This window comes from Petromyzon marinus, unplaced genomic scaffold (genome assembly GCF_048934315.1).
Source record: "Petromyzon marinus isolate PM22_M1 ecotype Great Lakes invasive population unplaced genomic scaffold, UKy_Petmar_22M1.pri1.0 PM_Scaffold_2, whole genome shotgun sequence".
NCBI classification, from domain to species: domain Eukaryota; kingdom Metazoa; phylum Chordata; class Hyperoartia; order Petromyzontiformes; family Petromyzontidae; genus Petromyzon; species Petromyzon marinus.
This window is the reverse complement of record NW_027423168.1, coordinates 1,030,960-1,100,938: the sequence shown is the minus strand read 5'-3', so window position 1 is coordinate 1,100,938 and position 69,979 is coordinate 1,030,960.

Here is a 69,979-nt window from a genome sequence, read left to right as displayed (position 1 = left end):
GCTGGAGTGAGTCTCTCTCATTAAGGCCACATGGCCACACTGTGTCTCTTAGTTCTTGCAAGCTAAGCTTGAGTCAGTCTCTCTCATTAAGGCCACATGGCCACACAGTGTCTCTTAGTTCTTGCAAGCTAAGCTGGAGTCAGTCTCTCTCATTAAGGTCACATGGTCACACTGTGTCTCTTAGTTCTTGCAAGCTAAGCTGGAGTCAGTCTCTCTCATTAAGGCCACATGGCCACACCGTGTCTCTTAGTTCTTGCAAGCTAAGCTTGGGTGAGTCTCTCATTAAGGCCACATGGCCACACTGTGTCTCTTAGTTCTTGCAAGCTAAGCTGGAGTGAGTCTCTCTCATTAAGGCCACATGGCCACACAGTGTATCTCAGTTCTTGCAAGTTAAGTTGGAGTCAGTCTCTCTGATTAAGGCCACATGGCCATACTGAGTCTCTTAGTTCTTGCAAGCTAAGCTGGAGTGAGTCTTTCTCATTAAGGCCACATGGCCACACAGTGTCTCTTAGTTCTTGCAAGCTAAGCTGGAGTGAGTCTCTCTCATTAAGGCCACATGGCCACACTGAGTCTCTTAGTTCTTGCAAGCTAAGCTGGAGTGAGTCTTTCTCATTAAGGCCACATGGCCACACAGTGTCTCTTAGTTCTTGCAAGCTAAGCTGGAGTGAGTCTCTCTCATTAAGGCCACATGGCCACACTGTGTCTCTTAGTTCTTGCAAGCTAAGCTTGAGTCAGTCTCTCTCATTAAGGCCACATGGCCACACAGTGTCTCTTAGTTCTTGCAAGCTAAGCTTGAGTCAGTCTCTCTCATTAAGGTCACATGGTCACACTGTGTCTCTTAGTTCTTGCAAGCTAAGCTGGAGTCAGTCTCTCTCATTAAGGCCACATGGCCACACAGTGTCTCTTAGTTCTTGCAAGCTAAGCTGGAGTCAGTCTCTCTCATTAAGGTCACATGGTCACACTGTGTCTCTTAGTTCTTGCAAGCTAAGCTGGAGTCAGTCTCTCTCATTAAGGCCACATGGCCACACTGTGTCTCTTAGTTCTTGCAAGCTATGCTGGAATCAGTCTCTCTCATTACGGCCACATGGCCGCACTGTGTCTCTTAGTTCTTGCAAGCTAAGCTGGAGTCAGTCTCTCTCATTAAGGCCACATGGCCACACTGTGTCTCTTAGTTCTTGCAAGCTAAGCTGGAGTCAGTCTCTCTCATTAAGGCCACATGGCCACACAGTGTATCTTAGTTCTTGCAAGTTAAGTTGGAGTCAGTCTCTCTCATTAAGGCCACATGGCCATACTGAATCTCTTAGTTCTTGCAAGCTAAGCTGGAGTGAGTCTTTCTCATAAAGGCCACATGGCCACACAGTGTCTCTTAGTTCTTGCAAGCTAAGCTGGAGTGAGTCTCTCTCATTAAGGCCACATGGCCACACTGTGTCTCTTAGTTCTTGCAAGCTAAGCTGGAATCAGTCTCTCTCATTAAGGCCACATGGCCACACTGTGTCTCTTAGTTCTTGCAAGCTAAGCTGGAGTCAGTATCTCTCATTAAGGCCACATGGCTACACTGTGTCTCTTAGTTCTTGCAAGCTAAGCTGGAGTCAGTCTCTCTCATTAAGGCCACATGGCCACACTGTCTCTTAGTTCTTGCAAGCTAAGCTGGAGTGAGTCTCTCATTAAGGCCACATGGCCACACTGTGTCTCTTAGTTCTTGCAAGCTAAGCTGGAGTGAGTCTCTCTCATTAAGGCCACATGGCCACACAGTGTATCTTAGTTCTTGCAAGTTAAGTTGGAGTCAGTCTCTCTCATTAAGGCCACATGGCCACACTGAGTCTCTTAGTTCTTGCAAGCTAAGCTGGAGTGAGTCTTTCTCATTAAGGCCACATGGCCACACAGTGTCTCTTAGTTCTTGCAAGCTAAGCTGGAGTGAGTCTCTCTCATTAAGGCCACATGGCCACACTGTCTCTTAGTTCTTTCAAGCTAAGCTTGAGTCAGTCTCTCTCATTAAGGCCACATGGCCACACAGTGTCTCTTAGTTCTTGCAAGCTAAGCTGGAGTCAGTCTCTCTCATTAAGGTCACATGGTCACACTGTGTCTCTTAGTTCTTGCAAGCTAAGCTGGAGTCAGTCTCTCTCATTAAGGCCACATGGCCACACTGTCTCTTAGTTCTTGCAAGCTAAGCTGGAGTGAGTCTCTCATTAAGGCCACATGGCCACACTGTGTCTCTTAGTTCTTGCAAGCTACGCTGGAATCAGTCTCTCTCATTAAGGCCACATGGCCACACTGTGTCTCTTAATTCTTGCAAGCTAAGCTGGAGTCAGTCTCTCTCATTAAGGCCACATGGCCACACTGTGTCTCTTAGTTCTTGCAAGCTAAGCTGGAGTCAGTCTCTCTCATTAAGGCTACATGGCCACACTGTCTCTTAGTTGTTGCAAGCTAAGCTGGAGTGAGTCTCTCATTAAGGCCACATGGCCACACTGTGTCTCTTAGTTCTTGCAAGCTAAGCTGGAGTCAGTCTCTCTCATTAAGGCCACATGGCCACACAGTGTCTCTTAGTTCTTGCAAGCTAAGCTGGAGTCAGTCTCTCTCATTAAGGTCACATGGTCACACTGTGTCTCTTAGTTCTTGCAAGCTAAGCTGGATTCAGTCTCTCTCATTAAGGCCACATGGCCACACTGTGTCTCTTAGTTCTTGCAAGCTATGCTGGAATCAGTCTCTCTCATTACGGCCACATGGCCGCACTGTGTCTCTTAGTTCTTGCAAGCTAAGCTGGAGTCAGTCTCTCTCATTAAGGGCACATGGCCACACAGTGTATCTTAGTTCTTGCAAGTTAAGTTGGAGTCAGTCTCTCTCATTAAGGCCACATGGCCATACTGAATCTCTTAGTTCTTGCAAGCTAAGCTGGAGTGAGTCTTTCTCATTAAGGCCACATGGCCACACAGTGTCTCTTAGTTCTTGCAAGCTAATCTGGAGTGAGTCTCTCTCATTAAGGCCACATGGCCACACTGTGTCTCTTAGTTCTTGCAAGCTAAGCTGGAATCAGTCTCTCTCATTAAGGCCACATGGCCACACTGTGTCTCTTAGTTCTTGCAAGCTAAGCTGGAGTCAGTCTCTCTCATTAAGGCCACATGGCCACACTGTGTCTCTTAGTTCTTGCAAGCTAAGCTGGAGTCAGTCTCTCTCATTAAGGCCACATGGCCACACTGTCTCTTAGTTCTTGCAAGCTAAGCTGGAGTGAGTCTCTCATTAAGGCCACATGGCCACACTGTGTCTCTTAGTTCTTGCAAGCTAAGCTGGAATCAGTCTCTCTCATTAAGGCCACATGGCCACACTGTGTCTCTTAGTTCTTGCAAGCTAAGCTGGAGTCAGTCTCTCTCATTAAGGCCACATGGCCACACTGTGTCTCTTAGTTCTTGCAAGCTAAGCTGGAATGAGTCTCTCTCATTAAGGCTACATGGCCACACTGTCTCTTAGTTCTTGCAAGCTAAGCTGGAGTGAGTCTCTCATTAAGGCCACATGGCCACACTGTGTCTCTTAGTTCTTGCAAGCTAAGCTGGAGTGAGTCTCTCTCATTAAGGCCACATGGCCACACAGTGTATCTCAGTTCTTGCAAGTTAAATTGGAGTCAGTCTCTCTGATTAAGGCCACATGGCCATACTGAGTCTCTTAGTTCTTGCAAGCTAAGCTGGAGTGAGTCTTTCTCATTAAGGCCACATGGCCACACAGTGTCTCTTAGTTCTTGCAAGCTAAGCTGGAGTGAGTCTCTCTCATTAAGGCCACATGGCCACACTGTGTCTCTTAGTTCTTGCAAGCTAAGCTTGAGTCAGTCTCTCTCATTAAGGCCACATGGCCACACAGTGTCTCTTAGTTCTTGCAAGCTAAGCTGGAGTCAGTCTCTCTCATTAAGGTCACATGGTCACACTGTGTCTCTTAGTTCTTGCAAGCTAAGCTGGAGTCAGTCTCTCTCATTAAGGCCACATGGCCACACTGTCTCTTAGTTCTTGCAAGCTAAGCTGGAGTGAGTCTCTCATTAAGGCCACATGGCCACACTGTGTCTCTTAGTTCTTGCAAGCTAAGCTGGAGTGAGTCTCTCTCATTAAGGCCACATGGCCACACAGTGTATCTTAGTTCTTGCAAGTTAAGTTGGAGTCAGTCTCTCTCATTAAGGCCACATGGCCACACTGAGTCTCTTAGTTCTTGCAAGCTAAGCTGGAGTGAGTCTTTCTCATTAAGGCCACATGGCCACACAGTGTCTCTTAGTTCTTGCAAGCTAAGCTGGAGTGAGTCTCTCTCATTAAGGCCACATGGCCACACTGTGTCTCTTAGTTCTTGCAAGCTAAGCTGGAGTGAGTCTCTCTCATTAAGGCCACATGGCCACACAGTGTATCTTAGTTCTTGCAAGTTAAGTTGGAGTCAGTCTCTCTCATTAAGGCCACATGGCCACACTGAGTCTCTTAGTTCTTGCAAGCTAAGCTGGAGTGAGTCTTTCTCATTAAGGCCACATGGCCACACAGTGTCTCTTAGTTCTTGCAAGCTAAGCTGGAGTGAGTCTCTCTCATTAAGGCCACATGGCCACACTGTGTCTCTTAGTTCTTGCAAGCTAAGCTTGAGTCAGTCTCTCTCATTAAGGCCACATGGCCACACATTGTCTCTTAGTTCTTGCAAGCTAAGCTTGAGTCAGTCTCTCTCATTAAGGTCACATGGTCACACTGTGTCCCTTAGTTCTTGCAAGCTAAGCTGGAGTCAGTCTCTCTCATTAAGGCCACATGGCCACACAGTGTCTCTTAGTTCTTGCAAGCTAAGCTGGAGTCAGTCTCTCTCATTAAGGTCACATGGTCACACTGTGTCTCTTAGTTCTTGCAAGCTAAGCTGGAGTCAGTCTCTCTCATTAAGGCCACATGGCCACACTGTGTCTCTTAGTTCTTGCAAGCTATGCTGGAATCAGTCTCTCTCATTACGGCCACATGGCCGCACTGTGTCTCTTAGTTCTTGCAAGCTAAGCTGGAGTCAGTCTCTCTCATTAAGGCCACATGGCCACACTGTGTCTCTTAGTTCTTGCAAGCTAAGCTGGAGTCAGTCTCTCTCATTAAGGCCACATGGCCACACAGTGTATCTTAGTTCTTGCAAGTTAAGTTGGAGTCAGTCTCTCATTAAGGCCACATGGCCATACTGAATCTCTTAGTTCTTGCAAGCTAAGCTGGAGTGAGTCTTTCTCATTAAGGCCACATGGCCACACAGTGTCTCTTAGTTCTTGCAAGCTAAGCTGGAGTGAGTCTCTCTCATTAAGGCCACATGGCCACACAGTGTATCTTAGTTCTTGCAAGTTAAGTTGGAGTCAGTCTCTCTCATTAAGGCCACATGGCCACACTGAGTCTCTTAGTTCTTGCAAGCTAAGCTGGAGTGAGTCTTTCTCATTAAGGCCACATGGCCACACAGTGTCTCTTAGTTCTTGCAAGCTAAGCTGGAGTGAGTCTCTCTCATTAAGGCCACATGGCCACACTGTCTCTTAGTTCTTTCAAGCTAAGCTTGAGTCAGTCTCTCTCATTAAGGCCACATGGCCACACAGTGTCTCTTAGTTCTTGCAAGCTAAGCTGGAGTCAGTCTCTCTCATTAAGGTCACATGGTCACACTGTGTCTCTTAGTTCTTGCAAGCTAAGCTGGAGTCAGTCTCTCTCATTAAGGCCACATGGCCACACTGTCTCTTAGTTCTGGCAAGCTAAGCTGGAGTGAGTCTCTCATTAAGGCCACATGGCCACACTGTGTCTCTTAGTTCTTGCAAGCTACGCTGGAATCAGTCTCTCTCATTAAGGCCACATGGCCACACTGTGTCTCTTAATTCTTGCAAGCTAAGCTGGAGTCAGTCTCTCTCATTAAGGCCACATGGCCACACTGTGTCTCTTAGTTCTTGCAAGCTAAGCTGGAGTCAGTCTCTCTCATTAAGGCCACATGGCCACACAGTGTCTCTTAGTTCTTGCAAGCTAAGCTGGAGTGAGTCTCTCTCATTAAGGCCACATGGCCACACAGTGTATCTTAGTTCTTGCAAGTTAAGTTGGAGTCAGTCTCTCTCATTAAGGCCACATGGCCACACTGAGTCTCTTAGTTCTTGCAAGCTAAGCTGGAGTGAGTCTTTCTCATTAAGGCCACATGGCCACACAGTGTCTCTTAGTTCTTGCAAGCTAAGCTGGAGTGAGTCTCTCTCATTAAGGCCACATGGCCACACTGTCTCTTAGTTCTTTCAAGCTAAGCTTGAGTCAGTCTCTCTCATTAAGGCCACATGGCCACACAGTGTCTCTTAGTTCTTGCAAGCTAAGCTGGAGTCAGTCTCTCTCATTAAGGTCACATGGTCACACTGTGTCTCTTAGTTCTTGCAAGCTAAGCTGGAGTCAGTCTCTCTCATTAAGGCCACATGGCCACACTGTCTCTTAGTTCTTGCAAGCTAAGCTGGAGTGAGTCTCTCATTAAGGCCACATGGCCACACTGTGTCTCTTAGTTCTTGCAAGCTACGCTGGAATCAGTCTCTCTCATTAAGGCCACATGGCCACACTGTGTCTCTTAATTCTTGCAAGCTAAGCTGGAGTCAGTCTCTCTCATTAAGGCCACATGGCCACACTGTGTCTCTTACTTCTTGCAAGCTAAGCTGGAGTCAGTCTCTCTCATTAAGGCTACATGGCCACACTGTCTCTTAGTTCTTGCAAGCTAAGCTGGAGTGAGTCTCTCATTAAGGCCACATGGCCACACTGTGTCTCTTAGTTCTTGCAAGCTAAGCTGGAGTCAGTCTCTCTCATTAAGGCCACATGGCCACACAGTGTCTCTTAGTTCTTGCAAGCTAAGCTGGAGTCAGTCTCTCTCATTAAGGTCACATGGTCACACTGTGTCTCTTAGTTCTTGCAAGCTAAGCTGGATTCAGTCTCTCTCATTAAGGCCACATGGCCACACTGTGTCTCTTAGTTCTTGCAAGCTATGCTGGAATCAGTCTCTCTCATTACGGCCACATGGCCGCACTGTGTCTCTTAGTTCTTGCAAGCTAAGCTGGAGTCAGTCTCTCTCATGAAGGCCACATGGCCACACTGTGTCTCTTAGTTCTTGCAAGCTAAGCTGGAGTCAGTCTCTCTCATTAAGGGCACATGGCCACACAGTGTATCTTAGTTCTTGCAAGTTAAGTTGGAGTCAGTCTCTCTCATTAAGGCCACATGGCCATACTGAATCTCTTAGTTCTTGCAAGCTAAGCTGGAGTGAGTCTTTCTCATTAAGGCCACATGGCCACACAGTGTCTCTTAGTTCTTGCAAGCTAATCTGGAGTGAGTCTCTCTCATTAAGGCCACATGGCCACACTGTGTCTCTTAGTTCTTGCAAGCTAAGCTGGAATCAGTCTCTCTCATTAAGGCCACATGGCCACACTGTGTCTCTTAGTTCTTGCAAGCTAAGCTGGAGTCAGTCTCTCTCATTAAGGCCACATGGCCACACTGTGTCTCTTAGTTCTTGCAAGCTAAGCTGGAGTCAGTCTCTCTCATTAAGGCCACATGGCCACACTGTCTCTTAGTTCTTGCAAGCTAAGCTGGAGTGAGTCTCTCATTAAGGCCACATGGCCACACTGTGTCTCTTAGTTCTTGCAAGCTAAGCTGGAATCAGTCTCTCTCATTAAGGCCACATGGCCACACTGTGTCTCTTAGTTCTTGCAAGCTAAGCTGGAGTCAGTCTCTCTCATTAAGGCCACATGGCCACACTGTGTCTCTTAGTTCTTGCAAGCTAAGCTGGAGTGAGTCTCTCTCATTAAGGCTACATGGCCACACTGTCTCTTAGTTCTTGCAAGCTAAGCTGGAGTGAGTCTCTCATTAAGGCCACATGGCCACACTGTGTCTCTTAGTTCTTGCAAGCTAAGCTGGAGTGAGTCTCTCTCATTAAGGCCACATGGCCACACAGTGTATCTCAGTTCTTGCAAGTTAAGTTGGAGTCAGTCTCTCTGATTAAGGCCACATGGCCATACTGAGTCTCTTAGTTCTTGCAAGCTAAGCTGGAGTGAGTCTTTCTCATTAAGGCCACATGGCCACACAGTGTCTCTTAGTTCTTGCAAGCTAAGCTGGAGTGAGTCTCTCTCATTAAGGCCACATGGCCACACTGTCTCTTAGTTCTTGCAAGCTAAGCTTGAGTCAGTCTCTCTCATTAAGGCCACATGGCCACACAGTGTCTCTTAGTTCTTGCAAGCAAAGCTGGAGTCAGTCTCTCTCATTAAGGTCACATGGTCACACTGTGTCTCTTAGTTCTTGCAAGCTAAGCTGGAGTCAGTCTCTCTCATTAAGGCCACATGGCCACACTGTGTCTCTTAGTTCTTGCAAGTTAAGTTGGAGTCAGTCTCTCTCATTAAGGCCACATGGCCACACTGAGTCTCTTAGTTCTTGCAAGCTAAGCTGGAGTGAGTCTTTCTCATTAAGGCCACATGGCCACACAGTGTCTCTTAGTTCTTGCAAGCTAAGCTGGAGTGAGTCTCTCTCATTAAGGCCACATGGCCACACTGTGTCTCTTAGTTCTTGCAAGCTAAGCTGGAGTGAGTCTCTCTCATTAAGGCCACATGGCCACACAGTGTATCTTAGTTCTTGCAAGTTAAGTTGGAGTCAGTCTCTCTCATTAAGGCCACATGGCCACACTGAGTCTCTTAGTTCTTGCAAGCTAAGCTGGAGTGAGTCTTTCTCATTAAGGCCACATGGCCACACAGTGTCTCTTAGTTCTTGCAAGCTAAGCTGGAGTGAGTCTCTCTCATTAAGGCCACATGGCCACACTGTGTCTCTTAGTTCTTGCAAGCTAAGCTTGAGTCAGTCTCTCTCATTAAGGCCACATGGCCACACATTGTCTCTTAGTTCTTGCAAGCTAAGCTTGAGTCAGTCTCTCTCATTAAGGTCACATGGTCACACTGTGTCCCTTAGTTCTTGCAAGCTAAGCTGGAGTCAGTCTCTCTCATTAAGGCCACATGGCCACACAGTGTCTCTTAGTTCTTGCAAGCTAAGCTGGAGTCAGTCTCTCTCATTAAGGTCACATGGTCACACTGTGTCTCTTAGTTCTTGCAAGCTAAGCTGGAGTCAGTCTCTCTCATTAAGGCCACATGGCCACACTGTGTCTCTTAGTTCTTGCAAGCTATGCTGGAATCAGTCTCTCTCATTACGGCCACATGGCCGCACTGTGTCTCTTAGTTCTTGCAAGCTAAGCTGGAGTCAGTCTCTCTCATTAAGGCCACATGGCCACACTGTGTCTCTTAGTTCTTGCAAGCTAAGCTGGAGTCAGTCTCTCTCATTAAGGCCACATGGCCACACAGTGTATCTTAGTTCTTGCAAGTTAAGTTGGAGTCAGTCTCTCATTAAGGCCACATGGCCATACTGAATCTCTTAGTTCTTGCAAGCTAAGCTGGAGTGAGTCTTTCTCATTAAGGCCACATGGCCACACAGTGTCTCTTAGTTCTTGCAAGCTAAGCTGGAGTGAGTCTCTCTCATTAAGGCCACATGGCCACACTGTGTCTCTTAGTTCTTGCAAGCTAAGCTGGAATCAGTCTCTCTCATTAAGGCCACATGGCCACACTGTGTCTCTTAGTTCTTGCAAGCTAAGCTGGAGTCAGTCTCTCTCATTAAGGCCACATGGCCACACTGTGTCTCTTAGTTCTTGCAAGCTAAGCTGGAGTCAGTCTCTCTCATTAAGGCCACATGGCCACACTGTCTCTTAGTTCTTGCAAGCTAAGCTGGAGTGAGTCTCTCATTAAGGCCACATGGCCACACTGTGTCTCTTAGTTCTTGCAAGCTAAGCTGGAGTGAGTCTCTCTCATTAAGGCCACATGGCCACACAGTGTATCTTAGTTCTTGCAAGTTAAGTTGGAGTCAGTCTCTCTCATTAAGGCCACATGGCCACACTGAGTCTCTTAGTTCTTGCAAGCTAAGCTGGAGTGAGTCTTTCTCATTAAGGCCACATGGCCACACAGTGTCTCTTAGTTCTTGCAAGCTAAGCTGGAGTGAGTCTCTCTCATTAAGGCCACATGGCCACACTGTCTCTTAGTTCTTTCAAGCTAAGCTTGAGTCAGTCTCTCTCATTAAGGCCACATGGCCACACAGTGTCTCTTAGTTCTTGCAAGCTAAGCTGGAGTGAGTCTTTCTCATTAAGGCCACATGGCCACACAGTGTCTCTTAGTTCTTGCAAGCTAAGCTGGAGTGAGTCTCTCTCATTAAGGCCACATGGCCACACTGTCTCTTAGTTCTTTCAAGCTAAGCTTGAGTCAGTCTCTCTCATTAAGGCCACATGGCCACACATTGTCTCTTAGTTCTTGCAAGCTAAGCTGGAGTCAGTCTCTCTCATTAAGGTCACATGGTCACACTGTGTCTCTTAGTTCTTGCAAGCTAAGCTGGAGTCAGTCTCTCTCATTAAGGCCACATGGCCACACTGTGTCTCTTAGTTCTTGCAAGCTAAGCTGGAATCAGTCTCTCTCATTAAGGCCACATGGCCACACTGTGTCTCTTAGTTCTTGCAAGCTAAGCTGGAGTCAGTCTCTCTCATTAAGGCCACATGGCCACACTGTGTCTCTTAGTTCTTGCAAGCTAAGCTGGAGTCAGTCTCTCTCATTAAGGCCACATGGCCACACTGTCTCTTAGTTCTTGCAAGCTAAGCTGGAGTGAGTCTCTCATTAAGGCCACATGGCCACACTGTGTCTCTTAGTTCTTGCAAGCTAAGCTGGAGTGAGTCTCTCTCATTAATGCCACATGGCCACACAGTGTCTCTTAGTTCTTGCAAGCTAAGCTGGAGTGAGTCTCTCTCATTAAGGCCACATGGCCACACTGTGTCTCTTAGTTCTTGCAAGCTAAGCTGGAGTGAGTCTCTCATTAAGGCCACATGGCCACACTGTGTCTCTTAGTTCTTGCAAGCTAAGCTGGAGTGAGTCTCTCTCATTAAGGCCACATGGCCACACAGTGTCTCTTAGTTCTTGCAAGCTAAGCTGGAGTGAGTCTCTCTCATTAAGGCCACATGGCCACACAGTGTCTCTTAGTTCTTGCAAGCTAAGCTGGAGTGAGTCTCTCTCATTAAGGCCACATGGCCACACTGTGTCTCTTAGTTCTTGCAAGCTAAGCTGGAGTCAGTCTCTCTCATTAAGGCCACATGGCCACACTGTGTCTCTTAGTTCTTGCAAGCTATGCTGGAATCAGTCTCTCTCATTAAGGCCACATGGCCACACTGTGTCTCTTAGTTCTTGCAAGCTAAGCTGGAGTCAATCTCTCTCATTAAGGCCACATGGCCACACTGTGTCTCTTAGTTCTTGCAAGCTAAGCTGGAGTCAGTCTCTCTCATTAAGGCCACATGGCCACACAGTGTATCTTAGTTCTTGCAAGTTAAGTTGGAGTCAGTCTCTCTCATTAAGGCCACATGGCCATACTGAATCTCTTAGTTCTTGCAAGCTAAGCTGGAGTGAGTCTTTCTCATTAAGGCCACATGGCCACACAGTGTCTCTTAGTTCTTGCAAGCTAAGCTGGAGTGAGTCTCTCTCATTAAGGCCACATGGCCACACTGTCTCTTAGTTCTTGCAAGCTAAGCTGGAATCAGTCTCTCTCATTAAGGCCACATGGCCACACTGTGTCTCTTAGTTCTTGCAAGCTAAGCTGGAGTCAGTCACTCTCATTAAGGCCACATGGCCACACTGTGTCTCTTAGTTCTTGCAAGCTAAGCTGGAGTCAGTCTCTCTCATTAAGGCCACATGGCCACACTGTCTCTTAGTTCTTGCAAGCTAAGCTGGAGTGAGTCTCTCATTAAGGCCACATGGCCACACTGTGTCTCTTAGTTCTTGCAAGCTAAGCTGGAGTGAGTCTCTCTCATTAAGGCCACATGGCCACACAGTGTATCTTAGTTCTTGCAAGTTAAGTTGGAGTCAGTCTTTCTCATTAAGGCCACATGGCCACACTGAGTCTCTTAGTTCTTGCAAGCTAAGCTGGAGTGAGTCTTTCTCATTAAGGCCACATGGCCACACAGTGTCTCTTAGTTCTTTCAAGCTAAGCTTGAGTCAGTCTCTCTCATTAAGGCCACATGGCCACACAGTGTCTCTTAGTTCTTGCAAGCTAAGCTGGAGTCAGTCTCTCTCATTAAGGTCACATGGTCACACTGTGTCTCTTAGTTCTTGCAAGCTAAGCTGGAGTCAGTCTCTCTCATTAAGGCCACATGGCCACACTGTGTCTCTTAGTTCTTGCAAGCTAAGCTGGAATCAGTCTCTCTCATTAAGGCCACATGGCCACACTGTGTCTCTTAGTTCTTGCAAGCTAAGCTGGAGTCAGTCTCTCTCATTAAGGCCACATGGCCACACTGTGTCTCTTAGTTCTTGCAAGCTAAGCTGGAGTCAGTCTCTCTCATTAAGGCCACATGGCCACACTGTCTCTTAGTTCTTGCAAGCTAAGCTGGAGTGAGTCTCTCATTAAGGCCACATGGCCACACTGTGTCTCTTAGTTCTTGCAAGCTAAGCTGGAGTGAGTCTCTCTCATTAAGGCCACATGGCCACACAGTGTCTCTTAGTTCTTGCAAGCTAAGCTGGAGTGAGTCTCTCTCATTAAGGCCACATGGCCACACTGTGTCTCTTAGTTCTTGCAAGCTAAGCTGGAGTCAGTCTCTCTCATTAAGGCCACATGGCCACACTGTCTCTTAGTTCTTGCAAGCTAAGCTGGAGTGAGTCTCTCATTAAGGCCACATGGCCACACTGTGTCTCTTAGTTCTTGCAAGCTAAGCTGGAGTGAGTCTCTCTCATTAAGGCCACATGGCCACACAGTGTCTCTTAGTTCTTGCAAGCTAAGCTGGAGTGAGTCTCTCTCATTAAGGCCACATGGCCACACTGTGTCTCTTAGTTCTTGCAAGCTAAGCTGGAGTGAGTCTCTCATTAAGGCCACATGGCCACACTGTGTCTCTTAGTTCTTGCAAGCTAAGCTGGAGTGAGTCTCTCTCATTAAGGCCACATGGCCACACAGTGTCTCTTAGTTCTTGCAAGTTAAGTTGGAGTCAGTCTCTCTCATTAAGGCCACATGGCCACACTGAGTCTCTTAGTTCTTGCAAGCTAAGCTGGAGTGAGTCTCTCTCATTAAGGCCACATGGCCACACAGTGTATCTCAGTTCTTGCAAGTTAAGTTGGAGTCAGTCTCTCTGATTAAGGCCACATGGCCATACTGAGTCTCTTAGTTCTTGCAAGCTAAGCTGGAGTGAGTCTTTCTCATTAAGGCCACATGGCCACACAGTGTCTCTTAGTTCTTGCAAGCTAAGCTGGAGTGAGTCTCTCTCATTAAGGCCACATGGCCACACTGTCTCTTAGTTCTTGCAAGCTAAGCTTGAGTCAGTCTCTCTCATTAAGGCCACATGGCCACACAGTGTCTCTTAGTTCTTGCAAGCAAAGCTGGAGTCAGTCTCTCTCATTAAGGTCACATGGTCACACTGTGTCTCTTAGTTCTTGCAAGCTAAGCTGGAGTCAGTCTCTCTCATTAAGGCCACATGGCCACACTGTGTCTCTTAGTTCTTGCAAGTTAAGTTGGAGTCAGTCTCTCTCATTAAGGCCACATGGCCACACTGAGTCTCTTAGTTCTTGCAAGCTAAGCTGGAGTGAGTCTTTCTCATTAAGGCCACATGGCCACACAGTGTCTCTTAGTTCTTGCAAGCTAAGCTGGAGTGAGTCTCTCTCATTAAGGCCACATGGCCACACTGTGTCTCTTAGTTCTTGCAAGCTAAGCTGGAGTGAGTCTCTCTCATTAAGGCCACATGGCCACACAGTGTATCTTAGTTCTTGCAAGTTAAGTTGGAGTCAGTCTCTCTCATTAAGGCCACATGGCCACACTGAGTCTCTTAGTTCTTGCAAGCTAAGCTGGAGTGAGTCTTTCTCATTAAGGCCACATGGCCACACAGTGTCTCTTAGTTCTTGCAAGCTAAGCTGGAGTGAGTCTCTCTCATTAAGGCCACATGGCCACACTGTGTCTCTTAGTTCTTGCAAGCTAAGCTTGAGTCAGTCTCTCTCATTAAGGCCACATGGCCACACATTGTCTCTTAGTTCTTGCAAGCTAAGCTTGAGTCAGTCTCTCTCATTAAGGTCACATGGTCACACTGTGTCCCTTAGTTCTTGCAAGCTAAGCTGGAGTCAGTCTCTCTCATTAAGGCCACATGGCCACACAGTGTCTCTTAGTTCTTGCAAGCTAAGCTGGAGTCAGTCTCTCTCATTAAGGTCACATGGTCACACTGTGTCTCTTAGTTCTTGCAAGCTAAGCTGGAGTCAGTCTCTCTCATTAAGGCCACATGGCCACACTGTGTCTCTTAGTTCTTGCAAGCTATGCTGGAATCAGTCTCTCTCATTACGGCCACATGGCCGCACTGTGTCTCTTAGTTCTTGCAAGCTAAGCTGGAGTCAGTCTCTCTCATTAAGGCCACATGGCCACACTGTGTCTCTTAGTTCTTGCAAGCTAAGCTGGAGTCAGTCTCTCTCATTAAGGCCACATGGCCACACAGTGTATCTTAGTTCTTGCAAGTTAAGTTGGAGTCAGTCTCTCATTAAGGCCACATGGCCACACAGTGTCTCTTAGTTCTTGCAAGCTAAGCTGGAGTGAGTCTCTCTCATTAAGGCCACATGGCCACACTGTGTCTCTTAGTTCTTGCAAGCTAAGCTGGAATCAGTCTCTCTCATTAAGGCCACATGGCCACACTGTGTCTCTTAGTTCTTGCAAGCTAAGCTGGAGTCAGTCTCTCTCATTAAGGCCACATGGCCACACTGTGTCTCTTAGTTCTTGCAAGCTAAGCTGGAGTCAGTCTCTCTCATTAAGGCCACATGGCCACACTGTCTCTTAGTTCTTGCAAGCTAAGCTGGAGTGAGTCTCTCATTAAGGCCACATGGCCACACTGTGTCTCTTAGTTCTTGCAAGCTAAGCTGGAGTGAGTCTCTCTCATTAAGGCCACATGGCCACACAGTGTATCTTAGTTCTTGCAAGTTAAGTTGGAGTCAGTCTCTCTCATTAAGGCCACATGGCCACACTGAGTCTCTTAGTTCTTGCAAGCTAAGCTGGAGTGAGTCTTTCTCATTAAGGCCACATGGCCACACAGTTTCTCTTAGTTCTTGCAAGCTAAGCTGGAGTGAGTCTCTCTCATTAAGGCCACATGGCCACACTGTCTCTTAGTTCTTTCAAGCTAAGCTTGAGTCAGTCTCTCTCATTAAGGCCACATGGCCACACAGTGTCTCTTAGTTCTTGCAAGCTAAGCTGGAGTGAGTCTTTCTCATTAAGGCCACATGGCCACACAGTGTCTCTTAGTTCTTGCAAGCTAAGCTGGAGTGAGTCTCTCTCATTAAGGCCACATGGCCACACTGTCTCTTAGTTCTTTCAAGCTAAGCTTGAGTCAGTCTCTCTCATTAAGGCCACATGGCCACACATTGTCTCTTAGTTCTTGCAAGCTAAGCTGGAGTCAGTCTCTCTCATTAAGGTCACATGGTCACACTGTGTCTCTTAGTTCTTGCAAGCTAAGCTGGAGTCAGTCTCTCTCATTAAGGCCACATGGCCACACTGTGTCTCTTAGTTCTTGCAAGCTAAGCTGGAATCAGTCTCTCTCATTAAGGCCACATGGCCACACTGTGTCTCTTAGTTCTTGCAACCTAAGCTGGAGTCAGTCTCTCTCATTAAGGCCACATGGCCACACTGTGTCTCTTAGTTCTTGCAAGCTAAGCTGGAGTCAGTCTCTCTCATTAAGGCCACATGGCCACACTGTCTCTTAGTTCTTGCAAGCTAAGCTGGAGTGAGTCTCTCATTAAGGCCACATGGCCACACTGTGTCTCTTAGTTCTTGCAAGCTAAGCTGGAGTGAGTCTCTCTCATTAATGCCACATGGCCACACAGTGTCTCTTAGTTCTTGCAAGCTAAGCTGGAGTGAGTCTCTCTCATTAAGGCCACATGGCCACACTGTGTCTCTTAGTTCTTGCAAGCTAAGCTGGAGTGAGTCTCTCATTAAGGCCACATGGCCACACTGTGTCTCTTAGTTCTTGCAAGCTAAGCTGGAGTGAGTCTCTCTCATTAAGGCCACATGGCCACACAGTGTCTCTTAGTTCTTGCAAGCTAAGCTGGAGTGAGTCTCTCTCATTAAGGCCACATGGCCACACTGTGTCTCTTAGTTCTTGCAAGCTAAGCTGGAGTCAGTCTCTCTCATTAAGGCCACATGGCCACACTGTGTCTCTTAGTTCTTGCAAGCTATGCTGGAATCAGTCTCTCTCATTAAGGCCACATGGCCACACTGTGTCTCTTAGTTCTTGCAAGCTAAGCTGGAGTCAATCTCTCTCATTAAGGCCACATGGCCACACTGTGTCTCTTAGTTCTTGCAAGCTAAGCTGGAGTCAGTCTCTCTCATTAAGGCCACATGGCCACACAGTGTATCTTAGTTCTTGCAAGTTAAGTTGGAGTCAGTCTCTCTCATTAAGGCCACATGGCCATACTGAATCTCTTAGTTCTTGCAAGCTAAGCTGGAGTGAGTCTTTCTCATTAAGGCCACATGGCCACACAGTGTCTCTTAGTTCTTGCAAGCTAAGCTGGAGTGAGTCTCTCTCATTAAGGCCACATGGCCACACTGTCTCTTAGTTCTTGCAAGCTAAGCTGGAATCAGTCTCTCTCATTAAGGCCACATGGCCACACTGTGTCTCTTAGTTCTTGCAAGCTAAGCTGGAGTCAGTCACTCTCATTAAGGCCACATGGCCACACTGTGTCTCTTAGTTCTTGCAAGCTAAGCTGGAGTCAGTCTCTCTCATTAAGGCCACATGGCCACACTGTCTCTTAGTTCTTGCAAGCTAAGCTGGAGTGAGTCTCTCATTAAGGCCACATGGCCACACTGTGTCTCTTAGTTCTTGCAAGCTAAGCTGGAGTGAGTCTCTCTCATTAAGGCCACATGGCCACACAGTGTATCTTAGTTCTTGCAAGTTAAGTTGGAGTCAGTCTTTCTCATTAAGGCCACATGGCCACACTGAGTCTCTTAGTTCTTGCAAGCTAAGCTGGAGTGAGTCTTTCTCATTAAGGCCACATGGCCACACAGTGTCTCTTAGTTCTTGCAAGCTAAGCTGGAGTGAGTCTCTCTCATTAAGGCCACATGGCCACACTGTCTCTTAGTTCTTTCAAGCTAAGCTTGAGTCAGTCTCTCTCATTAAGGCCACATGGCCACACAGTGTCTCTTAGTTCTTGCAAGCTAAGCTGGAGTCAGTCTCTCTCATTAAGGTCACATGGTCACACTGTGTCTCTTAGTTCTTGCAAGCTAAGCTGGAGTCAGTCTCTCTCATTAAGGCCACATGGCCACACTGTGTCTCTTAGTTCTTGCAAGCTAAGCTGGAATCAGTCTCTCTCATTAAGGCCACATGGCCACACTGTGTCTCTTAGTTCTTGCAAGCTAAGCTGGAGTCAGTCTCTCTCATTAAGGCCACATGGCCACACTGTGTCTCTTAGTTCTTGCAAGCTAAGCTGGAGTCAGTCTCTCTCATTAAGGCCACATGGCCACACTGTCTCTTAGTTCTTGCAAGCTAAGCTGGAGTGAGTCTCTCATTAAGGCCACATGGCCACACTGTGTCTCTTAGTTCTTGCAAGCTAAGCTGGAGTGAGTCTCTCTCATTAAGGCCACATGGCCACACAGTGTCTCTTAGTTCTTGCAAGCTAAGCTGGAGTGAGTCTCTCTCATTAAGGCCACATGGCCACACTGTGTCTCTTAGTTCTTGCAAGCTAAGCTGGAGTCAGTCTCTCTCATTAAGGCCACATGGCCACACTGTCTCTTAGTTCTTGCAAGCTAAGCTGGAGTGAGTCTCTCATTAAGGCCACATGGCCACACTGTGTCTCTTAGTTCTTGCAAGCTAAGCTGGAGTGAGTCTCTCTCATTAAGGCCACATGGCCACACAGTGTCTCTTAGTTCTTGCAAGCTAAGCTGGAGTGAGTCTCTCTCATTAAGGCCACATGGCCACACTGTGTCTCTTAGTTCTTGCAAGCTAAGCTGGAGTGAGTCTCTCTCATTAAGGCCACATGGCCACACTGTGTCTCTTAGTTCTTGCAAGCTAAGCTGGAGTGAGTCTCTCTCATTAAGGCCACATGGCCACACAGTGTCTCTTAGTTCTTGCAAGTTAAGTTGGAGTCAGTCTCTCTCATTAAGGCCACATGGCCACACTGAGTCTCTTAGTTCTTGCAAGCTAAGCTGGAGTGAGTCTTTCTCATTAAGGCCACATGGCCACACAGTGTCTCTTAGTTCTTGCAAGCTAAGCTGGAGTGAGTCTCTCATTAAGGCCACATGGCCACACTGTGTCTCTTAGTTCTTGCAAGCTAAGCTGGAGTGAGTCTCATTAAGGCCACATGGCCACACTGTGTCTCTTAGTTCTTTCAAGCTAAGCTTGAGTCAGTCTCTCTCATTAAGGCCACATGGCCACACAGTGTATCTTAGTTCTTTCAAGCTAAGCTGGAGTCAGTCTCTCTCATTAAGGTCACATGGTCACACTGTGTCTCTTAGTTCTTGCAAGCTAAGCTGGAGTCAGTCTCTCTCATTAAGGCCACATGGCCACACTGAGTCTCTTAGTTCTTGCAAGCTAAGCTGGAGTGAGTCTTTCTCATTAAGGCCACATGGCCACACAGTGTCTCTTAGTTCTTGCAAGCTAAGCTGGAGTGAGTCTCTCTCATTAAGGCCACATGGCCACACTGTCTCTTAGTTCTTTCAAGCTAAGCTTGAGTCAGTCTCTCTCATTAAGGCCACATGGCCACACAGTGTCTCTTAGTTCTTGCAAGCTAAGCTGGAGTCAGTCTCTCTCATTAAGGTCACATGGTCACACTGTGTCTCTTAGTTCTTGCAAGCTAAGCTGGAGTCAGTCTCTCTCATTAAGGCCACATGGCCACACTGTGTCTCTTAGTTCTTGCAAGCTAAGCTGGAATCAGTCACTCTCATTAAGGCCACATGGCCACACTGTGTCTCTTAGTTCTTGCAAGCTAAGCTGGAGTCAGTCTCTCTCATTAAGGCCACATGGCCACACTGTGTCTCTTAGTTCTTGCAAGCTAAGCTGGAGTCAGTCTCTCTCATTAAGGCCACATGGCCACACTGTCTCTTAGTTCTTGCAAGCTAAGCTGGAGTGAGTCTCTCATTAAGGCCACATGGCCACACTGTGTCTCTTAGTTCTTGCAAGCTAAGCTGGAGTGAGTCTCTCTCATTAAGGCCACATGGCCACACAGTGTCTCTTAGTTCTTGCAAGCTAAGCTGGAGTGAGTCTCTCTCATTAAGGCCACATGGCCACACTGTGTCTCTTAGTTCTTGCAAGCTAAGCTGGAGTGAGTCTCTCATTAAGGCCACATGGCCACACTGTGTCTCTTAGTTCTTGCAAGCTAAGCTGGAGTGAGTCTCTCTCATTAAGGCCACATGGCCACACAGTGTCTCTTAGTTCTTGCAAGTTAAGTTGGAGTCAGTCTCTCTCATTAAGGCCACATGGCCACACTGAGTCTCTTAGTTCTTGCAAGCTAAGCTGGAGTGAGTCTTTCTCATTAAGGCCACATGGCCACACAGTGTCTCTTAGTTCTTGCAAGCTAAGCTGGAGTGAGTCTCTCATTAAGGCCACATGGCCACACTGTGTCTCTTAGTTCTTGCAAGCTAAGCTGGAGTGAGTCTCATTAAGGCCACATGGCCACACTGTGTCTCTTAGTTCTTTCAAGCTAAGCTTGAGTCAGTCTCTCTCATTAAGGCCACATGGCCACACAGTGTATCTTAGTTCTTGCAAGCTAAGCTGGAGTCAGTCTCTCTCATTAAGGTCACATGGTCACACTGTGTCTCTTAGTTCTTGCAAGCTAAGCTGGAGTCAGTCTCTCTCATTAAGGCCACATGGCCACACTGTGTCTCTTAGTTCTTGCAAGCTAAGCTGGAATCAGTCTCTCTCATTAAGGTCACATGGCCACACTGTGTCTCTTAGTTCTTTCAAGCTAAGCTTGAGTCAGTCTCTCTCATTAAGGCCACATGGCCACACAGTGTCTCTTAGTTCTTGCAAGCTAAGCTGGAGTCAGTCTCTCTCATTAAGGCCACATGGCCACACTGTGTCTCTTAGTTCTTGCAAGCTAAGCTGGAGTCAGTCTCTCTCATTAAGGCCACATGGCCACACTGTCTCTTAGTTCTTGCAAGCTACGCTGGAGTGAGTCTCTCATTAAGGCCACATGGCCACACTGTGTCTCTTAGTTCTTGCAAGCTAAGCTGGAGTGAGTCTCTCTCATTAAGGCCACATGGCCACACTGTGTCTCTTAGTTCTTGCAAGCTAAGCTGGAGTGAGTCTCTCTCATTAAGGCCACATGGCCACACAGTGTATCTTAGTTCTTGCAACTTAAGTTGGAGTCAGTCTCTCTCATTAAGGCCACATGGCCACACTGAGTCTCTTAGTTCTTGCAAGCTAAGCTGGAGTGAGTCTTTCTCATTAAGGCCACATGGCCACACAGTGTCTCTTAGTTCTTGCAAGCTAAGCTGGAGTGAGTCTCTCTCATTAAGGCCACATGGCCACACTGTGTCTCTTAGTTCTTGCAAGCTAAGCTTGAGTCAGTCTCTCTCATTAAGGCCACATGGCCACACAGTGTCTCTTAGTTCTTGCAAGCTAAGCTTGAGTCAGTCTCTCTCATTAAGGTCACATGGTCACACTGTGTCTCTTAGTTCTTGCAAGCTAAGCTGGAGTGAGTCTCTCTCATTAAGGCCACATGGCCACACTGTGTCTCTTAGTTCTTGCAAGCTAAGCTGGAGTGAGTCTCTCATTAAGGCCACATGGCCACACTGTGTCTCTTAGTTCTTGCAAGCTAAGCTGGAGTCAGTCTCTCTCATTAAGGCCACATGGCCACACTGTGTCTCTTAGTTCTTGCAAGCTAAGCTGAAGTCAGTCTCTCTCATTAAGGCCACATGGCCACACTGTCTCTTAGTTCTTGCAAGCTAAGCTGGAGTGAGTCTCTCATTAAGGCCACATGGCCACACTGTGTCTCTTAGTTCTTGCAAGCTAAGCTGGAGTGAGTCTCTCTCATTAAGGCCACATGGCCACACAGTGTCTCTTAGTTCTTGCAAGCTAAGCTGGAGTGAGTCTCTCATTAAGGCCACATGGCCACACTGTGTCTCTTAGTTCTTGCAAGCTAAGCTGGAGTCAGTCTCTCTCATTAAGGCCACATGGCCACACTGTGTCTCTTAGTTCTTGCAAGCTAAGCTGGAGTCAGTCTCTCTCATTAAGGCCACATGGCCACACTGTCTCTTAGTTCTTGCAAGCTAAGCTGGAGTGAGTCTCTCATTAAGGCCACATGGCCACACTGTGTCTCTTAGTTCTTGCAAGCTAAGCTGGAGTGAGTCTCTCTCATTAAAGCCACATGGCCACACTGTGTCTCTTAGTTCTTGCAAGCTAAGCTGGAGTGAGTCTCTCATTAAGGCCACATGGCCACACTGTGTCTCTTAGTTCTTGCAAGCTAAGCTGGAGTGAGTCTCTCTCATTAAGGCCACATGGCCACACAGTGTCTCTTAGTTCTTGCAAGTTAAGTTGGAGTCAGTCTCTCTCATTAAGGCCACATGGCCACACTGAGTCTCTTAGTTCTTGCAAGCTAAGCTGGAGTGAGTCTTTCTCATTAAGGCCACATGGCCACACAGTGTCTCTTAGTTCTTGCAAGCTAAGCTGGAGTGAGTCTCTCATTAAGGCCACATGGCCACACTGTGTCTCTTAGTTCTTGCAAGCTAAGTTGGAGTGAGTCTCTCATTAAGGCCACATGGCCACACTGTGTCTCTTAGTTCTTGCAAGCTAAGCTGGAGTGAGTCTCTCTCATTAAAGCCACATGGCCACACTGTGTCTCTTAGTTCTTGCAAGCTAAGCTGGAGTGAGTCTCTCATTAAGGCCACATGGCCACACTGTGTCTCTTAGTTCTTGCAAGCTAAGCTGGAGTGAGTCTCTCTCATTAAGGCCACATGGCCACACAGTGTCTCTTAGTTCTTGCAAGTTAAGTTGGAGTCAGTCTCTCTCATTAAGGCCACATGGCCACACTGAGTCTCTTAGTTCTTGCAAGCTAAGCTGGAGTGAGTCTTTCTCATTAAGGCCACATGGCCACACAGTGTCTCTTAGTTCTTGCAAGCTAAGCTGGAGTGAGTCTCTCATTAAGGCCACATGGCCACACTGTGTCTCTTAGTTCTTGCAAGCTAAGCTGGAGTGAGTCTCATTAAGGCCACATGGCCACACTGTGTCTCTTAGTTCTTTCAAGCTAAGCTTGAGTCAGTCTCTCTCATTAAGGCCACATGGCCACACAGTGTATCTTAGTTCTTGCAAGCTAAGCTGGAGTCAGTCTCTCTCATTAAGGTCACATGGTCACACTGTGTCTCTTAGTTCTTGCAAGCTAAGCTGGAGTCAGTCTCTCTCATTAAGGCCACATGGCCACACTGTGTCTCTTAGTTCTTGCAAGCTAAGCTGGAATCAGTCTCTCTCATTAAGGTCACATGGCCACACTGTGTCTCTTAGTTCTTTCAAGCTAAGCTTGAGTCAGTCTCTCTCATTAAGGCCACATGACCACACAGTGTCTCTTAGTTCTTGCAAGCTAAGCTGGAGTCAGTCTCTCTCATTAAGGCCACATGGCCACACTGTGTCTCTTAGTTCTTGCAAGCTAAGCTGGAGTCAGTCTCTCTCATTAAGGCCACATGGCCACACTGTCTCTTAGTTCTTGCAAGCTACGCTGGAGTGAGTCTCTCATTAAGGCCACATGGCCACACTGTGTCTCTTAGTTCTTGCAAGCTAAGCTGGAGTGAGTCTCTCTCATTAAGGCCACATGGCCACACTGTGTCTCTTAGTTCTTGCAAGCTAAGCTGGAGTGAGTCTCTCTCATTAAGGCCACATGGCCACACAGTGTATCTTAGTTCTTGCAAGTTAAGTTGGAGTCAGTCTCTCTCATTAAGGCCACATGGCCACACTGAGTCTCTTAGTTCTTGCAAGCTAAGCTGGAGTGAGTCTTTCTCATTAAGGCCACATGGCCACACAGTGTCTCTTAGTTCTTGCAAGCTAAGCTGGAGTGAGTCTCTCTCATTAAGGCCACATGGCCACACTGTGTCTCTTAGTTCTTGCAAGCTAAGCTTGAGTCAGTCTCTCTCATTAAGGCCACATGGCCACACAGTGTCTCTTAGTTCTTGCAAGCTAAGCTTGAGTCAGTCTCTCTCATTAAGGTCACATGGTCACACTGTGTCTCTTAGTTCTTGCAAGCTAAGCTGGAGTCAGTCTCTCTCATTAAGGCCACATGGCCACACAGTGTCTCTTAGTTCTTGCAAGCTAAGCTGGAGTCAGTCTCTCTCATTAAGGTCACATGGTCACACTGTGTCTCTTAGTTCTTGCAAGCTAAGCTGGAGTCAGTCTCTCTCATTAAGGCCACATGGACACACTGTCTCTTAGTTCTTGCAAGCTAAGCTGGAGTCAGTCTCTCTCATTAAGGCCACATGGCCACACTGTCTCTTAGTTCTTGCAAGCTAAGCTGGAGTGAGTCTCTCATTAAGGCCACATGGCCACACTGTGTCTCTTAGTTCTTGCAAGCTAAGCTGGAGTGAGTCTCTCTCATTAAGGCCACATGGCCACACAGTGTCTCTTAGTTCTTGCAAGCTAAGCTGGAGTGAGTCTCTCTCATTAAGGCCACATGGCCACACTGTGTCTCTTAGTTCTTGCAAGCTAAGCTGGAGTGAGTCTCTCATTAAGGCCACATGGCCACACTGTCTCTTAGTTCTTGCAAGCTAAGCTGGAGTGAGTCTCTCTCATTAAGGCCACATGGCCACACAGTGTCTCTTAGTTCTTGCAAGTTAAGTTGGAGTCAGTCTCTCTCATTAAGGCCACATGGCCACACTGAGTCTCTTAGTTCTTGCAAGCTAAGCTGGAGTGAGTCTTTCTCATTAAGGCCACATGGCCACACATTGTCTCTTAGTTCTTGCAAGCTAAGCTGGAGTGAGTCTCTCATTAAGGCCACATGGCCACACTGTGTCTCTTAGTTCTTGCAAGCTAAGCTGGAGTGAGTCTCATTAAGGCCACATGGCCACACTGTGTCTCTTAGTTCTTTCAAGCTAAGCTTGAGTCAGTCTCTCTCATTAAGGCCACATGGCCACACAGTGTATCTTAGTTCTTGCAAGCTAAGCTGGAATCAGTCTCTCTCATTAAGGTCACATGGCCACACTGTGTCTCTTAGTTCTTTCAAGCTAAGCTTGAGTCAGTCTCTCTCATTAAGGCCACATGACCACACAGTGTCTCTTAGTTCTTGCAAGCTAAGCTGGAGTCAGTCTCTCTCATTAAGGCCACATGGCCACACTGTGTCTCTTAGTTCTTGCAAGCTAAGCTGGAGTCAGTCTCTCTCATTAAGGCCACATGGCCACACTGTCTCTTAGTTCTTGCAAGCTACGCTGGAGTGAGTCTCTCATTAAGGCCACATGGCCACACTGTGTCTCTTAGTTCTTGCAAGCTAAGCTGGAGTGAGTCTCTCTCATTAAGGCCACATGGCCACACTGTGTCTCTTAGTTCTTGCAAGCTAAGCTGGAGTGAGTCTCTCTCATTAAGGCCACATGGCCACACAGTGTATCTTAGTTCTTGCAAGTTAAGTTGGAGTCAGTCTCTCTCATTAAGGCCACATGGCCACACTGAGTCTCTTAGTTCTTGCAAGCTAAGCTGGAGTGAGTCTTTCTCATTAAGGCCACATGGCCACACAGTGTCTCTTAGTTCTTGCAAGCTAAGCTGGAGTGAGTCTCTCTCATTAAGGCCACATGGCCACACTGTGTCTCTTAGTTCTTGCAAGCTAAGCTTGAGTCAGTCTCTCTCATTAAGGCCACATGGCCACACAGTGTCTCTTAGTTCTTGCAAGCTAAGCTTGAGTCAGTCTCTCTCATTAAGGTCACATGGTCACACTGTGTCTCTTAGTTCTTGCAAGCTAAGCTGGAGTCAGTCTCTCTCATTAAGGCCACATGGCCACACAGTGTCTCTTAGTTCTTGCAAGCTAAGCTGGAGTCAGTCTCTCTCATTAAGGTCACATGGTCACACTGTGTCTCTTAGTTCTTGCAAGCTAAGCTGGAGTCAGTCTCTCTCATTAAGGCCACATGGACACACTGTCTCTTAGTTCTTGCAAGCTAAGCTGGAGTCAGTCTCTCTCATTAAGGCCACATGGCCACACTGTCTCTTAGTTCTTGCAAGCTAAGCTGGAGTGAGTCTCTCATTAAGGCCACATGGCCACACTGTGTCTCTTAGTTCTTGCAAGCTAAGCTGGAGTGAGTCTCTCTCATTAAGGCCACATGGCCACACAGTGTCTCTTAGTTCTTGCAAGCTAAGCTGGAGTGAGTCTCTCTCATTAAGGCCACATGGCCACACTGTGTCTCTTAGTTCTTGCAAGCTAAGCTGGAGTGAGTCTCTCATTAAGGCCACATGGCCACACTGTCTCTTAGTTCTTGCAAGCTAAGCTGGAGTGAGTCTCTCTCATTAAGGCCACATGGCCACACAGTGTCTCTTAGTTCTTGCAAGTTAAGTTGGAGTCAGTCTCTCTCATTAAGGCCACATGGCCACACTGAGTCTCTTAGTTCTTGCAAGCTAAGCTGGAGTGAGTCTTTCTCATTAAGGCCACATGGCCACACATTGTCTCTTAGTTCTTGCAAGCTAAGCTGGAGTGAGTCTCTCATTAAGGCCACATGGCCACACTGTGTCTCTTAGTTCTTGCAAGCTAAGCTGGAGTGAGTCTCATTAAGGCCACATGGCCACACTGTGTCTCTTAGTTCTTTCAAGCTAAGCTTGAGTCAGTCTCTCTCATTAAGGCCACATGGCCACACAGTGTATCTTAGTTCTTGCAAGCTAAGCTGGAGTCAGTCTCTCTCATTAAGGTCACATGGTCACACTGTGTCTCTTAGTTCTTGCAAGCTAAGCTGGAGTCAGTCTCTCTCATTAAGGCCACATGGCCACACTGTGTCTCTTAGTTCTTGCAAGCTAAGCTGGAATCAGTCTCTCTCATTAAGGTCACATGGCCACACTGTGTCTCTTAGTTCTTTCAAGCTAAGCTTGAGTCAGTCTCTCTCATTAAGGCCACATGGCCACACAGTGTCTCTTAGTTCTTGCAAGCTAAGCTGGAGTCAGTCTCTCTCATTAAGGCCACATGGCCACACTGTGTCTCTTAGTTCTTGCAAGCTAAGCTGGAGTCAGTCTCTCTCATTAAGGCCACATGGCCACACTGTCTCTTAGTTCTTGCAAGCTACGCTGGAGTGAGTCTCTCATTAAGGCCACATGGCCACACTGTGTCTCTTAGTTCTTGCAAGCTAAGCTGGAGTGAGTCTCTCTCATTAAGGCCACATGGCCACACTGTGTCTCTTAGTTTTTGCAAGCTAAGCTGGAGTGAGTCTCTCTCATTAAGGCCACATGGCCACACAGTGTATCTTAGTTCTTGCAAGTTAAGTTGGAGTCAGTCTCTCTCATTAAGGCCACATGGCCACACTGAGTCTCTTAGTTCTTGCAAGCTAAGCTGGAGTGAGTCTTTCTCATTAAGGCCACATGGCCACACAGTGTCTCTTAGTTCTTGCAAGCTAAGCTGGAGTGAGTCTCTCTCATTAAGGCCACATGGCCACACTGTGTCTCTTAGTTCTTGCAAGCTAAGCTTGAGTCAGTCTCTCTCATTAAGGCCACATGGCCACACAGTGTCTCTTAGTTCTTGCAAGCTAAGCTTGAGTCAGTCTCTCTCATTAAGGTCACATGGTCACACTGTGTCTCTTAGTTCTTGCAAGCTAAGCTGGAGTCAGTCTCTCTCATTAAGGCCACATGGCCACACAGTGTCTCTTAGTTCTTGCAAGCTAAGCTGGAGTCAGTCTCTCTCATTAAGGTCACATGGTCACACTGTGTCTCTTAGTTCTTGCAAGCTAAGCTGGAGTCAGTCTCTCTCATTAAGGCCACATGGCCACACTGTGTCTCTTAGTTCTTGCAAGCTATGCTGGAATCAGTCTCTCTCATTATGGCCACATGGCCGCACTGTGTCTCTTAGTTCTTGCAAGCTAAGCTGGAGTCAGTCTCTCTCATTAAGGCCACATGGCCACACTGTGTCTCTTAGTTCTTGCAAGCTAAGCTGGAGTAAGTCTCTCTCATTAAGGCCACATGGCCACACAGTGTATCTTAGTTCTTGCAAGTTAAGTTGGAGTCAGTCTCTCTCATTAAGGCCACATGGCCATACTGAATCTCTTAGTTCTTGCAAGCTAAGCTGGAGTGAGTCTTTCTCATTAAGGCCACATGGCCACACAGTGTCTATTAGTTCTTGCAAGCTAAGCTGGAGTGAGTCTCTCTCATTAAGGCCACATGGCCACACTGTGTCTCTTAGTTCTTGCAAGCTAAGCTGGAATCAGTCTCTCTCATTAAGGCCACATGGCCACACTGTGTCTCTTAGTTCTTGCAAGCTAAGCTGGAGTCAGTCTCTCTCATTAAGGCCACATGGCCACACTGTCTCTTAGTTCTTGCAAGCTAAGCTGGAGTGAGTCTCTCATTAAGGCCACATGGCCACACTGTGTCTCTTAGTTCTTGCAAGCTAAGCTGGAGTGAGTCTCTCTCATTAAGGCCACATGGCCACACAGTGTATCTTAGTTCTTGCAAGTTAAGTTGGAGTCAGTCTCTCTCATTAAGGCCACATGGCCACACTGAGTCTCTTAGTTCTTGCAAGCTAAGCTGGAGTGAGTCTTTCTCATTAAGGCCACATGGCCACACAGTGTCTCTTAGTTCTTGCAAGCTAAGCTGGAGTGTGTCTCTCTCATTAAGGCCACATGGCCACACTGTCTCTTAGTTCTTTCAAGCTAAGCTTGAGTCAGTCTCTCTCATTAAGGCCACATGGCCACACAGTGTCTCTTAGTTCTTGCAAGCTAAGCTGGAGTGAGTCTTTCTCATTAAGGCCACATGGCCACACAGTGTCTATTAGTTCTTGCAAGCTAAGCTGGAGTGAGTCTCTCTCATTAAGGCCACATGGCCACACTGTGTCTCTTAGTTCTTGCAAGCTAAGCTGGAATCAGTCTCTCTCATTAAGGCCACATGGCCACACTGTCTCTTAGTTCTTGCAAGCTAAGCTGGAGTCAGTCTCTCTCATTAAGGCCACATGGCCACACTGTCTCTTAGTTCTTGCAAGCTAAGCTGGAGTGAGTCTCTCATTAAGGCCACATGGCCACACTGTGTCTCTTAGTTCTTGCAAGCTAAGCTGGAGTGAGTCTCTCTCATTAAGGCCACATGGCCACACAGTGTATCTTAGTTCTTGCAAGTTAAGTTGGAGTCAGTCTCTCTCATTAAGGCCACATGGCCACACTGAGTCTCTTAGTTCTTGCAAGCTAAGCTGGAGTGAGTCTTTCTCATTAAGGCCACATGGCCACACAGTGTCTCTTAGTTCTTGCAAGCTAAGCTGGAGTGTGTCTCTCTCATTAAGGCCACATGGCCACACTGTCTCTTAGTTCTTTCAAGCTAAGCTTGAGTCAGTCTCTCTCATTAAGGCCACATGGCCACACAGTGTCTCTTAGTTCTTGCAAGCTAAGCTGGAGTCAGTCTCTCTCATTAAGGTCACATGGTCACACTGTGTCTCTTAGTTCTTGCAAGCTAAGCTGGAGTCAGTCTCTCTCATTAAGGCCACATGGCCACACTGTGTCTCTTAGTTCTTTAAAGCTAAGCTGGAATCAGTCTCTCTCATTAAGGCCACATGGCCACACTGTGTCTCTTAGTTCTTGCAAGCTAAGCTGGAGTCAGTCTCTCTCATTAAGGCCACATGGCCACACTGTGTCTCTTAGTTCTTGCAAGCTAAGCTGGAGTCAGTCTCTCTCATTAAGGCCACATGGCCACACTGTCTCTTAGTTCTTGCAAGCTAAGCTGGAGTGAGTCTCTCATTAAGGCCACATGGCCACACTGTGTCTCTTAGTTCTTGCAAGCTAAGCTGGAGTGAGTCTCTCTCATTCAGGCCACATGGCCACACAGTGTCTCTTAGTTCTTGCAAGCTAAGCTGGAGTGAGTCTCTCTCATTAAGGCCACATGGCCACACTGTGTCTCTTAGTTCTTGCAAGCTAAGCTGGAGTAAGTCTCTCTCATTAAGGCCACATGGCCACACAGTGTATCTTAGTTCTTGCAAGTTAAGTTGGAGTCAGTCTCTCTCATTAAGGCCACATGGCCATACTGAATCTCTTAGTTCTTGCAAGCTAAGCTGGAGTGAGTCTTTCTCATTAAGGCCACATGGCCACACAGTGTCTATTAGTTCTTGCAAGCTAAGCTGGAGTGAGTCTCTCTCATTAAGGCCACATGGCCACACTGTGTCTCTTAGTTCTTGCAAGCTAAGCTGGAATCAGTCTCTCTCATTAAGGCCACATGGCCACACTGTCTCTTAGTTCTTGCAAGCTAAGCTGGAGTCAGTCTCTCTCATTAAGGCCACATGGCCACACTGTCTCTTAGTTCTTGCAAGCTAAGCTGGAGTGAGTCTCTCATTAAGGCCACATGGCCACACTGTGTCTCTTAGTTCTTGCAAGCTAAGCTGGAGTGAGTCTCTCTCATTAAGGCCACATGGCCACACAGTGTATCTTAGTTCTTGCAAGTTAAGTTGGAGTCAGTCTCTCTCATTAAGGCCACATGGCCACACTGAGTCTCTTAGTTCTTGCAAGCTAAGCTGGAGTGAGTCTTTCTCATTAAGGCCACATGGCCACACAGTGTCTCTTAGTTCTTGCAAGCTAAGCTGGAGTGTGTCTCTCTCATTAAGGCCACATGGCCACACTGTCTCTTAGTTCTTTCAAGCTAAGCTTGAGTCAGTCTCTCTCATTAAGGCCACATGGCCACACAGTGTCTCTTAGTTCTTGCAAGCTAAGCTGGAGTCAGTCTCTCTCATTAAGGTCACATGGTCACACTGTGTCTCTTAGTTCTTGCAAGCTAAGCTGGAGTCAGTCTCTCTCATTAAGGCCACATGGCCACACTGTGTCTCTTAGTTCTTTAAAGCTAAGCTGGAATCAGTCTCTCTCATTAAGGCCACATGGCCACACTGTGTCTCTTAGTTCTTGCAAGCTAAGCTGGAGTCAGTCTCTCTCATTAAGGCCACATGGCCACACTGTGTCTCTTAGTTCTTGCAAGCTAAGCTGGAGTCAGTCTCTCTCATTAAGGCCACATGGCCACACTGTCTCTTAGTTCTTGCAAGCTAAGCTGGAGTGAGTCTCTCATTAAGGCCACATGGCCACACTGTGTCTCTTAGTTCTTGCAAGCTAAGCTGGAGTGAGTCTCTCTCATTCAGGCCACATGGCCACACAGTGTCTCTTAGTTCTTGCAAGCTAAGCTGGAGTGAGTCTCTCTCATTAAGGCCACATGGCCACACTGTGTCTCTTAGTTCTTGCAAGCTAAGCTGGAGTGAGTCTCTCATTAAGGCCACATGGCCACACTGTGTCTCTTAGTTCTTGCAAGCTAAGCTGGAGTGAGTCTCTCTCATTAAGGCCACATGGCCACACAGTGTCTCTTAGTTCTTGCAAGCTAAGCTGGAGTGAGTCTCTCTCATTAAGGCCACATGGCCACACTGTGTCTCTTAGTTCTTGCAAGCTAAGCTGGAGTCAGTCTCTCTCATTAAGGCCACATGGCCACACTGTGTCTCTTAGTTCTTGCAAGCTATGCTGGAATCAGTCTCTCTCATTAAGGCCACATGGCCACACTGTGTCTCTTAGTTCTTGCAAGCTAAGCTGGAGTCAATCTCTCTCATTAAGGCCACATGGCCACACTGTGTCTCTTAGTTCTTGCAAGCTAAGCTGGAGTCAGTCTCTCTCATTAAGGCCACATGGCCACACAGTGTATCTTAGTTCTTGCAAGTTAAGTTGGAGTCAGTCTCTCTCATTAAGGCCACATGGCCATACTGAATCTCTTAGTTCTTGCAAGCTAAGCTGGAGTGAGTCTTTCTCATTAAGGCCACATGGCCACACAGTGTCTCTTAGTTCTTGCAAGCTAAGCTGGAGTGAGTCTCTCTCATTAAGGCCACATGGCCACACTGTGTCTCTTAGTTCTTGCAAGCTAAGCTGGAATCAGTCTCTCTCATTAAGGCCACATGGCCACACTGTGTCTCTTAGTTCTTGCAAGCTAAGCTGGAGTCAGTCTCTCTCATTAAGGCCACATGGCCACACTGTGTCTCTTAGTTCTTGCAAGCTAAGCTGGAGTCAGTCTCTCTCATTAAGGCCACATGGCCACACTGTCTCTTAGTTCTTGCAAGCTAAGCTGGAGTGAGTCTCTCATTAAGGCCACATGGCCACACTGTGTCTCTTAGTTCTTGCAAGCTAAGCTGGAGTGAGTCTCTCTCATTAAGGCCACATGGCCACACAGTGTATCTTAGTTCTTGCAAGTTAAGTTGGAGTCAGTCTCTCTCATTAAGGCCACATGGCCACACTGAGTCTCTTAGTTCTTGCAAGCTAAGCTGGAGTGAGTCTTTCTCATTAAGGCCACATGGCCACACAGTGTCTCTTAGTTCTTGCAAGCTAAGCTGGAGTGAGTCTCTCTCATTAAGGCCACATGGCCACACTGTCTCTTAGTTCTTTCAAGCTAAGCTTGAGTCAGTCTCTCTCATTAAGGCCACATGGCCACACTGAGTCTCTTAGTTCTTGCAAGCTAAGCTGGAGTGAGTCTTTCTCATTAAGGCCACATGGCCACACAGTGTCTCTTAGTTCTTGCAAGTTAAGTTGGAGTCAGTCTCTCTCATTAAGGCCACATGGCCATACTGAATCTCTTAGTTCTTGCAAGCTAAGCTGGAGTGAGTCTTTCTCATTAAGGCCACATGGCCACACAGTGTCTCTTAGTTCTTGCAAGCTAAGCTGGAGTGAGTCTCTCTCATTAAGGCCACATGGCCACACTGTCTCTTAGTTCTTTCAAGCTAAGCTTGAGTCAGTCTCTCTCATTAAGGCCACATGGCCACACTGAGTCTCTTAGTTCTTGCAAGCTAAGCTGGAGTGAGTCTTTCTCATTAAGGCCACATGGCCACACAGTGTCTCTTAGTTCTTGCAAGTTAAGTTGGAGTCAGTCTCTCTCATTAAGGCCACATGGCCATACTGAATCTCTTAGTTCTTGCAAGCTAAGCTGGAGTGAGTCTCTCTCATTAAGGCCACATGGCCACACTGTGTCTCTTAGTTCTTGCAAGCTAAGCTGGAATCAGTCTCTCTCATTAAGGCCACATGGCCACACTGTGTCTCTTAGTTCTTGCAAGCTAAGCTGGAGTCAGTCTCTCTCATTAAGGCCACATGGCCACACTGTGTCTCTTAGTTCTTGCAAGCTAAGCTGGAGTCAGTCTCTCTCATTAAGGCCACATGGCCACACTGTCTCTTAGTTCTTGCAAGCTAAGCTGGAGTGAGTCTCTCATTAAGGCCACATGGCCACACTGTGTCTCTTAGTTCTTGCAAGCTAAGCTGGAGTGAGTCTCTCTCATTAAGGCCACATGGCCACACTGAGTCTCTTAGTTCTTGCAAGCTAAGCTGGAGTGAGTCTTTCTCATTAAGGCCACATGGCCACACAGTGTCTCTTAGTTCTTGCAAGCTAAGCTGGAGTGAGTCTTTCTCATTAAGGCCACATGGCCACACAGTGTCTCTTAGTTCTTGCAAGCTAAGCTGGAGTGAGTCTCTCTCATTAAGGCCACATGGCCACACTGTCTCTTAGTTCTTTCAAGCTAAGCTTGAGTCAGTCTCTCTCATTAAGGCCACATGGCCACACTGAGTCTCTTAGTTCTTGCAAGCTAAGCTGGAGTGAGTCTTTCTCATTAAGGCCACATGGCCACACAGTGTCTCTTAGTTCTTGCAAGCTAAGCTGGAGTGAGTCTCTCTCATTAAGGCCACATGGCCACACTGTCTCTTAGTTCTTTCAAGCTAAGCTTGAGTCAGTCTCTCTCATTAAGGCGACATGGCCACACTGTGTCTCTTAGTTCTTGCAAGCTAAGCTGGAGTGAGTCTCTCTCATTAAGGCCACATGGCCACACAGTGTCTCTTAGTTCTTGCAAGCTAAGCTGGAGTGAGTCTCTCTCATTAAGGCCACATGGCCACACTGTGTCTCTTAGTTCTTGCAAGCTAAGCTGGAGTGAGTCTCTCATTAAGGCCACATGGCCACACTGTGTCTCTTAGTTCTTGCAAGCTAAGCTGGAGTGAGTCTCTCTCATTAAGGCCACATGGCCACACAGTGTCTCTTAGTTCTTGCAAGCTAAGCTGGAGTGAGTCTCTCTCATTAAGGCCACATGGCCACACTGTGTCTCTTAGTTCTTGCAAGCTAAGCTGGAGTCAGTCTCTCTCATTAAGGCCACATGGCCACACTGTGTCTCTTAGTTCTTGCAAGCTAAGCTGGAGTCAGTCTCTCTCATTAAGGCCACATGGCCACACTGTGTCTCTTAGTTCTTGCAAGCTATGCTGGAATCAGTCTCTCTCATTAAGGCCACATGGCCACACTGTGTCTCTTAGTTCTTGCAAGCTAAGCTGGAGTGAGTCTTTCTCATTAAGGCCACATGGCCACACAGTGTCTCTTAGTTCTTGCAAGCTAAGCTGGAGTGAGTCTCTCTCATTAAGGCCACATGGCCACACTGTCTCTTAGTTCTTTCAAGCTAAGCTTGAGTCAGTCTCTCTCATTAAGGCCACATGGCCACACTGAGTCTCTTAGTTCTTGCAAGCTAAGCTGGAGTGAGTCTTTCTCATTAAGGCCACATGGCCACACAGTGTCTCTTAGTTCTTGCAAGCTAAGCTGGAGTGAGTCTCTCTCATTAAGGCCACATGGCCACACTGTCTCTTAGTTCTTTCAAGCTAAGCTTGAGTCAGTCTCTCTCATTAAGGCGACATGGCCACACTGTGTCTCTTAGTTCTTGCAAGCTAAGCTGGAGTGAGTCTCTCTCATTAAGGCCACATGGCCACACAGTGTCTCTTAGTTCTTGCAAGCTAAGCTGGAGTGAGTCTCTCTCATTAAGGCCACATGGCCACACTGTGTCTCTTAGTTCTTGCAAGCTAAGCTGGAGTGAGTCTCTCATTAAGGCCACATGGCCACACTGTGTCTCTTAGTTCTTGCAAGCTAAGCTGGAGTGAGTCTCTCTCATTAAGGCCACATGGCCACACAGTGTCTCTTAGTTCTTGCAAGCTAAGCTGGAGTGAGTCTCTCTCATTAAGGCCACATGGCCACACTGTGTCTCTTAGTTCTTGCAAGCTAAGCTGGAGTCAGTCTCTCTCATTAAGGCCACATGGCCACACTGTGTCTCTTAGTTCTTGCAAGCTAAGCTGGAGTCAGTCTCTCTCATTAAGGCCACATGGCCACACTGTGTCTCTTAGTTCTTGCAAGCTATGCTGGAATCAGTCTCTCTCATTAAGGCCACATGGCCACACTGTGTCTCTTAGTTCTTGCAAGCTAAGCTGGAGTGAGTCTTTCTCATTAAGGCCACATGGCCACACAGTGTCTCTTAGTTCTTGCAAGCTAAGCTGGAGTGAGTCTCTCTCATTAAGGCCACATGGCCACACTGTCTCTTAGTTCTTTCAAGCTAAGCTTGAGTCAGTCTCTCTCATTAAGGCCACATGGCCACACTGAGTCTCTTAGTTCTTGCAAGCTAAGCTGGAGTGAGTCTTTCTCATTAAGGCCACATGGCCACACAGTGTCTCTTAGTTCTTGCAAGCTAAGCTGGAGTGAGTCTCTCTCATTAAGGCCACATGGCCACACTGTCTCTTAGTTCTTTCAAGCTAAGCTTGAGTCAGTCTCTCTCATTAAGGCGACATGGCCACACTGTGTCTCTTAGTTCTTGCAAGCTAAGCTGGAGTGAGTCTCTCTCATTAAGGCCACATGGCCACACAGTGTATCTTAGTTCTTGCAAGTTAAGTTGGAGTCAGTCTCTCTCATTAAGGCCACATGGCCACACTGAGTCTCTTAGTTCTTGCAAGCTAAGCTGGAGTGAGTCTTTCTCATTAAGGCCACATGGCCACACAGTGTCTCTTAGTTCTTGCAAGCTAAGCTGGAGTGAGTCTCTCTCATTAAGGCCACATGGCCACACTGTCTCTTAGTTCTTTCAAGCTAAGCTTGAGTCAGTCTCTCTCATTAAGGCCACATGGCCACACTGAGTCTCTTAGTTCTTGCAAGCTAAGCTGGAGTCAGTCTCTCTCATTAAGGCCACATGGCCACACTGTGTCTCTTAGTTCTTGCAAGCTAAGCTGGAATCAGTCTCTCTCATTAAGGTCACATGGCCACACTGTGTCTCTTAGTTCTTTCAAGCTAAGCTTGAGTCAGTCTCTCTCATTAAGGCCACATGGCCACACAGTGTCTCTTAGTTCTTGCAAGCTAAGCTGGAGTCAGTCTCTCTCATTAAGGCCACATGGCCACACTGTGTCTCTTAGTTCTTGCAAGCTAAGCTGGAGTCAGTCTCTCTCATTAAGGCCACATGGCCACACTGTCTCTTAGTTCTTGCAAGCTACGCTGGAGTGAGTCTCTCATTAAGGCCACATGGCCACACTGTGTCTCTTAGTTCTTGCAAGCTAAGCTGGAGTGAGTCTCTCTCATTAAGGCCACATGGCCACACTGTGTCTCTTAGTTCTTGCAAGCTAAGCTGGAGTGAGTATCTCTCATTAAGGCCACATGGCCACACAGTGTATCTTAGTTCTTGCAAGTTAAGTTGGAGTCAGTCTCTCTCATTAAGGCCACATGGCCACACTGAGTCTCTTAGTTCTTGCAAGCTAAGCTGGAGTGAGTCTTTCTCATTAAGGCCACATGGCCACACAGTGTCTCTTAGTTCTTGCAAGCTAAGCTGGAGTGAGTCTCTCTCATTAAGGCCACATGGCCACACTGTGTCTCTTAGTTCTTGCAAGCTAAGCTTGAGTCAGTCTCTCTCATTAAGGCCACATGGCCACACAGTGTCTCTTAGTTCTTGCAAGCTAAGCTTGAGTCAGTCTCTCTCATTAAGGTCACATGGTCACACTGTGTCTCTTAGTTCTTGCAAGCTAAGCTGGAGTCAGTCTCTCTCATTAAGGCCACATGGCCACACAGTGTCTCTTAGTTCTTGCAAGCTAAGCTGGAGTCAGTCTCTCTCATTAAGGTCACATGGTCACACTGTGTCTCTTAGTTCTTGCAAGCTAAGCTGGAGTCAGTCTCTCTCATTAAGGCCACATGGCCACACTGTGTCTCTTAGTTCTTGCAAGCTATGCTGGAATCAGTCTCTCTCATTATGGCCACATGGCCGCACTGTGTCTCTTAGTTCTTGCAAGCTAAGCTGGAGTCAGTCTCTCTCATTAAGGCCACATGGCCACACTGTGTCTCTTAGTTCTTGCAAGCTAAGCTGGAGTAAGTCTCTCTCATTAAGGCCACATGGCCACACAGTGTATCTTAGTTCTTGCAAGTTAAGTTGGAGTCAGTCTCTCTCATTAAGGCCACATGGCCATACTGAATCTCTTAGTTCTTGCAAGCTAAGCTGGAGTCAGTCTCTCTCATTAAGGCCACATGGCCACACTGTCTCTTAGTTCTTGCAAGCTAAGCTGGAGTGAGTCTCTCATTAAGGCCACATGGCCACACTGTGTCTCTTAGTTCTTGCAAGCTAAGCTGGAGTGAGTCTCTCTCATTAAGGCCACATGGCCACACAGTGTCTCTTAGTTCTTGCAAGCTAAGCTGGAGTCAGTCTCTCTCATTAAGGTCACATGGTCACACTGTGTCTCTTAGTTCTTGCAAGCTAAGCTGGAGTCATTCTCTCTCATTAAGGCCACATGGCCACACTGTGTCTCTTAGTTCTTTAAAGCTAAGCTGGAATCAGTCTCTCTCATTAAGGCCACATGGCCACACTGTGTCTCTTAGTTCTTGCAAGCTAAGCTGGAGTCAGTCTCTCTCATTAAGGCCACATGGCCACACTGTGTCTCTTAGTTCTTGCAAGCTAAGCTGGAGTCAGTCTCTCTCATTAAGGCCACATGGCCACACTGTCTCTTAGTTCTTGCAAGCTAAGCTGGAGTGAGTCTCTCATTAAGGCCACATGGCCACACTGTGTCTCTTAGTTCTTGCAAGCTAAGCTGGAGTGAGTCTCTCTCATTCAGGCCACATGGCCACACAGTGTCTCTTAGTTCTTGCAAGCTAAGCTGGAGTGAGTCTCTCTCATTAAGGCCACATGGCCACACTGTGTCTCTTAGTTCTTGCAAGCTAAGCTGGAGTGAGTCTCTCATTAAGGCCACATGGCCACACTGTGTCTCTTAGTTCTTGCAAGCTAAGCTGGAGTGAGTCTCTCTCATTAAGGCCACATGGCCACACAGTGTCTCTTAGTTCTTGCAAGCTAAGCTGGAGTGAGTCTCTCTCATTAAGGCCACATGGCCACACTGTGTCTCTTAGTTCTTGCAAGCTAAGCTGGAGTCAGTCTCTCTCATTAAGGCCACATGGCCACACAGTGTATCTTAGTTCTTGCAAGTTAAGTTGGAGTCAGTCTCTCTCATTAAGGCCACATGGCCATACTGAATCTCTTAGTTCTTGCAAGCTAAGCTGGAGTGAGTCTTTCTCATTAAGGCCACATGGCCACACAGTGTCTCTTAGTTCTTGCAAGCTAAGCTGGAGTGAGTCTCTCTCATTAAGGCCACATGGCCACACTGTGTCTCTTAGTTCTTGCAAGCTAAGCTGGAATCAGTCTCTCTCATTAAGGCCACATGGCCACACTGTGTCTCTTAGTTCTTGCAAGCTAAGCTGGAGTCAGTCTCTCTCATTAAGGCCACATGGCCACACTGTGTCTCTTAGTTCTTGCAAGCTAAGCTGGAGTCAGTCTCTCTCATTAAGGCCACATGGCCACACTGTCTCTTAGTTCTTGCAAGCTAAGCTGGAGTGAGTCTCTCATTAAGGCCACATGGCCACACTGTGTCTCTTAGTTCTTGCAAGCTAAGCTGGAGTGAGTCTCTCTCATTAAGGCCACATGGCCACACAGTGTATCTTAGTTCTTGCAAGTTAAGTTGGAGTCAGTCTCTCTCATTAAGGCCACATGGCCACACTGAGTCTCTTAGTTCTTGCAAGCTAAGCTGGAGTGAGTCTTTCTCATTAAGGCCACATGGCCACACAGTGTCTCTTATTTCTTGCAAGCTAAGCTGGAGTGAGTCTCTCTCATTAAGGCCACATGGCCACACAGTGTCTCTTAGTTCTTGCAAGCTAAGCTGGAGTGAGTCTCTCTCATTAAGGCCACATGGCCACACTGTGTCTCTTAGTTCTTGCAAGCTAAGCTGGAGTGAGTCTCTCATTAAGGCCACATGGCCACACTGTGTCTCTTAGTTCTTGCAAGCTAACCTGGAGTGAGTCTCTCTCATTAAGGCCACATGGCCACACAGTGTCTCTTAGTTCTTGCAAGCTAAGCTGGAGTGAGTCTCTCTCATTAAGGCCACATGGCCACACTGTGTCTCTTAGTTCTTGCAAGCTAAGCTGGAGTCAGTCTCTCTCATTAAGGCCACATGGCCACACTGTGTCTCTTAGTTCTTGCAAGCTAAGCTGGAGTCAGTCTCTCTCATTAAGGCCACATGGCCACACTGTGTCTCTTAGTTCTTGCAAGCTATGCTGGAATCAGTCTCTCTCATTAAGGCCACATGGCCACACTGTGTCTCTTAGTTCTTGCAAGCTAAGCTGGAGTGAGTCTCTCTCATTAAGGCCACATGGCCACACTGTCTCTTAGTTCTTTCAAGCTAAGCTTGAGTCAGTCTCTCTCATTAAGGCCACATGGCCACACTGAGTCTCTTAGTTCTTGCAAGCTAAGCTGGAGTGAGTCTTTCTCATTAAGGCCACATGGCCACACAGTGTCTCTTAGTTCTTGCAAGCTAAGCTGGAGTGAGTCTCTCTCATTAAGGCCACATGGCCACACTGTCTCTTAGTTCTTTCAAGCTAAGCTTGAGTCAGTCTCTCTCATTAAGGCGACATGGCCACACTGTGTCTCTTAGTTCTTGCAAGCTAAGCTGGAGTGAGTCTCTCTCATTAAGGCCACATGGCCACACAGTGTATCTTAGTTCTTGCAAGTTAAGTTGGAGTCAGTCTCTCTCATTAAGGCCACATGGCCACACTGAGTCTCTTAGTTCTTGCAAGCTAAGCTGGAGTGAGTCTTTCTCATTAAGGCCACATGGCCACACAGTGTCTCTTAGTTCTTGCAAGCTAAGCTGGAGTGAGTCTCTCTCATTAAGGCCACATGGCCACACTGTCTCTTAGTTCTTTCAAGCTAAGCTTGAGTCAGTCTCTCTCATTAAGGCCACATGGCCACACTGAGTCTCTTAGTTCTTGCAAGCTAAGCTGGAGTGAGTCTTTCTCATTAAGGCCACATGGCCACACAGTGTCTCTTAGTTCTTGCAAGCTAAGCTGGAGTGAGTCTCTCTCATTAAGGCCACATGGCCACACTGTCTCTTAGTTCTTTCAAGCTAAGCTTGAGTCAGTCTCTCTCATTAAGGCGACATGGCCACACTGTGTCTCTTAGTTCTTGCAAGCTAAGCTGGAGTGAGTCTCTCTCATTAAGGCCACATGGCCACACAGTGTCTCTTAGTTCTTGCAAGCTAAGCTGGAGTGAGTCTCTCTCATTAAGGCCACATGGCCACACTGTGTCTCTTAGTTCTTGCAAGCTAAGCTGGAGTGAGTCTCTCATTAAGGCCACATGGCCACACTGTGTCTCTTAGTTCTTGCAAGCTAAGCTGGAGTGAGTCTCTCTCATTAAGGCCACATGGCCACACAGTGTCTCTTAGTTCTTGCAAGCTAAGCTGGAGTGAGTCTCTCTCATTAAGGCCACATGGCCACACTGTGTCTCTTAGTTCTTGCAAGCTAAGCTGGAGTCAGTCTCTCTCATTAAGGCCACATGGCCACACTGTGTCTCTTAGTTCTTGCAAGCTAAGCTGGAGTCAGTCTCTCTCATTAAGGCCACATGGCCACACTGTGTCTCTTAGTTCTTGCAAGCTATGCTGGAATCAGTCTCTCTCATTAAGGCCACATGGCCACACTGTGTCTCTTAGTTCTTGCAAGCTAAGCTGGAGTCAGTCTCTCTCATTAAGGCCACATGGCCACACTGTGTCTCTTAGTTCTTGCAAGCTAAGCTGGAGTCAGTCTCTCTCATTAAGGCCACATGGCCACACTGTCTCTTAGTTCTTTCAAGCTAAGCTTGAGTCAGTCTCTCTCATTAAGGCCACATGGCCACACTGAGTCTCTTAGTTCTTGCAAGCTAAGCTGGAGTGAGTCTTTCTCATTAAGGCCACATGGCCACACAGTGTCTCTTAGTTCTTGCAAGCTAAGCTGGAGTGAGTCTCTCTCATTAAGGCCACATGGCCACACTGTCTCTTAGTTCTTTCAAGCTAAGCTTGAGTCAGTCTCTCTCATTAAGGCGACATGGCCACACTGTGTCTCTTAGTTCTTGCAAGCTAAGCTGGAGTGAGTCTCTCTCATTAAGGCCACATGGCCACACAGTGTCTCTTAGTTCTTGCAAGCTAAGCTGGAGTGAGTCTCTCTCATTAAGGCCACATGGCCACACTGTGTCTCTTAGTTCTTGAAAGCTAAGCTGGAGTGAGTCTCTCATTAAGGCCACATGGCCACACTGTGTCTCTTAGTTCTTGCAAGCTAAGCTGGAGTGAGTCTCTCTCATTAAGGCCACATGGCCACACAGTGTCTCTTAGTTCTTGCAAGCTAAGCTGGAGTGAGTCTCTCTCATTAAGGCCACATGGCCACACTGTGTCTCTTAGTTCTTGCAAGCTAAGCTGGAGTCAGTCTCTCTCATTAAGGCCACATGGCCACACTGTGTCTCTTAGTTCTTGCAAGCTAAGCTGGAGTCAATCTCTCTCATTAAGGCCACATGGCCACACTGTGTCTCTTAGTTCTTGCAAGCTAAGCTGGAGTCAGTCTCTCTCATTAAGGCCACATGGCCACACAGTGTATCTTAGTTCTTGCAAGCTAAGCTGGAGTCAGTCTCTCTCATTAAGGCCACATGGCCACACTGAGTCTCTTAGTTCTTGCAAGCTAAGCTGGAGTGAGTCTTTCTCATTAAGGCCACATGGCCACACAGTGTCTCTTAGTTCTTGCAAGCTAAGCTGGAGTGAGTCTCTCTCATTAAGGCCACATGGCCACACTGTCTCTTAGTTCTTTCAAGCTAAGCTTGAGTCAGTCTCTCTCATTAAGGCCACATGGCCACACAGTGTCTCTTAGTTCTTGCAAGCTAAGCTGGAGTCAGTCTCTCTCATTAAGGTCACATGGTCACACTGTGTCTCTTAGTTCTTGCAAGCTAAGCTGGAGTCAGTCTCTCTCATTAAGGCCACATGGCCACACTGTGTCTCTTAGTTCTTTAAAGCTAAGCTGGAATCAGTCTCTCTCATTAAGGCCACATGGCCACACTGTGTCTCTTAGTTCTTGCAAGCTAAGCTGGAGTCAGTCTCTCTCATTAAGGCCACATGGCCACACTGTGTCTCTTAGTTCTTTCAAGCTAAGCTGGAGTCAGTCTCTCTCATTAAGGCCACATGGCCACACTGTCTCTTAGTTCTTGCAAGCTAAGCTGGAGTGAGTCTCTCATTAAGGCCACATGGCCACACTGTGTCTCTTAGTTCTTGCAAGCTAAGCTGGAGTGAGTCTCTCTCATTCAGGCCACATGGCCACACAGTGTCTCTTAGTTTTTGCAAGCTAAGCTGGAGTGAGTCTCTCTCATTAAGGCCACATGGCCACACTGTGTCTCTTAGTTCTTGCAAGCTAAGCTGGAGTGAGTCTCTCATTAAGGCCACATGGCCACACTGTGTCTCTTAGTTCTTGCAAGCTAAGCTGGAGTGAGTCTCTCTCATTAAGGCCACATGGCCACACAGTGTCTCTTAGTTCTTGCAAGCTAAGCTGGAGTGAGTCTCTCTCATTAAGGCCACATGGCCACACTGTGTCTCTTAGTTCTTGCAAGCTAAGCTGGAGTCAGTCTCTCTCATTAAGGCCACATGGCCACACTGTGTCTCTTAGTTCTTGCAAGCTATGCTGGAATCAGTCTCTCTCATTAAGGCCACATGGCCACACTGTGTCTCTTAGTTCTTGCAAGCTAAGCTGGAGTCAATCTCTCTCATTAAGGCCAAATGGCCACACTGTGTCTCTTAGTTCTTGCAAGCTAAGCTGGAGTCAGTCTCTCTCATTAAGGCCACATGGCCACACAGTGTATCTTAGTTCTTGCAAGTTAAGTTGGAGTCAGTCTCTCTCATTAAGGCCACATGGCCATACTGAATCTCTTAGTTCTTGCAAGCTAAGCTGGAGTGAGTCTTTCTCATTAAGGCCACATGGCCACACAGTGTCTCTTAGTTCTTGCAAGCTAAGCTGGAGTGAGTCTCTCTCATTAAGGCCACATGGCCACACTGTGTCTCTTAGTTCTTGCAAGCTAAGCTGGAATCAGTCTCTCTCATTAAGGCCACATGGCCACACTGTGTCTCTTAGTTCTTGCAAGCTAAGCTGGAGTCAGTCTCTCTCATTAAGGCCACATGGCCACACTGTGTCTCTTAGTTCTTGCAAGCTAAGCTGGAGTCAGTCTCTCTCATTAAGGCCACATGGCCACACTGTCTCTTAGTTCTTGCAAGCTAAGCTGGAGTGAGTCTCTCATTAAGGCCACATGGCCACACTGTGTCTCTTAGTTCTTGCAAGCTAAGCTGGAGTGAGTCTCTCTCATTAAGGCCACATGGCCACACAGTGTATCTTAGTTCTTGCAAGTTAAGTTGGAGTCAGTCTCTCTCATTAAGGCCACATGGCCACACTGAGTCTCTTAGTTCTTGCAAGCTAAGCTGGAGTGAGTCTTTCTCATTAAGGCCACATGGCCACACAGTGTCTCTTAGTTCTTGCAAGCTAAGCTGGAGTGAGTCTCTCTCATTAAGGCCACATGGCCACACTGTCTCTTAGTTCTTTCAAGCTAAGCTTGAGTCAGTCTCTCTCATTAAGGCCACATGGCCACACTGAGTCTCTTAGTTCTTGCAAGCTAAGCTGGAGTGAGTCTTTCTCATTAAGGCCACATGGCCACACAGTGTCTCGTAGTTCTTGCAAGCTAAGCTGGAGTGAGTCTCTCTCATTAAGGCCACATGGCCACACTGTCTCTTAGTTCTTTCAAGCTAAGCTTGAGTCAGTCTCTCTCATTAAGGCGACATGGCCACACTGTCTCTTAGTTCTTGCAAGCTAAGCTGGAGTGAGTCTCTCTCATTAAGGCCACATGGCCACACAGTGTCTCTTAGTTCTTGCAAGCTAAGCTGGAGTGAGTCTCTCTCATTAAGGCCACATGGCCACACTGTGTCTCTTAGTTCTTGCAAGCTAAGCTGGAGTGAGTCTCTCTCATTAAGGCCACATGGCCACACTGTGTCTCTTAGTTCTTGCATGCTAAGCTGGAGTCAGTCTCTCTCATTAAGGCCACATGGCCACACTGTGTCTCTTAGTTCTTGCAAGCTAAGCTGGAGTCAATCTCTCTCATTAAGGCCACATGGCCACACTGTGTCTCTTAGTTCTTGCAAGCTAAGCTGGAGTCAGTCTCTCTCATTAAGGCCACATGGCCACACAGTGTATCTTAGTTCTTGCAAGCTAAGCTGGAGTCAGTCTCTCTCATTAAGGCCACATGGCCACACTGAGTCTCTTAGTTCTTGCAAGCTAAGCTGGAGTGAGTCTTTCTCATTAAGGCCACATGGCCACACAGTGTCTCTTAGTTCTTGCAAGCTAAGCTGGAGTGAGTCTCTCTCATTAAGGCCACATGGCCACACTGTCTCTTAGTTCTTTCAAGCTAAGCTTGAGTCAGTCTCTCTCATTAAGGCCACATGGCCACACAGTGTCTCTTAGTTCTGGCAAGCTAAGCTGGAGTCAGTCTCTCTCATTAAGGTCACATGGTCACACTGTGTCTCTTAGTTCTTGGAAGCTAAGCTGGAGTCAGTCTCTCTCATTAAGGCCACATGGCCACACTGTGTCTCTTAGTTCTTTAAAGCTAAGCTGGAATCAGTCTCTCTCATTAAGGCCACATGGCCACACTGTGTCTCTTAGTTCTTGCAAGCTAAGCTGGAGTCAGTCTCTCTCATTAAGGCCACATGGCCACACTGTGTCTCTTAGTTCTTGCAAGCTAAGCTGGAGTCAGTCTCTCTCATTAAGGCCACATGGCCACACTGTGTCTCTTAGTTCTTGCAAGCTAAGCTGGAGTCAGTCTCTCTCATTAAGGCCACATGGCCACACTGTCTCTTAGTTCTTGCAAGCTAAGCTGGAGTGAGTCTCTCATTAAGGCCACATGGCCACACTGTGTCTCTTAGTTCTTGCAAGCTAAGCTGGAGTGAGTCTCTCTCATTCAGGCCACATGGCCACACAGTGTCTCTTAGTTTTTGCAAGCTAAGCTGGAGTGAGTCTCTCTCATTAAGGCCACATGGCCACACTGTGTCTCTTAGTTCTTGCAAGCTAAGCTGGAGTGAGTCTCTCATTAAGGCTACATGGCCACACTGTGTCTCTTAGTTCTTGCAAGCTAAGCTGGAGTGAGTCTCTCTCATTAAGGCCACATGGCCACACAGTGTCTCTTAGTTCTTGCAAGCTAAGCTGGAGTGAGTCTCTCTCATTAAGGCCACATGGCCACACTGTGTCTCTTAGTTCTTGCAAGCTAAGCTGGAGTCAGTCTCTCTCATTAAGGCCACATGGCCACACTGTGTCTCTTAGTTCTTGCAAGCTATGCTGGAATCAGTCTCTCTCATTAAGGCCACATGGCCACACTGTGTCTCTTAGTTCTTGCAAGCTAAGCTGGAGTCAGTCTCTCTCATTAAGGCCACATGGCCACACTGTGTCTCTTAGTTCTTGCAAGCTAAGCTGGAATCAGTCTCTCTCATTAAGGCCACATGGCCACACTGTGTCTCTTAGTTCTTGCAAGCTAAGCTGGAGTCAGTCTCTCTCATTAAGGCCACATGGCCACACTGTGTCTCTTAGTTCTTGCAAGCTAAGCTGGAGTCAGTCTCTCTCATTAAGGCCACATGGCCACAATGTCTCTTAGTACTTGCAAGCTAAGCTGGAGTGAGTCTCTCATTAAGGCCACATGGCCACACTGTGTCTCTTAGTCCTTGCAAGCTAAGCTGGAGTGAGTCTCTCTCATTAAGGCCACATGGCCACACAGTGTATCTTAGTTCTTGCAAGTTAAGTTGGAGTCAGTCTCTCTCATTAAGGCCACATGGCCACACTGAGTCTCTTAGTTCTTGCAAGCTAAGCTGGAGTGAGTCTTTCTCATTAAGGCCACATGGCCACACAGTGTCTCTTAGTTCTTGCAAGCAAAGCTGGAGTGAGTCTCTCTCATTAAGGCCACATGGCCACACTGTCTCTTAGTTCTTTCAAGCTAAGCTTGAGTCAGTCTCTCTCATTAAGGCCACATGGCCACACTGAGTCTCTTAGTTCTTGCAAGCTAAGCTGGAGTGAGTCTTTCTCATTAAGGCCACATGGCCACACAGTGTCTCTTAGTTCTTGCAAGCTAAGCTGGAGTGAGTCTCTCTCATTAAGGCCACATGGCCACACTGTCTCTTAGTTCTTTCAAGCTAAGCTTGAGTCAGTCTCTCTCATTAAGGCGACATGGCCACACTGTCTCTTAGTTCTTGCAAGCTAAGCTGGAGTGAGTCTCTCTCATTAAGGCCACATGGCCACACAGTGTCTCTTAGTTCTTGCAAGCTAAGCTGGAGTGAGTCTCTCTCATTAAGGCCACATGGCCACACTGTGTCTCTTAGTTCTTGCAAGCTAAGCTGGAGTGAGTCTCTCATTAAGGCCACATGGCCACACTGTGTCTCTTAGTTCTTGCAAGCTAAGCTGGAGTGAGTCTCTCTCATTAAGGCCACATGGCCACACAGTGTCTCTTAGTTCTTGCAAGCTAAGCTGGAGTGAGTCTCTCTCATTAAGGCCACATGGCCACACTGTGTCTCTTAGTTCTTGCAAGCTAAGCTGGAGTCAGTCTCTCTCATTAAGGCCACATGGCCACACTGTGTCTCTTAGTTCTTGCAAGCTATGCTGGAATCAGTCTCTCTCATTAAGGCCACATGGCCACACTGTGTCTCTTAGTTCTTGCAAGCTAAGCTGGAGTCAATCTCTCTCATTAAGGCCACATGGCCACACTGTGTCTCTTAGTTCTTGCAAGCTAAGCTGGAGTCAGTCTCTCTCATTAAGGCCACATGGCCACACAGTGTATCTTAGTTCTTGCAAGTTAAGTTGGAGTCAGTCTCTCTCATTAAGGCCACATGGCCATACTGAATCTCTTAGTTCTTGCAAGCTAAGCTGGAGTGAGTCTTTCTCATTAAGGCCACATGGCCACACAGTGTCTCTTAGTTCTTGCAAGCTAAGCTGGAGTGAGTCTCTCTCATTAAGGCCACATGGCCACACTGTCTCTTAGTTCTTTCAAGCTAAGCTTGAGTCAGTCTCTCTCATTAAGGCCACATGGCCACACTGAGTCTCTTAGTTCTTGCAAGCTAAGCTGGAGTGAGTCTTTCTCATTAAGGCCACATGGCCACACAGTGTCTCTTAGTTCTTGCAAGCTAAGCTGGAGTGAGTCTCTCTCATTAAGGCCACATGGCCACACTGTCTCTTAGTTCTTTCAAGCTAAGCTTGAGTCAGTCTCTCTCATTAAGGCGACATGGCCACACTGTCTCTTAGTTCTTGCAAGCTAAGCTGGAGTGAGTCTCTCTCATTAAGGCCACATGGCCACACAGTGTCTCTTAGTTCTTGCAAGCTAAGCTGGAGTGAGTCTCTCTCATTAAGGCCACATGGCCACACTGTGTCTCTTAGTTCTTGCAAGCTAAGCTGGAGTGAGTCTCTCATTAAGGCCACATGGCCACACTGTGTCTCTTAGTTCTTGCAAGCTAAGCTGGAGTGAGTCTCTCTCATTAAGGCCACATGGCCACACAGTGTCTCTTAGTTCTTGCAAGCTAAGCTGGAGTGAGTCTCTCTCATTAAGGCCACATGGCCACACTGTGTCTCTTAGTTCTTGCAAGCTAAGCTGGAGTCAGTCTCTCTCATTAAGGCCACATGGCCATACTGTGTCTGTTAGTTCTTGCAAGCTATGCTGGAATCAGTCTCTCTCATTAAGGCCACATGGCCACACTGTGTCTCTTAGTTCTTGCAAGCTAAGCTGGAGTCAATCTCTCTCATTAAGGCCACATGGCCACACTGTGTCTCTTAGTTCTTGCAAGCTAAGCTGGAGTCAGTCTCTCTCATTAAGGCCACATGGCCACACAGTGTATCTTAGTTCTTGCAAGTTAAGTTGGAGTCAGTCTCTCTCATTAAGGCCACATGGCCATACTGAATCTCTTAGTTCTTGCAAGCTAAGCTGGAGTGAGTCTTTCTCATTAAGGCCACATGGCCACACAGTGTCTCTTAGTTCTTGCAAGCTAAGCTGGAGTGAGTCTCTCTCATTAAGGCCACATGGCCACACTGTGTCTCTTAGTTCTTGCAAGCTAAGCTGGAATCAGTCTCTCTCATTAAGGCCACATGGCCACACTGTGTCTCTTAGTTCTTGCAAGCTAAGCTGGAGTCAGTCTCTCTCATTAAGGCCACATGGCCACACTGTGTCTCTTAGTTCTTGCAAGCTAAGCTGGAGTCAGTCTCTCTCATTAAGGCCACATGGCCACACTGTCTCTTAGTTCTTGCAAGCTAAGCTGGAGTGAGTCTCTCATTAAGGCCACATGGCCACACTGTGTCTCTTAGTTCTTGCAAGCTAAGCTGGAGTGAGTCTCTCTCATTAAGGCCACATGGCCACACAGTGTATCTTAGTTCTTGCAAGTTAAGTTGGAGTCAGTCTCTCTCATTAAGGCCACATGGCCACACTGAGTCTCTTAGTTCTTGCAAGCTAAGCTGGAGTGAGTCTCATTAAGGCAACATGGCCACACAGTGTCTCTTAGTTCTTGCAAGCTAAGCTGGAGTGAGTCTCTCTCATTAAGGCCACATGGCCACACTGTCTCTTAGTTCTTTCAAGCTAAGCTTGAGTCAGTCTATCTCATTAAGGCCACATGGCCACACAGTGTCTCTTAGTTCTTGCAAGCTAAGCTGGAGTCAGTCTCTCTCATTAAGGTCACATGGTCACACTGTGTCTCTTAGTTCTTGCAAGCTAAGCTGGAGTCAGTCTCTCTCATTAAGGCCACATGGCCACACTGTGTCTCTTAGTTCTTGCAAGCTAAGCTGGAATTCAGTCTCTCATTAAGGCCACATGGCCACACTGTGTCTCTTAGTTCTTGCAAGCTAAGCTGGAGTCAGTCTCTCTCATTAAGGCCACATGGCCACACTGTGTCTCTTAGTTCTTGCAAGCTAAGCTGGAGTCAGTCTCTCTCATTAAGGCCACATGGCCACACTGTCTCTTAGTTCTTGCAAGCTAAGCTGGAGTGAGTCTCTCATTAAGGCCACATGGCCACACTGTGTCTCTTAGTTCTTGCAAGCTAAGCTGGAGTGAGTCTCTCTCATTAAGGCCATATGGCCACACAGTGTCTCTTAGTTCTTGCAAGCTAAGCTGGAGTGAGTCTCTCTCATTAAGGCCACATGGCCACACTGTGTCTCTTAGTTCTTGCAAGCTAAGCTGGAGTGAGTCTCTCATTAAGGCCACATGGCCACACTGTGTCTCTTAGTTCTTGCAAGCTAAGCTGGAGTGAGTCTCTCTCATTAAGGCCACATGGCCACACAGTGTCTCTTAGTTCTTGCAAGTTAAGTTGGAGTCAGTCTCTCTCATTAAGGCCACATGGCCACACTGAGTCTCTTAGTTCTTGCAAGCTAAGCTGGAGTGAGTCTTTCTCATTAAGGCCACATGGCCACACAGTGTCTCTTAGTTCTTGCAAGCTAAGCTGGAGTGAGTCTCTCATTAAGGCCACATGGCCACACTGTGTCTCTTAGTTCTTGCAAGCTAAGCTGGAGTGAGTCTCATTAAGGCCACATGGCCACACTGTGTCTCTTAGTTCTTTCAAGCTAAGCTGGAGTCAGTCTCTCTCATTAAGGTCACATGGTCACACTGTGTCTCTTAGTTCTTGCAAGCTAAGCTGGAGTCAGTCTCTCTCATTAAGGCCACATGGCCACACTGTGTCTCTTAGTTCTTGCAAGCTAAGCTGGAATCAGTCTCTCATTAAGGCCACATGGCCACACTGTGTCTCTTAGTTCTTGCAAGCTAAGCTGGAGTCAGTCTCTCTCATTAAGGCCACATGGCCACACTGTGTCTCTTAGTTCTTGCAAGCTAAGCTGGAGTCAGTCTCTCTCATTAAGGCCACATGGCCACACTGTCTCTTAGTTCTTGCAAGCTAAGCTGGAGTGAGTCTCTCATTAAGGCCACATGGCCACACTGTGTCTCTTAGTTCTTGCAAGCTAAGCTGGAGTGAGTCTCTCTCATTAAGGCCATATGGCCACACAGTGTCTCTTAGTTCTTGCAAGCTAAGCTGGAGTGAGTCTCTCTCATTAAGGCCACATGGCCACACTGTGTCTCTTAGTTCTTGCAAGCTAAGCTGGAGTGATTCTCTCATTAAGGCCACATGGCCACACTGTGTCTCTTAGTTCTTGCAAGCTAAGCTGGAGTGAGTCTCTCTCATTAAGGCCACATGGCCACACAGTGTCTCTTAGTTCTTGCAAGTTAAGTTGGAGTCAGTCTCTCTCATTAAGGCCACATGGCCACACTGAGTCTCTTCGTTCTTGCAAGCTAAGCTGGAGTGAGTCTTTCTCATTAAGGCCACATGGCCACACAGTGTCTCTTAGTTCTTGCAAGCTAAGCTGGAGTGAGTCTCTCATTAAGGCCACATGGCCACACTGTGTCTCTTAGTTCTTGCAAGCTAAGCTGGAGTGAGTCTCATTAAGGCCACATGGCCACACTGTGTCTCTTAGTTCTTTCAAGCTAAGCTTGAGTCAGTCTCTCTCATTAAGGCCACATGGCCACACAGTGTATCTTAGTTCTTGCAAGCTAAGCTGGAGTCAGTCTCTCTCATTAAGGTCACATGGTCACACTGTGTCTCTTAGTTCTTGCAAGCTAAGCTGGAGTCAGTCTCTCTCATTAAGGCCACATGGCCACACTGTGTCTCTTAGTTCTTGCAAGCTAAGCTGGAATCAGTCTCTCTCATAAGGTCACATGGCCACACTGTGTCTCTTAGTTCTTTCAAGCTAAGCTTGAGTCAGTCTCTCTCATTAAGGCCACATGGCCACACAGTGTCTCTTAGTTCTTGCAAGCTAAGCTGGAGTCAGTCTCTCTCATTAAGGCCACATGGCCACACTGTGTCTCTTAGTTCTTGCAAGCTAAGCTGGAGTCAGTCTCTCTCATTAAGGCCACATGGCCACACAGTGTATCTTAGTTCTTGCAAGCTAAGCTGGAGTCAGTCTCTCTCATTAAGGTCACATGGTCACACTGTGTCTCTTAGTTCTTGCAAGCTAAGCTGGAGTCAGTCTCTCTCATTAAGGCCACATGGCCACACTGTGTCTCTTAGTTCTTGCAAGCTAAGCTGGAATCAGTCTCTCTCATAAGGTCACATGGCCACACTGTGTCTCTTAGTTCTTTCAAGCTAAGCTTGAGTCAGTCTCTCTCATTAAGGCCACATGGCCACACAGTGTCTCTTAGTTCTTGCAAGCTAAGCTGGAGTCAGTCTCTCTCATTAAGGCCACATGGCCACACTGTGTCTCTTAGTTCTTGCAAGCTAAGCTGGAGTCAGTCTCTCTCATTAAGGCCACATGGCCACACTGTCTCTTAGTTCTTGCAAGCTACGCTGGAGTGAGTCTCTCATTAAGGCCACATGGCCACACTGTGTCTCTTAGTTCTTGCAAGCTAAGCTGGAGTGAGTCTCTCTCATTAAGGCCACATGGCCACAGAGTGTCTCTTAGTTCTTGCAAGCTAAGCTGGAGTGAGTCTCTCTCATTAAGGCCACATGGCCACACTGTGTCTCTTAGTTCTTTCAAGCTTGGCTGGAGTTAGTCTCTCATTAAGGCCACATGGCCACACTGTGTCTCTTAGTTCTTGCAAGCTAAGCTTGAGTCAGTCTCTCTCATTAAGGCCACATGGCCACACAGTGTCTCTTAGTTCTTGCAAGCTAAGCTTGAGTCAGTCTCTCTCATTAAGGTCACATGGTCACACTGTGTCTCTTAGTTCTTGCAAGCTAAGCTGGAGTCAGTCTCTCTCATTAAGGCCACATGGCCACACAGTGTCTCTTAGTTCTTGCAAGCTAAGCTGGAGTCAGTCTCTCTCATTAAGGTCACATGGTCCCACTGTGTCTCTTAGTTCTTGCAAGCTAAGCTGGAGTCAGTCTCTCTCATTAAGGCCACATGGCCACACAGTGTCTCTTAGTTCTTGCAAGCTAAGCTGGAGTCAGTCTCTCTCATTAAGGCCACATGGCCACACTGTGTCTCTTAGTTCTTGCAAGCTAAGCTGGAGTCAGTCTCTCTCATTAAGGCCACATGGCCACACTGTCTCTTAGTTCTTGCAAGCTACGCTGGAGTGAGTCTCTCATTAAGGCCACATGGCCACACTGTGTCTCTTAGTTCTTGCAAGCTAAGCTGGAGTGAGTCTCTCTCATTAAGGCCACATGGCCACACTGTGTCTCTTAGTTCTTGCAAGCTAAGCTGGAGTGAGTCTCTCTCATTAAGGCCACATGGCCACACAGTGTATCTTAGTTCTTGCAAGTTAAGTTGGAGTCAGTCTCTCTCATTAAGGCCACATGGCCACACTGAGTCTCTTAGTTCTTGCAAGCTAAGCTGGAGTGAGTCTTTCTCATTAAGGCCACATGGCCACACAGTGTCTCTTAGTTCTTGCAAGCTAAGCTGGAGTGAGTCTCTCTCATTAAGGCCACATGGCCACACTGTGTCTCTTAGTTCTTGCAAGCTAAGCTTGAGTCAGTCTCTCTCATTAAGGCCACATGGCCACACAGTGTCTCTTAGTTCTTGCAAGCTAAGCTTGAGTCAGTCTCTCTCATTAAGGTCACATGGTCACACTGTGTCTCTTAGTTCTTGCAAGCTAAGCTGGAGTCAGTCTCTCTCATTAAGGCCACATGGCCACACAGTGTCTCTTAGTTCTTGCAAGCTAAGCTGGAGTCAGTCTCTCTCATTAAGGTCACATGGTCACACTGTGTCTCTTAGTTCTTGCAAGCTAAGCTGGAGTCAGTCTCTCTCATTAAGGCCACATGGCCACACTGTGTCTCTTAGTTCTTGCAAGCTATGCTGGAATCAGTCTCTCTCATTATGGCCACATGGCCGCACTGTGTCTCTTAGTTCTTGCAAGCTAAGCTGGAGTCAGTCTCTCTCATTAAGGCCACATGGCCACACTGTGTCTCTTAGTTCTTGCAAGCTAAGCTGGAGTAAGTCTCTCTCATTAAGGCCACATGGCCACACAGTGTATCTTAGTTCTTGCAAGTTAAGTTGGAGTCAGTCTCTCTCATTAAGGCCACATGGCCATACTGAATCTCTTAGTTCTTGCAAGCTAAGCTGGAGTGAGTCTTTCTCATTAAGGCCACATGGCCACACAGTGTCTATTAGTTCTTGCAAGCTAAGCTGGAGTGAGTCTCTCTCATTAAGGCCACATGGCCACACTGTGTCTCTTAGTTCTTGCAAGCTAAGCTGGAATCAGTCTCTCTCATTAAGGCCACATGGCCACACTGTCTCTTAGTTCTTGCAAGCTAAGCTGGAGTCAGTCTCTCTCATTAAGGCCACATGGCCACACTGTCTCTTAGTTCTTGCAAGCTAAGCTGGAGTGAGTCTCTCATTAAGGCCACATGGCCACACTGTGTCTCTTAGTTCTTGCAAGCTAAGCTGGAGTGAGTCTCTCTCATTAAGGCCACATGGCCACACAGTGTATCTTAGTTCTTGCAAGTTAAGTTGGAGTCAGTCTCTCTCATTAAGGCCACATGGCCACACTGAGTCTCTTAGTTCTTGCAAGCTAAGCTGGAGTGAGTCTTTCTCATTAAGGCCACATGGCCACACAGTGTCTCTTAGTTCTTGCAAGCTAAGCTGGAGTGTGTCTCTCTCATTAAGGCCACATGGCCACACTGTCTCTTAGTTCTTTCAAGCTAAGCTTGAGTCAGTCTCTCTCATTAAGGCCACATGGCCACACAGTGTCTCTTAGTTCTTGCAAGCTAAGCTGGAGTCAGTCTCTCTCATTAAGGTCACATGGTCACACTGTGTCTCTTAGTTCTTGCAAGCTAAGCTGGAGTCAGTCTCTCTCATTAAGGCCACATGGCCACACTGTGTCTCTTAGTTCTTTAAAGCTAAGCTGGAATCAGTCTCTCTCATTAAGGCCACATGGCCACACTGTGTCTCTTAGTTCTTGCAAGCTAAGCTGGAGTCAGTCTCTCTCATTAAGGCCACATGGCCACACTGTGTCTCTTAGTTCTTGCAAGCTAAGCTGGAGTCAGTCTCTCTCATTAAGGCCACATGGCCACACTGTCTCTTAGTTCTTGCAAGCTAAGCTGGAGTGAGTCTCTCATTAAGGCCACATGGCCACACTGTGTCTCTTAGTTCTTGCAAGCTAAGCTGGAGTGAGTCTCTCTCATTCAGGCCACATGGCCACACAGTGTCTCTTAGTTCTTGCAAGCTAAGCTGGAGTGAGTCTCTCTCATTAAGGCCACATGGCCACACTGTGTCTCTTAGTTCTTGCAAGCTAAGCTGGAGTGAGTCTCTCATTAAGGCCACATGGCCACACTGTGTCTCTTAGTTCTTGCAAGCTAAGCTGGAGTGAGTCTCTCTCATTAAGGCCACATGGCCACACAGTGTCTCTTAGTTCTTGCAAGCTAAGCTGGAGTGAGTCTCTCTCATTAAGGCCACATGGCCACACTGTGTCTCTTAGTTCTTGCAAGCTAAGCTGGAGTCAGTCTCTCTCATTAAGGCCACATGGCCACACTGTGTCTCTTAGTTCTTGCAAGCTAAGCTGGAATCAGTCTCTCTCATTAAGGCCACATGGCCACACTGTGTCTCTTAGTTCTTGCAAGCTAAGCTGGAGTCAATCTCTCTCATTAAGGCCACATGGCCACACTGTGTCTCTTAGTTCTTGCAAGCTAAGCTGGAGTCAGTCTCTCTCATTAAGGCCACATGGCCACACTGTCTCTTAGTTCTTGCAAGCTAAGCTGGAGTGAGTCTCTCTCATTAAGGCCACATGGCCACACTGTGTCTCTTAGTTCTTGCAAGCTAAGCTGGAGTGAGTCTCTCTCATTAAGGCCACATGGCCACACAGTGTATCTTAGTTCTTGCAAGTTAAGTTGGAGTCAGTCTCTCTCATTAAGGCCACATGGCCACACTGAGTCTCTTAGTTCTTGCAAGCTAAGCTGGAGTGAGTCTTTCTCATTAAGGCCACATGGCCACACAGTGTCTCTTAGTTCTTGCAAGCTAAGCTGGAGTGAGTCTCTCTCATTAAGGCCACATGGCCACACTGTCTCTTAGTTCTTTCAAGCTAAGCTTGAGTCAGTCTCTCTCATTAAGGCCACATGGCCACACTGAGTCTCTTAGTTCTTGCAAGCTAAGCTGGAGTGAGTCTTTCTCATTAAGGCCACATGGCCACACAGTGTCTCTTAGTTCTTGCAAGCTAAGCTGGAGTGAGTCTCTCTCATTAAGGCCACATGGCCACACTGTCTCTTAGTTCTTTCAAGCTAAGCTTGAGTCAGTCTCTCTCATTAAGGCGACATGGCCACACTGTGTCTCTTAGTTCTTGCAAGCTAAGCTGGAGTGAGTCTCTCTCATTAAGGCCACATGGCCACACAGTGTCTCTTAGTTCTTGCAAGCTAAGCTGGAGTGAGTCTCTCTCATTAAGGCCACATGGCCACACTGTGTCTCTTAGTTCTTGCAAGCTAAGCTGGAGTGAGTCTCTCATTAAGGCCACATGGCCACACTGTGTCTCTTAGTTCTTGCAAGCTAAGCTGGAGTGAGTCTCTCTCATTAAGGCCACATGGCCACACAGTGTCTCTTAGTTCTTGCAAGCTAAGCTGGAGTGAGTCTCTCTCATTAAGGCCACATGGCCACACTGTGTCTCTTAGTTCTTGCAAGCTAAGCTGGAGTCAGTCTCTCTCATTAAGGCCACATGGCCACACTGTGTCTCTTAGTTCTTGCAAGCTAAGCTGGAGTCAGTCTCTCTCATTAAGGCCACATGGCCACACTGTGTCTCTTAGTTCTTGCAAGCTATGCTGGAATCAGTCTCTCTCATTAAGGCCACATGGCCACACTGTGTCTCTTAGTTCTTGCAAGCTAAGCTGGAGTGAGTCTTTCTCATTAAGGCCACATGGCCACACAGTGTCTCTTAGTTCTTGCAAGCTAAGCTGGAGTGAGTCTCTCTCATTAAGGCCACATGGCCACACTGTCTCTTAGTTCTTTCAAGCTAAGCTTGAGTCAGTCTCTCTCATTAAGGCCACATGGCCACACTGAGTCTCTTAGTTCTTGCAAGCTAAGCTGGAGTGAGTCTTTCTCATTAAGGCCACATGGCCACACAGTGTCTCTTAGTTCTTGCAAGCTAAGCTGGAGTGAGTCTCTCTCATTAAGGCCACATGGCCACACTGTCTCTTAGTTCTTTCAAGCTAAGCTTGAGTCAGTCTCTCTCATTAAGGCGACATGGCCACACTGTGTCTCTTAGTTCTTGCAAGCTAAGCTGGAGTGAGTCTCTCTCATTAAGGCCACATGGCCACACAGTGTATCTTAGTTCTTGCAAGTTAAGTTGGAGTCAGTCTCTCTCATTAAGGCCACATGGCCACACTGAGTCTCTTAGTTCTTGCAAGCTAAGCTGGAGTGAGTCTTTCTCATTAAGGCCACATGGCCACACAGTGTCTCTTAGTTCTTGCAAGCTAAGCTGGAGTGAGTCTCTCTCATTAAGGCCACATGGCCACACTGTCTCTTAGTTCTTTCAAGCTAAGCTTGAGTCAGTCTCTCTCATTAAGGCCACATGGCCACACTGAGTCTCTTAGTTCTTGCAAGCTAAGCTGGAGTCAGTCTCTCTCATTAAGGCCACATGGCCACACTGTGTCTCTTAGTTCTTGCAAGCTAAGCTGGAATCAGTCTCTCTCATTAAGGTCACATGGCCACACTGTGTCTCTTAGTTCTTTCAAGCTAAGCTTGAGTCAGTCTCTCTCATTAAGGCCACATGGCCACACAGTGTCTCTTAGTTCTTGCAAGCTAAGCTTGAGTCAGTCTCTCTCATTAAGGTCACATGGTCACACTGTGTCTCTTAGTTCTTGCAAGCTAAGCTGGAGTCAGTCTCTCTCATTAAGGCCACATGGCCACACAGTGTCTCTTAGTTCTTGCAAGCTAAGCTGGAGTCAGTCTCTCTCATTAAGGTCACATGGTCACACTGTGTCTCTTAGTTCTTGCAAGCTAAGCTGGAGTCAGTCTCTCTCATTAAGGCCACATGGCCACACTGTGTCTCTTAGTTCTTGCAAGCTATGCTGGAATCAGTCTCTCTCATTATGGCCACATGGCCGCACTGTGTCTCTTAGTTCTTGCAAGCTAAGCTGGAGTCAGTCTCTCTCATTAAGGCCACATGGCCACACTGTGTCTCTTAGTTCTTGCAAGCTAAGCTGGAGTAAGTCTCTCTCATTAAGGCCACATGGCCACACAGTGTATCTTAGTTCTTGCAAGTTAAGTTGGAGTCAGTCTCTCTCATTAAGGCCACATGGCCATACTGAATCTCTTAGTTCTTGCAAGCTAAGCTGGAGTGAGTCTTTCTCATTAAGGCCACATGGCCACACAGTGTCTATTAGTTCTTGCAAGCTAAGCTGGAGTGAGTCTCTCTCATTAAGGCCACATGGCCACACTGTGTCTCTTAGTTCTTGCAAGCTAAGCTGGAATCAGTCTCTCTCATTAAGGCCACATGGCCACACTGTGTCTCTTAGTTCTTGCAAGCTAAGCTGGAGTCAGTCTCTCTCATTAAGGCCACATGGCCACACTGTGTCTCTTAGTTCTTGCAAGCTAAGCTGGAGTCAGTCTCTCTCATTAAGGCCACATGGCCACACTGTCTCTTAGTTCTTGCAAGCTAAGCTGGAGTGAGTCTCTCATTAAGGCCACATGGCCACACTGTGTCTCTTAGTTCTTGCAAGCTAAGCTGGAGTGAGTCTCTCTCATTAAGGCCACATGGCCACACAGTGTCTCTTAGTTCTTGCAAGCTAAGCTGGAGTCAGTCTCTCTCATTAAGGTCACATGGTCACACTGTGTCTCTTAGTTCTTGCAAGCTAAGCTGGAGTCATTCTCTCTCATTAAGGCCACATGGCCACACTGTGTCTCTTAGTTCTTTAAAGCTAAGCTGGAATCAGTCTCTCTCATTAAGGCCACATGGCCACACTGTGTCTCTTAGTTCTTGCAAGCTAAGCTGGAGTCAGTCTCTCTCATTAAGGCCACATGGCCACACTGTGTCTCTTAGTTCTTGCAAGCTAAGCTGGAGTCAGTCTCTCTCATTAAGGCCACATGGCCACACTGTCTCTTAGTTCTTGCAAGCTAAGCTGGAGTGAGTCTCTCATTAAGGCCACATGGCCACACTGTGTCTCTTAGTTCTTGCAAGCTAAGCTGGAGTGAGTCTCTCTCATTCAGGCCACATGGCCACACAGTGTCTCTTAGTTCTTGCAAGCTAAGCTGGAGTGAGTCTCTCTCATTAAGGCCACATGGCCACACTGTGTCTCTTAGTTCTTGCAAGCTAAGCTGGAGTGAGTCTCTCATTAAGGCCACATGGCCACACTGTGTCTCTTAGTTCTTGCAAGCTAAGCTGGAGTGAGTCTCTCTCATTAAGGCCACATGGCCACACAGTGTCTCTTAGTTCTTGCAAGCTAAGCTGGAGTGAGTCTCTCTCATTAAGGCCACATGGCCACACTGTGTCTCTTAGTTCTTGCAAGCTAAGCTGGAGTCAGTCTCTCTCATTAAGGCCACATGGCCACACAGTGTATCTTAGTTCTTGCAAGTTAAGTTGGAGTCAGTCTCTCTCATTAAGGCCACATGGCCATACTGAATCTCTTAGTTCTTGCAAGCTAAGCTGGAGTGAGTCTTTCTCATTAAGGCCACATGGCCACACAGTGTCTCTTAGTTCTTGCAAGCTAAGCTGGAGTGAGTCTCTCTCATTAAGGCCACATGGCCACACTGTGTCTCTTAGTTCTTGCAAGCTAAGCTGGAATCAGTCTCTCTCATTAAGGCCACATGGCCACACTGTGTCTCTTAGTTCTTGCAAGCTAAGCTGGAGTCAGTCTCTCTCATTAAGGCCACATGGCCACACTGTGTCTCTTAGTTCTTGCAAGCTAAGCTGGAGTCAGTCTCTCTCATTAAGGCCACATGGCCACACTGTCTCTTAGTTCTTGCAAGCTAAGCTGGAGTGAGTCTCTCATTAAGGCCACATGGCCACACTGTGTCTCTTAGTTCTTGCAAGCTAAGCTGGAGTGAGTCTCTCTCATTAAGGCCACATGGCCACACAGTGTATCTTAGTTCTTGCAAGTTAAGTTGGAGTCAGTCTCTCTCATTAAGGCCACATGGCCACACTGAGTCTCTTAGTTCTTGCAAGCTAAGCTGGAGTGAGTCTTTCTCATTAAGGCCACATGGCCACACAGTGTCTCTTATTTCTTGCAAGCTAAGCTGGAGTGAGTCTCTCTCATTAAGGCCACATGGCCACACAGTGTCTCTTAGTTCTTGCAAGCTAAGCTGGAGTGAGTCTCTCTCATTAAGGCCACATGGCCACACTGTGTCTCTTAGTTCTTGCAAGCTAAGCTGGAGTGAGTCTCTCATTAAGGCCACATGGCCACACTGTGTCTCTTAGTTCTTGCAAGCTAACCTGGAGTGAGTCTCTCTCATTAAGGCCACATGGCCACACAGTGTCTCTTAGTTCTTGCAAGCTAAGCTGGAGTGAGTCTCTCTCATTAAGGCCACATGGCCACACTGTGTCTCTTAGTTCTTGCAAGCTAAGCTGGAGTCAGTCTCTCTCATTAAGGCCACATGGCCACACTGTGTCTCTTAGTTCTTGCAAGCTAAGCTGGAGTCAGTCTCTCTCATTAAGGCCACATGGCCACACTGTGTCTCTTAGTTCTTGCAAGCTATGCTGGAATCAGTCTCTCTCATTAAGGCCACATGGCCACACTGTGTCTCTTAGTTCTTGCAAGCTAAGCTGGAGTGAGTCTCTCTCATTAAGGCCACATGGCCACACTGTCTCTTAGTTCTTTCAAGCTAAGCTTGAGTCAGTCTCTCTCATTAAGGCCACATGGCCACACTGAGTCTCTTAGTTCTTGCAAGCTAAGCTGGAGTGAGTCTTTCTCATTAAGGCCACATGGCCACACAGTGTCTCTTAGTTCTTGCAAGCTAAGCTGGAGTGAGTCTCTCTCATTAAGGCCACATGGCCACACTGTCTCTTAGTTCTTTCAAGCTAAGCTTGAGTCAGTCTCTCTCATTAAGGCGACATGGCCACACTGTGTCTCTTAGTTCTTGCAAGCTAAGCTGGAGTGAGTCTCTCTCATTAAGGCCACATGGCCACACAGTGTATCTTAGTTCTTGCAAGTTAAGTTGGAGTCAGTCTCTCTCATTAAGGCCACATGGCCACACTGAGTCTCTTAGTTCTTGCAAGCTAAGCTGGAGTGAGTCTTTCTCATTAAGGCCACATGGCCACACAGTGTCTCTTAGTTCTTGCAAGCTAAGCTGGAGTGAGTCTCTCTCATTAAGGCCACATGGCCACACTGTCTCTTAGTTCTTTCAAGCTAAGCTTGAGTCAGTCTCTCTCATTAAGGCCACATGGCCACACTGAGTCTCTTAGTTCTTGCAAGCTAAGCTGGAGTGAGTCTTTCTCATTAAGGCCACATGGCCACACAGTGTCTCTTAGTTCTTGCAAGCTAAGCTGGAGTGAGTCTCTCTCATTAAGGCCACATGGCCACACTGTCTCTTAGTTCTTTCAAGCTAAGCTTGAGTCAGTCTCTCTCATTAAGGCGACATGGCCACACTGTGTCTCTTAGTTCTTGCAAGCTAAGCTGGAGTGAGTCTCTCTCATTAAGGCCACATGGCCACACAGTGTCTCTTAGTTCTTGCAAGCTAAGCTGGAGTGAGTCTCTCTCATTAAGGCCACATGGCCACACTGTGTCTCTTAGTTCTTGCAAGCTAAGCTGGAGTGAGTCTCTCATTAAGGCCACATGGCCACACTGTGTCTCTTAGTTCTTGCAAGCTAAGCTGGAGTGAGTCTCTCTCATTAAGGCCACATGGCCACACAGTGTCTCTTAGTTCTTGCAAGCTAAGCTGGAGTGAGTCTCTCTCATTAAGGCCACATGGCCACACTGTGTCTCTTAGTTCTTGCAAGCTAAGCTGGAGTCAGTCTCTCTCATTAAGGCCACATGGCCACACTGTGTCTCTTAGTTCTTGCAAGCTAAGCTGGAGTCAGTCTCTCTCATTAAGGCCACATGGCCACACTGTGTCTCTTAGTTCTTGCAAGCTATGCTGGAATCAGTCTCTCTCATTAAGGCCACATGGCCACACTGTGTCTCTTAGTTCTTGCAAGCTAAGCTGGAGTGAGTCTTTCTCATTAAGGCCACATGGCCACACAGTGTCTCTTAGTTCTTGCAAGCTAAGCTGGAGTGAGTCTCTCTCATTAAGGCCACATGGCCACACTGTCTCTTAGTTCTTTCAAGCTAAGCTTGAGTCAGTCTCTCTCATTAAGGCCACATGGCCACACTGAGTCTCTTAGTTCTTGCAAGCTAAGCTGGAGTGAGTCTTTCTCATTAAGGCCACATGGCCACACAGTGTCTCTTAGTTCTTGCAAGCTAAGCTGGAGTGAGTCTCTCTCATTAAGGCCACATGGCCACACTGTCTCTTAGTTCTTTCAAGCTAAGCTTGAGTCAGTCTCTCTCATTAAGGCGACATGGCCACACTGTGTCTCTTAGTTCTTGCAAGCTAAGCTGGAGTGAGTCTCTCTCATTAAGGCCACATGGCCACACAGTGTCTCTTAGTTCTTGCAAGCTAAGCTGGAGTGAGTCTCTCTCATTAAGGCCACATGGCCACACTGTGTCTCTTAGTTCTTGCAAGCTAAGCTGGAGTGAGTCTCTCATTAAGGCCACATGGCCACACTGTGTCTCTTAGTTCTTGCAAGCTAAGCTGGAGTGAGTCTCTCTCATTAAGGCCACATGGCCACACAGTGTCTCTTAGTTCTTGCAAGCTAAGCTGGAGTGAGTCTCTCTCATTAAGGCCACATGGCCACACTGTGTCTCTTAGTTCTTGCAAGCTAAGCTGGAGTCAGTCTCTCTCATTAAGGCCACATGGCCACACTGTGTCTCTTAGTTCTTGCAAGCTATGCTGGAATCAGTCTCTCTCATTAAGGCCACATGGCCACACTGTGTCTCTTAGTTCTTGCAAGCTAAGCTGGAGTCAATCTCTCTCATTAAGGCCACATGGCCACACTGTGTCTCTTAGTTCTTGCAAGCTAAGCTGGAGTCAGTCTCTCTCATTAAGGCCACATGGCCACACAGTGTATCTTAGTTCTTGCAAGCTAAGCTGGAGTCAGTCTCTCTCATTAAGGCCACATGGCCACACTGAGTCTCTTAGTTCTTGCAAGCTAAGCTGGAGTGAGTCTTTCTCATTAAGGCCACATGGCCACACAGTGTCTCTTAGTTCTTGCAAGCTAAGCTGGAGTGAGTCTCTCTCATTAAGGTCACATGGTCACACTGTGTCTCTTAGTTCTTGCAAGCTAAGCTGGAGTCAGTCTCTCTCATTAAGGCCACATGGCCACACTGTGTCTCTTAGTTCTTTAAAGCTAAGCTGGAATCAGTCTCTCTCATTAAGGCCACATGGCCACACTGTGTCTCTTAGTTCTTGCAAGCTAAGCTGGAGTCAGTCTCTCTCATTAAGGCCACATGGCCACACTGTGTCTCTTAGTTCTTTCAAGCTAAGCTGGAGTCAGTCTCTCTCATTAAGGCCACATGGCCACACTGTCTCTTAGTTCTTGCAAGCTAAGCTGGAGTGAGTCTCTCATTAAGGCCACATGGCCACACTGTGTCTCTTAGTTCTTGCAAGCTAAGCTGGAGTGAGTCTCTCTCATTCAGGCCACATGGCCACACAGTGTCTCTTAGTTTTTGCAAGCTAAGCTGGAGTGAGTCTCTCTCATTAAGGCCACATGGCCACACTGTGTCTCTTAGTTCTTGCAAGCTAAGCTGGAGTGAGTCTCTCATTAAGGCCACATGGCCACACTGTGTCTCTTAGTTCTTGCAAGCTAAGCTGGAGTGAGTCTCTCTCATTAAGGCCACATGGCCACACAGTGTCTCTTAGTTCTTGCAAGCTAAGCTGGAGTGAGTCTCTCTCATTAAGGCCACATGGCCACACTGTGTCTCTTAGTTCTTGCAAGCTAAGCTGGAGTCAGTCTCTCTCATTAAGGCCACATGGCCACACTGTGTCTCTTAGTTCTTGCAAGCTATGCTGGAATCAGTCTCTCTCATTAAGGCCACATGGCCACACTGTGTCTCTTAGTTCTTGCAAGCTAAGCTGGAGTCAATCTCTCTCATTAAGGCCAAATGGCCACACTGTGTCTCTTAGTTCTTGCAAGCTAAGCTGGAGTCAGTCTCTCTCATTAAGGCCACATGGCCACACAGTGTATCTTAGTTCTTGCAAGTTAAGTTGGAGTCAGTCTCTCTCATTAAGGCCACATGGCCATACTGAATCTCTTAGTTCTTGCAAGCTAAGCTGGAGTGAGTCTTTCTCATTAAGGCCACATGGCCACACAGTGTCTCTTAGTTCTTGCAAGCTAAGCTGGAGTGAGTCTCTCTCATTAAGGCCACATGGCCACACTGTGTCTCTTAGTTCTTGCAAGCTAAGCTGGAATCAGTCTCTCTCATTAAGGCCACATGGCCACACTGTGTCTCTTAGTTCTTGCAAGCTAAGCTGGAGTCAGTCTCTCTCATTAAGGCCACATGGCCACACTGTCTCTTAGTTCTTGCAAGCTAAGCTGGAGTGAGTCTCTCATTAAGGCCACATGGCCACACTGTGTCTCTTAGTTCTTGCAAGCTAAGCTGGAGTGAGTCTCTCTCATTAAGGCCACATGGCCACACAGTGTATCTTAGTTCTTGCAAGTTAAGTTGGAGTCAGTCTCTCTCATTAAGGCCACATGGCCACACTGAGTCTCTTAGTTCTTGCAAGCTAAGCTGGAGTGAGTCTTTCTCATTAAGGCCACATGGCCACACAGTGTCTCTTAGTTCTTGCAAGCTAAGCTGGAGTGAGTCTCTCTCATTAAGGCCACATGGCCACACTGTCTCTTAGTTCTTTCAAGCTAAGCTTGAGTCAGTCTCTCTCATTAAGGCCACATGGCCACACTGAGTCTCTTAGTTCTTGCAAGCTAAGCTGGAGTGAGTCTTTCTCATTAAGGCCACATGGCCACACAGTGTCTCGTAGTTCTTGCAAGCTAAGCTGGAGTGAGTCTCTCTCATTAAGGCCACATGGCCACACTGTCTCTTAGTTCTTTCAAGCTAAGCTTGAGTCAGTCTCTCTCATTAAGGCGACATGGCCACACTGTCTCTTAGTTCTTGCAAGCTAAGCTGGAGTGAGTCTCTCTCATTAAGGCCACATGGCCACACAGTGTCTCTTAGTTCTTGCAAGCTAAGCTGGAGTGAGTCTCTCTCATTAAGGCCACATGGCCACACTGTGTCTCTTAGTTCTTGCAAGCTAAGCTGGAGTGAGTCTCTCTCATTAAGGCCACATGGCCACACTGTGTCTCTTAGTTCTTGCATGCTAAGCTGGAGTCAGTCTCTCTCATTAAGGCCACATGGCCACACTGTGTCTCTTAGTTCTTGCAAGCTAAGCTGGAGTCAATCTCTCTCATTAAGGCCACATGGCCACACTGTGTCTCTTAGTTCTTGCAAGCTAAGCTGGAGTCAGTCTCTCTCATTAAGGCCACATGGCCACACAGTGTATCTTAGTTCTTGCAAGCTAAGCTGGAGTCAGTCTCTCTCATTAAGGCCACATGGCCACACTGAGTCTCTTAGTTCTTGCAAGCTAAGCTGGAGTGAGTCTTTCTCATTAAGGCCACATGGCCACACAGTGTCTCTTAGTTCTTGCAAGCTAAGCTGGAGTGAGTCTCTCTCATTAAGGCCACATGGCCACACTGTCTCTTAGTTCTTTCAAGCTAAGCTTGAGTCAGTCTCTCTCATTAAGGCCACATGGCCACACAGTGTCTCTTAGTTCTTGCAAGCTAAGCTGGAGTCAGTCTCTCTCATTAAGGTCACATGGTCACACTGTGTCTCTTAGTTCTTGGAAGCTAAGCTGGAGTCAGTCTCTCTCATTAAGGCCACATGGCCACACTGTGTCTCTTAGTTCTTTAAAGCTAAGCTGGAATCAGTCTCTCTCATTAAGGCCACATGGCCACACTGTGTCTCTTAGTTCTTGCAAGCTAAGCTGGAGTCAGTCTCTCTCATTAAGGCCACATGGCCACACTGTGTCTCTTAGTTCTTGCAAGCTAAGCTGGAGTCAGTCTCTCTCATTAAGGCCACATGGCCACACTGTGTCTCTTAGTTCTTGCAAGCTAAGCTGGAGTCAGTCTCTCTCATTAAGGCCACATGGCCACACTGTCTCTTAGTTCTTGCAAGCTAAGCTGGAGTGAGTCTCTCATTAAGGCCACATGGCCACACTGTGTCTCTTAGTTCTTGCAAGCTAAGCTGGAGTGAGTCTCTCTCATTCAGGCCACATGGCCACACAGTGTCTCTTAGTTTTTGCAAGCTAAGCTGGAGTGAGTCTCTCTCATTAAGGCCACATGGCCACACTGTGTCTCTTAGTTCTTGCAAGCTAAGCTGGAGTGAGTCTCTCATTAAGGCCACATGGCCACACTGTGTCTCTTAGTTCTTGCAAGCTAAGCTGGAGTGAGTCTCTCTCATTAAGGCCACATGGCCACACAGTGTCTCTTAGTTCTTGCAAGCTAAGCTGGAGTGAGTCTCTCTCATTAAGGCCACATGGCCACACTGTGTCTCTTAGTTCTTGCAAGCTAAGCTGGAGTCAGTCTCTCTCATTAAGGCCACATGGCCACACTGTGTCTCTTAGTTCTTGCAAGCTATGCTGGAATCAGTCTCTCTCATTAAGGCCACATGGCCACACTGTGTCTCTTAGTTCTTGCAAGCTAAGCTGGAGTCAGTCTCTCTCATTAAGGCCACATGGCCACACTGTGTCTCTTAGTTCTTGCAAGCTAAGCTGGAATCAGTCTCTCTCATTAAGGCCACATGGCCACACTGTGTCTCTTAGTTCTTGCAAGCTAAGCTGGAGTCAGTCTCTCTCATTAAGGCCACATGGCCACACTGTGTCTCTTAGTTCTTGCAAGCTAAGCTGGAGTCAGTCTCTCTCATTAAGGCCACATGGCCACAATGTCTCTTAGTTCTTGCAAGCTAAGCTGGAGTGAGTCTCTCATTAAGGCCACATGGCCACACTGTGTCTCTTAGTCCTTGCAAGCTAAGCTGGAGTGAGTCTCTCTCATTAAGGCCACATGGCCACACAGTGTATCTTAGTTCTTGCAAGTTAAGTTGGAGTCAGTCTCTCTCATTAAGGCCACATGGCCACACTGAGTCTCTTAGTTCTTGCAAGCTAAGCTGGAGTGAGTCTTTCTCATTAAGGCCACATGGCCACACAGTGTCTCTTAGTTCTTGCAAGCAAAGCTGGAGTGAGTCTCTCTCATTAAGGCCACATGGCCACACTGTCTCTTAGTTCTTTCAAGCTAAGCTTGAGTCAGTCTCTCTCATTAAGGCCACATGGCCACACTGAGTCTCTTAGTTCTTGCAAGCTAAGCTGGAGTGAGTCTTTCTCATTAAGGCCACATGGCCACACAGTGTCTCTTAGTTCTTGCAAGCTAAGCTGGAGTGAGTCTCTCTCATTAAGGCCACATGGCCACACTGTCTCTTAGTTCTTTCAAGCTAAGCTTGAGTCAGTCTCTCTCATTAAGGCGACATGGCCACACTGTCTCTTAGTTCTTGCAAGCTAAGCTGGAGTGAGTCTCTCTCATTAAGGCCACATGGCCACACAGTGTCTCTTAGTTCTTGCAAGCTAAGCTGGAGTGAGTCTCTCTCATTAAGGCCACATGGCCACACTGTGTCTCTTAGTTCTTGCAAGCTAAGCTGGAGTGAGTCTCTCATTAAGGCCACATGGCCACACTGTGTCTCTTAGTTCTTGCAAGCTAAGCTGGAGTGAGTCTCTCTCATTAAGGCCACATGGCCACACAGTGTCTCTTAGTTCTTGCAAGCTAAGCTGGAGTGAGTCTCTCTCATTAAGGCCACATGGCCACACTGTGTCTCTTAGTTCTTGCAAGCTAAGCTGGAGTCAGTCTCTCTCATTAAGGCCACATGGCCACACTGTGTCTCTTAGTTCTTGCAAGCTATGCTGGAATCAGTCTCTCTCATTAAGGCCACATGGCCACACTGTGTCTCTTAGTTCTTGCAAGCTAAGCTGGAGTCAATCTCTCTCATTAAGGCCACATGGCCACACTGTGTCTCTTAGTTCTTGCAAGCTAAGCTGGAGTCAGTCTCTCTCATTAAGGCCACATGGCCACACAGTCTATCTTAGTTCTTGCAAGTTAAGTTGGAGTCAGTCTCTCTCATTAAGGCCACATGGCCATACTGAATCTCTTAGTTCTTGCAAGCTAAGCTGGAGTGAGTCTTTCTCATTAAGGCCACATGGCCACACAGTGTCTCTTAGTTCTTGCAAGCTAAGCTGGAGTGAGTCTCTCTCATTAAGGCCACATGGCCACACTGTCTCTTAGTTCTTTCAAGCTAAGCTTGAGTCAGTCTCTCTCATTAAGGCCACATGGCCACACTGAGTCTCTTAGTTCTTGCAAGCTAAGCTGGAGTGAGTCTTTCTCATTAAGGCCACATGGCCACACAGTGTCTCTTAGTTCTTGCAAGCTAAGCTGGAGTGAGTCTCTCTCATTAAGGCCACATGGCCACACTGTCTCTTAGTTCTATCAAGCTAAGCTTGAGTCAGTCTCTCTCATTAAGGCGACATGGCCACACTGTCTCTTAGTTCTTGCAAGCTAAGCTGGAGTGAGTCTCTCTCATTAAGGCCACATGGCCACACAGTGTCTCTTAGTTCTTGCAAGCTAAGCTGGAGTGAGTCTCTCTCATTAAGGCCACATGGCCACACTGTGTCTCTTAGTTCTTGCAAGCTAAGCTGGAGTGAGTCTCTCATTAAGGCCACATGGCCACACTGTGTCTCTTAGTTCTTGCAAGCTAAGCTGGAGTGAGTCTCTCTCATTAAGGCCACATGGCCACACAGTGTCTCTTAGTTCTTGCAAGCTAAGCTGGAGTGAGTCTCTCTCATTAAGGCCACATGGCCACACTGTGTCTCTTAGTTCTTGCAAGCTAAGCTGGAGTCAGTCTCTCTCATTAAGGCCACATGGCCATACTGTGTCTCTTAGTTCTTGCAAGCTATGCTGGAATCAGTCTCTCTCATTAAGGCCACATGGCCACACTGTGTCTCTTAGTTCTTGCAAGCTAAGCTGGAGTCAATCTCTCTCATTAAGGCCACATGGCCACACTGTGTCTCTTAGTTCTTGCAAGCTAAGCTGGAGTCAGTCTCTCTCATTAAGGCCACATGGCCACACAGTGTATCTTAGTTCTTGCAAGTTAAGTTGGAGTCAGTCTCTCTCATTAAGGCCACATGGCCATACTGAATCTCTTAGTTCTTGCAAGCTAAGCTGGAGTGAGTCTTTCTCATTAAGGCCACATGGCCACACAGTGTCTCTTAGTTCTTGCAAGCTAAGCTGGAGTGAGTCTCTCTCATTAAGGCCACATGGCCACACTGTGTCTCTTAGTTCTTGCAAGCTAAGCTGGAATCAGTCTCTCTCATTAAGGCCACATGGCCACACTGTGTCTCTTAGTTCTTGCAAGCTAAGCTGGAGTCAGTCTCTCTCATTAAGGCCACATGGCCACACTGTGTCTCTTAGTTCTTGCAAGCTAAGCTGGAGTCAGTCTCTCTCATTAAGGCCACATGGCCACACTGTCTCTTAGTTCTTGCAAGCTAAGCTGGAGTGAGTCTCTCATTAAGGCCACATGGCCACACTGTGTCTCTTAGTTCTTGCAAGCTAAGCTGGAGTGAGTCTCTCTCATTAAGGCCACATGGCCACACAGTGTATCTTAGTTCTTGCAAGTTAAGTTGGAGTCAGTCTCTCTCATTAAGGCCACATGGCCACACTGAGTCTCTTAGTTCTTGCAAGCTAAGCTGGAGTGAGTCTCATTAAGGCCACATGGCCACACAGTGTCTCTTAGTTCTTGCAAGCTAAGCTGGAGTGAGTCTCTCTCATTAAGGCCACATGGCCACACTGTCTCTTAGTTCTTTCAAGCTAAGCTTGAGTCAGTCTATCTCATTAAGGCCACATGGCCACACAGTGTCTCTTAGTTCTTGCAAGCTAAGCTGGAGTCAGTCTCTCTCATTAAGGTCACATGGTCACACTGTGTCTCTTAGTTCTTGCAAGCTAAGCTGGAGTCAGTCTCTCTCATTAAGGCCACATGGCCACACTGTGTCTCTTAGTTCTTGCAAGCTAAGCTGGAATTCAGTCTCTCATTAAGGCCACATGGCCACACTGTGTCTCTTAGTTCTTGCAAGCTAAGCTGGAGTCAGTCTCTCTCATTAAGGCCACATGGCCACACTGTGTCTCTTAGTTCTTGCAAGCTAAGCTGGAGTCAGTCTCTCTCATTAAGGCCACATGGCCACACTGTCTCTTAGTTCTTGCAAGCTAAGCTGGAGTGAGTCTCTCATTAAGGCCACATGGCCACACTGTGTCTCTTAGTTCTTGCAAGCTAAGCTGGAGTGAGTCTCTCTCATTAAGGCCATATGGCCACACAGTGTCTCTTAGTTCTTGCAAGCTAACCTGGAGTGAGTCTCTCTCATTAAGGCCACATGGCCACACTGTGTCTCTTAGTTCTTGCAAGCTAAGCTGGAGTGAGTCTCTCATTAAGGCCACATGGCCACACTGTGTCTCTTAGTTCTTGCAAGCTAAGCTGGAGTGAGTCTCTCTCATTAAGGCCACATGGCCACACAGTGTCTCTTAGTTCTTGCAAGTTAAGTTGGAGTCAGTCTCTCTCATTAAGGCCACATGGCCACACTGAGTCTCTTAGTTCTTGCAAGCTAAGCTGGAGTGAGTCTTTCTCATTAAGGCCACATGGCCACACAGTGTCTCTTAGTTCTTGCAAGCTAAGCTGGAGTGAGTCTCTCATTAAGGCCACATGGCCACACTGTGTCTCTTAGTTCTTGCAAGCTAAGCTGGAGTGAGTCTCATTAAGGCCACATGGCCACACTGTGTCTCTTAGTTCTTTCAAGCTAAGCTGGAGTCAGTCTCTCTCATTAAGGTCACATGGTCACACTGTGTCTCTTAGTTCTTGCAAGCTAAGCTGGAGTCAGTCTCTCTCATTAAGGCCACATGGCCACACTGTGTCTCTTAGTTCTTGCAAGCTAAGCTGGAATCAGTCTCTCATTAAGGCCACATGGCCACACTGTGTCTCTTAGTTCTTGCAAGCTAAGCTGGAGTCAGTCTCTCTCATTAAGGCCACATGGCCACACTGTGTCTCTTAGTTCTTGCAAGCTAAGCTGGAGTCAGTCTCTCTCATTAAGGCCACATGGCCACACTGTCTCTTAGTTCTTGCAAGCTAAGCTGGAGTGAGTCTCTCATTAAGGCCACATGGCCACACTGTGTCTCTTAGTTCTTGCAAGCTAAGCTGGAGTGAGTCTCTCTCATTAAGGCCATATGGCCACACAGTGTCTCTTAGTTCTTGCAAGCTAAGCTGGAGTGAGTCTCTCTCATTAAGGCCACATGGCCACACTGTGTCTCTTAGTTCTTGCAAGCTAAGCTGGAGTGAGTCTCTCATTAAGGCCACATGGCCACACTGTGTCTCTTAGTTCTTGCAAGCTAAGCTGGAGTGAGTCTCTCTCATTAAGGCCACATGGCCACACAGTGTCTCTTAGTTCTTGCAAGTTAAGTTGGAGTCAGTCTCTCTCATTAAGGCCACATGGCCACACTGAGTCTCTTAGTTCTTGCAAGCTAAGCTGGAGTGAGTCTTTCTCATTAAGGCCACATGGCCACACAGTGTCTCTTAGTTCTTGCAAGCTAAGCTGGAGTGAGTCTCTCATTAAGGCCACATGGCCACACTGTGTCTCTTAGTTCTTGCAAGCTAAGCTGGAGTGAGTCTCATTAAGGCCACATGGCCACACTGTGTCTCTTAGTTCTTTCAAGCTAAGCTTGAGTCAGTCTCTCTCATTAAGGCCACATGGCCACACA